This window comes from Sinohyriopsis cumingii, chromosome 4 (genome assembly GCF_028554795.1).
Source record: "Sinohyriopsis cumingii isolate HCF-2022 chromosome 4, ASM2855479v2, whole genome shotgun sequence".
Lineage (NCBI taxonomy): Eukaryota > Metazoa > Mollusca > Bivalvia > Unionida > Unionidae > Sinohyriopsis > Sinohyriopsis cumingii.
Genome location: NC_142964.1, coordinates 34,493,501 through 34,549,206, shown reverse-complemented (window position 1 = coordinate 34,549,206; position 55,706 = coordinate 34,493,501). Strand labels below are relative to the sequence as shown.

General features: G+C 37.8%; 1 protein-coding gene across 3 annotated transcripts; it reads left to right on the top strand.

Moving 5' to 3' along the window:
- Positions 1-24,002: 24,002 nt before the first annotated feature.
- LOC149800914 (6-pyruvoyl tetrahydrobiopterin synthase-like) lies at positions 24,003-51,613 on the top strand. Of its 3 annotated transcripts, none has more exons than XM_089954974.1 (7): positions 24,003-24,155; positions 30,030-30,125; positions 32,345-32,424; positions 34,219-34,241; positions 39,293-39,349; positions 45,276-45,346; positions 47,191-51,613. In XM_089954974.1, exons 2-7 carry the CDS (start codon positions 30,046-30,048, stop codon positions 47,318-47,320), a joined length of 441 nt encoding a protein of 146 aa, XP_089811100.1. In that variant the 5' UTR covers positions 24,003-24,155; positions 30,030-30,045; the 3' UTR covers positions 47,321-51,613. The 3 variants fall into 3 exon arrangements, with proteins under 3 accessions (XP_089811100.1, XP_089811101.1, XP_089811102.1); XM_089954975.1 differs by lacking the exon at positions 24,003-24,155 and adding an exon at positions 24,232-24,434; XM_089954976.1 differs by lacking the exon at positions 24,003-24,155 and adding an exon at positions 25,137-25,273.
- Positions 51,614-55,706: the final 4,093 nt, after the last annotated feature.

The window sequence follows — 55,706 nt, the reverse complement described above, 5'->3', positions numbered from 1 at the left end:
GAGCTGTTTCATATATATATATATATATATATATATATATATATATATATATATATATATATATATATATATATATATATATATAGGTCTAAAGAGAGTGTTACTATCCCCAGCAGAGTTATATCTCACAATCGTGAAGATTTTTCAAAATTGTTGCAGAAAAAGAATGTTTGGAAGATATTAAATGTCTCAAGGTGTTGTTATTGTTGCCCTACAGAGTTAAATTTCCTACTTATTGGGGTTATTCTTTGTTGTTGCATGCTGTTTCTTGGGTTTGTAGTTTTAACGTTTATTCTTAGAAAGACTGATTTAAATCGGAATAGTCTTCAAGATGTTTGTCACATAAAAGGTATTGCATATCTATAGGCATGTAGGAATTTATTTCACCACTATTATTACAAGTTTCTGCATTGTGCTTGCATGCCATTTGTTGTAATTTAGTCCTAAAAAGACTAATTTAAATGTAGGAAAGGTCTTTAGGAGAGATGTTGCTGTTTGTTACATGATACTTGCATACCAGTTTTGAAAATTTCGTCTTAGAAAGACCAATAGTAGGAAAAGTCTTGAAGATCAACATAGTTAATATAATAAGTATGTAGATATACCTGAAATAGAAATCTGTTTGTTACAGATATTTTCATGATATGATATTGCAGCAAATGAGTAAAATATCTTCATGACAGTAAACTGTATGGCACCTATTGTTACAAAAGGATACATTTAAAATATGTATAAACTGCAGAATGGACATTTCTCATAACAACTTTTATGAGCATGTTTTAGTTATAACTGTTTTACTCTAAGTTCATTTACAGGTTGAAGTTGTCACGTGTTATATTGAATTTAATATTTCTTACACTGTAAAGTTCTTGAAAATGATTCAGTCTTTTGTAACTGAACTTGAAGGTTTGGTAATTTCTTCACGAACAGACTGTATTAAAGTGTTCTTTAAACAGCGGCATAACTCCTTCGGTGTGTTCATTACAAAGAAAGCATAATGCATTTATTAGATTTATTCATGGGTGGTATCTAAACATTTTTATTATATATCTCTGTAAATCAAAATAAATTTTGACGAAAATTGTTTCAAATTTATCAAACATAAAAAGTTTCAAAGTTTGAATCTTAGCTATTGTAATTAGGAAATAAAAGAAAATTCATATTAATAATCATTAATACAATTTTTCACTATATATGCATTATGTACTTAGAAGACATTTAAAAAGAGTTAACTTCAGAACCCATGATAGAATACACTTTAAACTGTAATGAAACTGATAAAAATACTTACCTCGTGCTTTAATTTTACTAACTGAGCTGACGAATTGTTGCAGAAACCTGAAACACATTTAAGTCTTCCATCCGAATATTTTGAACTTCAAGTAGATAAAATTTCAAATGAAGAGAAATAATTTTACATTCTAGGCGATATAAATAGAGACCTTCTCAATGCGCAAATAAAAGTGAAATGGATTGATTTTATTGGTTCGTTAGGTATGGAGCAATTAGTAAACGAAAGTAGTGAATGGGGCCACCCTAGGGACAATGGGACTTAGCATTAAAAACACCCCTGGGCCACTCTAGGGACAATGGAAATTTAACATGGAGAAAAACGCTGGGCCACTCTAGGGACAATGGGAATTTAACATAGAGTTTGGGCTTGTCTGGGGACAAGGGGAATTGAACATGGGAATAGAGTTTGGGTTTGTCTAGGGACATGGGGAATTGAATATGGGATTTTTTTAAAAAAAAAAAAGTTTTTTAAATTTAAATTTAAATTTAAAAAAGGGTAGGCAATGGAAAGGCTATCTCTTTTCGAGAAATATGGCTGGCCCTGAAAAGGGCCTTTGGGTTTATGTTAATGTATCCATTAACATAAAGGGCACCGCATTGGTCTTCTTCTTGTCCTTAGGCTGCGTTTCACTGTAGGACCGTAAATCAGGACTCTTTTGAGGCATCCTTGTCTTTCTACGTAGATCCTACGTATCCACAGACTGGTGTTTGTCCTGTGGACAACGGTCCACTTGGATCGGACATACATGGGTATGTCCGTCCGGAACATCATGGAAGACACAAGCGTAGAAGATTGCACATCGGTCCACATCTTGAAGCGACGAGAACAAGTGAATCAATGCACTGAACTGCGCTTATTTATAGGTAGAGGTAGGATTGAAACGGATTGAGTTCATTCACCAATCCAAACACGCGTTACAAAATTCAGTCAGCCCGCATCCAATCCGAAGAGATTAGTCTGTGACGTCAGTTGGTCTATATAGATTCGCTAGCGCTTGTGTGCAGTCAATCTATGCGACAGTGATTCAACATGACGGAAATTCAGAAAACGATCCATTGGGGTGCACCAGCAGGGGAGACCGCCCAAGGGAACCCGGACTTACTTTCAGAAGAGGTACATTGGGATTTTGTGGATTTTCTTACCTCGCAAGAATTTGTTCCGGAACCTTCGTCATTACCGCAAGTGGAGAATTTTAGACAGAGTCAGAAAGAAGAATTGGAGAAATTTATGCAACGAAAAAAGGAAGCGGAACAAGCTTTTCTCCTACAGCAACAGCAACAGCAACAAGAAGAGGTAAGAAAAAAACAACAGCAACAACAGCAAGAAGAAGTAGCAGCAAAGAAACAAGAGGGTGAAAATCAAACGGCTACGGTACTGTTGGACATTTTAGCGGAGTTAAGAAGTCTGAAACAAATGTATCAGACTTCTTTATCACGACCGAAGAGAATACGACCTTCCCGAGCTAAACACGCCAACCCTGTGACTAAGCCTGTCGTACCACCCTTAGTGATTTCAACCCAATCATCAGAAGTAGGCCTTGGCCGTGGCAAAGGCTTAAGGCAGTTAAAGTTGATTGGTTAAACTCACTCCTACACCATAAAGAAAAAAGGCCCTTTTCAGGGCCACCCACATTTCTCGAAAAGAAATACAATTTCAATTTGCCAATAACTCAAAAATAAACCCCACCCATTTTACCCTTATAGTACGTGTCTGTGTATGAGTGCGTGAGTGTAGCTTCTTATTTTAAAATCAAAACTCAAAGACACTTACCTTATATCATTCATGTATTCTTTTATCCATTTTTTACAATCCAATTCACAATTCACCACAGAACACTTTAAAAAGTTCGTACACTTCTTCTTTCTCATTATTTAGTCTCTCTGTTTTTTGAATTTCTTCACCGTTTTTTCCTCATTTTCTTCCCTTCTTCTTTTCTTCTCCTGTTTCTTTGCCTCTTTTAAATAGAATTGTCTTCTTTCTTCCTCTTCTTCCTCTGAAGAATCCCTCTCTTCTTTCGAAGAATCCCTCTCTTCTTCCGAAGAATCCCTCTCTTCTTCTGAAGAATCCTTCTTTTCTTCTGACTCCTCTTGTTTCTTTTTTGGGCAATCTGGAGACCAATGTCCTTTTTCTTTAACAGGTATCTTGACTTTTGTCTTTTTTAGCCCCTGTTTTTTTTCTTTTTTGACGGTCTGGACACTCTGAAGACCAATGCCCTTTCTTCTGACAGATATAGCAAGTATCCTGATTTTTATCTCGAAAGGAAGGAGAGTAGTCCGTAGGCTGGTCTGAAGAGAATTTTCTAATGACCCCTCGCAAAGCTCTGACGAAACGTTCGATTTGGTTAGTCTCTTCCATCGTTGTGCTCGGCTTGAGAGTGAAATGAATAGTGAAAGGACAAGACACACACCCTTTTTATATACGTTGGTTTGCCATGACTATAAATTAGTCTATGGTGTTTAAACTTGAGTCATTTGACGTTTTGCACTCAAGATGAAACGATCCTATTCATTCGAGAAGAAAGAAGAAGAAGAAGAAAGTAAGAGGCAGAAACGTGATCTATCGCCTCGTACCAGGGCTGAAATCTTGGCACAAATTCATGCCAGTGATTTTGAAGAGGACATGAGTGAACCAGAATCCGAACCCTCTAAACCAAGTTCATCACCCTTAGTCAACCCTGAAAAGTACTATTCCATTCGAGAGACGGAAAAGCGCTCCTCTAGAAAATTTAGAACCACGGCTTACACCTACACAGTGAAGTTTAAAGATTTCAAGGCCGACGTACCCTTGGAGAAAGCAGAAGGGTTTATCACCAAGATGTGGGATTCTTTGCGCACCTCACTCAAGCGACAATGTCAACCCAAAGAAGACGATCGCTTGACACTATCCATAGATCACGACGGTTTGAAATCCCCTGTTTGGATCGAGTTTAGCAGACCCGCAGAACTAACCCCTTCCAAAATCATGGACAAGATTCAACACGTACAACAATCTAATGACCAGTTTGACATCACCGATGGTAAAGCCACACTGAAAATGGCTCACGTCTCTCTTCCTCAAGGGACTGGACGCAAAAAGATGTTATTGGTGGACGACCTTCGCAACACCAAAACAAGTCTCGTCCGAATTAACAACCCTCAAGACCAGATGTGCTTAGCCCGTGCCATCGTGGTGGGACGAACCTATGCCAACAAGAACGACACGGTAGAATGGAAAAGAACCTGGGAGAACATTCGAAAATCGAACCGAACCAAACAACGAAACGAAGCAGAACTCCTGTTGCAACAAGCCGGCCTGTCCAAAGACACACCCTGTCGCATTCCTGAGATGCAAAAATTGCAAGATGCCCTAGCTCCACGCTACACCTTGAAAGTGCACCCTCAAGAAATGCGCGGACCTCTGTTGTTTCGAGGCCAAGACTTTAAGGACGGAAAATACATTCATGTTTATCATCACGATGACCATTTCGATACCATTACCACTATCACCGGATTCCTGGGATACAGATATTACTGTGAGAAATGTGACTATGGTTATAATAATCGAGAGCAACACAAGCATTGTGGATGGAAATGCCCAGGATGTTTGGCCTCTCCACCCTGTCTGAGCGAAGAACCAGTGCCTTGTTCGACTTGTCTGCGCACGTTTGTCAGCCCTACCTGTTACCAACAACATTTGAAAACACAAGGTTCACAGAAGAAATGTGCTTGTCAACTCCTGAGATTGTGCCCTACGTGTAGACAAGGCATACGTACCAACAGTACCAAGGCACACGTATGTCGAGGAAAGAAAAAATGTCACATTTGTCACCACATCGTGGACTTGGAACACCAATGCTACGTGCAAAAATACCAACCCCCACCAGAGAAAGAGGACGGTCACAAGAAGAAAAGCAATTTCATCTTTTTCGATTTCGAATGCATGCAAGAAACCGGCATTCACATTCCTAATTTCTGCGTGGCTCATCGAGCGTGCGAGAAGTGCATTCAAGAACCTATCTTCAGTCATTGCCCTCACTGCAGCAAGATTCCTGGAGGGCGTGAAAAAATCTTTCGAGGACCGAACACGTTAGCCGATTTTGCCCAATGGGTCTTAGATCCCATCGACAAGACGTGGAGCCAAGAGGACATCGAACGTTACGGAGATTGTCATCGTCATGCCACAGTGATGGCTCACAATTTCTCCGGATACGATGGACAGTTTCTTCTCAGATACTATACGGAACAAGGCACCGAGCGTCCTAAAGTGACTTTGAACGGAGCCAAAATCATTTTCATGCAAGTGGGACAAGTGCAGTTTAAAGATTCGATGAGTTACTTGGCCATGCCTTTGAGTCGAATGCCTAAAACGTTTGGAATGACAGAAATGGCTAAAGGGTACTTTCCTCACTTTTTCAATACGGAAGCCAATCAACATGCCGTTCTACCCCATTTACCTGAGGCTCACTATTACGACCCCGACAACATGCGTACCGAACAACGAGAAGCTTTCTACGCTTGGTACCAAGCTCACGCTTCGGACCCTTTCGACTTTCAGGAAGAAATGCTAAAGTATTGTCGTTCCGACGTGGACATTTTACGACGTTGCTGTGGAAAATTTCGAGAACTGTTCATGGAACACGGAGGGGTCGATCCTTTGAAAGAAGCTTGCACCATTGCCAAAGCGTGTTCCTTAGTGTATCGACAACGATTCATGCCTGAAAACACTGTGGCTGTCATCAGTCCTCAAACGACCCACTTTGTCAAACGTCAATACTCGGTCAAAGCCCTACGTTGGTTACATTACTTGTGCGACAAGGAAGACAAGTGGATTCAGCATGCCCGCAACGGAGGGGGCGAAAAGACCATCGGAACGTATTCGGTCGATGGCTGGGACTTAGAAAACCCCAAGATCGTGTACGAGTTTAACGGTTGCTTATTTCACGGATGTCCCGTCTGTTACCCTGACCGTGGCACTAAAAATCAGTTTTTGCAACGAACCATGGAAGACTTGTACCAGGACACTTGTCAGCGGCGCCTAAAGTTAGAACAGGAAGGATACCAAGTGGTGGAAATGTGGGAACATGAGTACGATCACCGTATGAAAACCGATCCCGAGTTTAAACGCCTCGTGGAAAGTTACCAGATCATGGACCCGCTGAACCCGAGAGATAGTATGTACGGAGGAAGGACCAATGCCACCTGTTTGATGTACCAAGCCGACGAAGAGAAAGGAGAAGAAATCAAATACTTGGACGTGTGTTCGCTGTATCCCTACGTGTGCAAATATTGTCGCTTTCCTGTAGGGCACCCGCAATTGTTAACGGAACACATCGACCTGGTCAACATTCGACAATACGAAGGCTTGATCAAGTGTAAAGTTTTGCCTCCCACGAACCTATACCATCCCGTCTTACCTCACCATTGTCAAGGCAAACTGATGTTTCCATTGTGCCGTACTTGTGCCGAAACGTGCAACCAAGACCAACCTTGTCAGCACACCCAGGAAGAACGTGCCTTGACGGGAACCTGGGTCAGCGTAGAATTGTTCAAAGCTCTGGACATGGGATACCAACTGTTAGAAGTGTACGAAATTTGCCACTTTCCCAAGACACAACAATACCACAAGGGTGACCCTACTCAGAAAGGCATTTTCGCCGACTACGTGGATGCCTTTGTGAAACTGAAACAAGAAGCCAGCGGCTATCCTTCCTGGTGTCACACTCCCGAAGACCAAATAAAATTCAAAGAGAAATACTACGAACAAGAAGGCATCTCTTTAGACCACATCGAAAAAAACGAAGGCAGGCGATCGTTTGCCAAAGTGATGTTAAATTGCTTGTGGGGTAAAATGGCACAACGACCGTGTTTACCCAAAACGGAATATTTGACAGAACCTTCCCGCTACTTCCAGATGATTCACGACAAAACCAAATACATGAAACACGTGGACGTCGTTCGAGAGGATTTGATCTTGGTCAATTACGAAGAAGATCTGGACTTTGTACAAGACGACCCTTTTGGAAATGTCATCATTGCGGCTTACGTGACAGCTCATGCTCGCTTAAAATTGTACGAAGCTTTAGAACTGTTAGAAGAACGCGTCCTGTACTTTGACACGGACAGTTGCATTTACATCCATCACCCGAGTCAACAGCACCCTGACATCGAAGGAGACCGTTTAGGAGCCTGGACAGACGAGCATCCCGACGACAAGATTCTAAGTTTCGTCAGTGGCGGTCCCAAAAATTACGGCTACGAATACCGGGACAAACAAGGAGAAGTGCACACGACGTGCAAAGTGAAAGGACTGACTCTGAATTATCGTACCAGTCGAGTGGTCAACTTTGGGGTATTGAAAGAATCCTTGCAATCGGGAGAGGATTGAAACTTTAAAGTGACCACCTATCAACCGAACAAGATTGTACGTTTACCCACTCACCACATCGTCAGTCGACCCTTGGGAAAAGTCTATCAAATTGTATACCAGAAGCGAGTGCGACATCCCAATCACTTTACGATGCCGTACGGTCACGTCGGTATTGGTCTGTATATAAAAAGGAACCCTAGGCAAGATCGATAGTTCATTGTTCATTGAAGTAACTTACCATGTCGTTGACGAAGAAGAAACCAGATTGGTTAGGAGTCAAATGTTGGACATCACGAGACCAGGGTTTTGAGGCTTGGACACAAGAGGTAGCCCAGTATGCACGAGAGTTATTCAAGGAAAAAGTTACTTTTCAACCCGTGTTAGTGACGGTGCCAGAAGAACCCGTCACCCAGGACAGGACTGTCGTGGACAGGCCTGAAAGACCCTTTCGGGAGGACACTTGTGTGACCTTACCCCCTACTATAGAACTGGTTAGAACTTTACCCAAAACATGTGGTTGTTGTACAGACACTTGTTTTTATTCTACGTTCATGGTTATCATGTGCCTTTTATTCTTGTACTTAAGCCTTTGGCTTTTATGTATTTTTGTCTTTCGTATTCATGTTTGAAAAAAAACATTCAATAAACGTGTTCTGAAAAAGTATATAAACTCTTGTCTTGTTTGTTTTTCGTATCACAAGTGACATTTCTCACACCATGGCTACCTCTGCTGTCTCTGCTCCCTCTTCCTCTACTGTCAAAGTCATCGACGAACACTTAGATCGTGCCAGTTGGGAGGCTTTGTATCTTCGCCATCCCTTTAACATGCTCATTGCTGGACCTAGCGGTTCAGGCAAAACCGAATTCGTCAAACGTTTGATCGAACATAAACATCATTTGATCGATCGGCCACCTCAACGGATCGGGTGGTGTTACAAAGAGTGGCAATCGGCGTACAACCTCTTGCGAGAAAGTCAAGGCGATTCCATCGTGTTTGTGGAAGGCATTCCTAAAGAAGACGACGGCATCGTCTCTGACTCCCGTCAAACCCATTTGGTCATTTTCGACGACATGTTAGGAGAAGACGAAGAAGAAATTAAACTGTGGTTCACGCGCAAAGGGCATCACCGTAATGCCAGTGTCGTTTACATCACCCAAAATTTGTTTCAACAAAGTAAAGCCCATCGCACCATCAGTCTCAATGCGCATTACGTAGTCTTGTTTAAAAGCCCTCGAGATAAATCGCAAGTGCAAGTCTTAGCCAAACAGTTAGGAACGCCTTGGCTGACTCAGGCGTACGACGATGCCACTCAAACGCCACACGCCTATTTACTCGTCGATTTGAAACCTACGACTCCCGAGGATTTGCGATTTCGTACCCATTTGTTTCACCACTGGTGCCAAGACGGAGGGCCTGTCCTGTACACGTCTCCGTCCTCGACTTCATTTCACTCCCCATAAAAAAATCTATAAAAACCTCAGACCCTTTTTCGTCTGTCTCACACAGTGTGAACATGACGTCCCTTCAGTCGCATCTTCCCGTCAAATTGATTCGTGCCTTGTATGGCATCAGTCGAGAAAAAGATCCACAAACACGAGCTCGTGTCTTAGAAGCTAGTCTCAAAGAAGTCTTACGATGGTTCACGGTGACGGCACGTCAATTACTCCAAGGAATCATTCAGATTCCTCATCAAACCAAACGCTTTTTCGATCGAAACAAAGTCGCTTTGGTCCAACTGGCCGATCCCCGCATCGACACTCAAACCAAAAAACAAATCATTTTGAAACCTGGAGGGAGCGGTACTCTAGGAGGGGTCATCATTCGCTCACTCTTAAGATGGGATCCTAATGCCCCCAAAGTTATACCCAAGACAAAAGTCCAACGAAGCCCCAAGAAGAAAAAGACCAGGTCCCCAAGGAGAACTTCTCCAGTGGCAGGACCCTCCTCTGACCAGACACCACCACCCCGGAAAAAGAAAAGAAGCCCCTAGAAAAAGAAACAGAAAAAAAGTCCCCAGAAAAAGAAAAGTCCACAGAAAACTAGTCGCAAGAGAGGCACTTCGGCCAGGACGCAACCTTACACTCGCAAACCACGATCTGCCACGGCAGTGACTGCGTCTCCGGCATCCTCACGTTTATCCACTTCTCCGTTGATGACACCAGGAACTGAAGAGTACTTGGAGACGTTGATCACATCAAGAACTTCTCCGTTAATGACCCCCAAAAGAACTTCCCCAGTGGCAGGACCCTCCAATTTAGTGGCAGTGGCTGCTGCTCACAAAGTACCTTCTCCCAAAATCAAAGTCCATGAAAGATCGGGCATGTTACAAAGTTTACTGGATTTGCCCAAGCAAGAACTGGCTCGATTTAGTCCGTTGCGTACCCCTGCACGACGTGTCATGCCTGTCCGCAAACTGATACGACGTAAAGACAATCAGTGGCGACGCGTTCCAGTATAAAAAGGCCTGTGACCAAGTAGGGTATGAGTGTTTTTTTGGTGCTCCTGAAGACTCAAAGATGTCACCCTCCAGAAAACCCCAAGGAAAGAAAAGGAAAGGACTGCCACCACGTTCAGCCAAACATGGGGACATGTTATCTGTCCTGTCCAAAGCTTCTCCACCCCTACGAAAAAAACTCATTCAAACAGCCTCCAAAGAGGTCATCGATACCGTGTGCGAATGTTGTTTGAACGTTTTGAAAGGCACGATCCCTTTATCCAAACACCAGAAACAATGCTTAAGCAAGCATCGTCACGTTCTTCGCCAAATGGTTCGAAAGAAAATTCCCATTCGTCAAAAAAAAGAAGATGTTGGTCCAACGTGGAGGCATTTTGCCTCTCTTGTTAGGTCCCATACTGAAAGGAGTCTTGGGAACCATGTTGGGAGGACTGGTGGGAGCAAGATAAAAAGGCCCTCGGAAGTCCCAAGATCTCAGAATCGACCCCTGACAACCCCATGGAAGGACGAAAACTAGCTTTTGTGCCTTACAAACGATGGATGGAATACCATCGGTGGCAAGAACAACGCACCCCGCATTTACCTCCCAATCCCAATTTGAGCGAGATGTCCCAGTTACAACACGAATTGCAGTCCTTGATGGATCGCCAAGATTTGTCCGAAACAGAAAAATCGCAAAAGTACGGTCAACTCTTGCAACGACTGCAACTCTTTCACCAGAAAGCTTTAGACGAAACAGCTCTACCCACTTTGAAAGATTTTAAGACCTTGATGAAAAGTCCAGCACCATCACCAGTACCAGTACCAGTACCAGTACCAGTACCACCACTACCCGTGACCAAGACAGAAAAAGGAGAAGAAGAAGAGGAAGGGTTTCAAACTCCACCAGAAAAAGTATGCAAGTTAACAACACCACCTACCTCCAGAATTGGATGGATTAAAAAGATGATGGCCACCCCTTCTTCATCACAAGAGAAAAAGAAAGTGAAGACAGAAGTGAAGACAGAAGTGAAACAAGAACCGATATCCCCCGCTCAGAGATCCTCCACCTCTTCAACACCTATTGCCGGCCGCACACGCAAAGCATTGCAATCCAAGAAAGTACCCCAAGAGAAAAAGAGTAGCATCCTCCAAGAGTGGGTGTCTTATTAACACAAAAAATAAAAATGGAAAAAGTCTTAGCCAGCATTTACTACGATCCCTCCCATCCTGCAGGTTACGCAGGAGTTCAAAAATTGTATCGTGCTGCCAAAACGTGACTGAAAAGTCTCCGTTTACCTCAAGTGCAACGATGGTTACAAGAACAAGCTACCTACACTTTACACAAACCCATTCGACGCAAGTTTGCCAGAAGTCGCACCCGAGTGGAAGGCATCGATCATCAATGGCAAGCCGATTTAGCCGATGTCTCTCATTTGGCCAGCTACAATCGTGGTTACAAATATTTGTTTTGTGTCATCGACGTCTTTTCCAAATTTGCCTGGGTCGTACCCTTGACTTCCAAATCCAGCAGCGAGTTAGTGCGAGCCCTGCAACGGGTGTTGAAACAAAGCGGTCGTCGCCCTCTTCGATGGCAAACGGACAAAGGCACCGAATTTCTGAACCAAGCTTTCCAAAAAGATTTAAAGAAACGTGACATTCATTTTTTTACCACCGAGAATCCCGAAACCAAAGCCAGCATCGTGGAACGTTTTCAACGCACTTTGAAAGAACGCATGTGGAAATATTTTACGCATCACCACACTCTGAAGTACATCGACATCTTACCACACCTGGTGCAAGCGTACAACCAATCTTACCATCGAAGCATCGGACGTGCCCCGCAAGACGTGACTCCCGACAACGAAGTGTTGGTGTTTGAGCGTCTGTTTGGTACGTCCCCGACGAGGGCTGTCCCCGAGAAAAGTGGAGACTTGGCCGTAGGAGATTGGGTGCGCATTGGCAAAACCAAACGCACTTTCGACAAAGGTTACTTACCTAACTGGACGACCGAATTGTTTCGCGTCACTGGACGAGTGCATGGCCGTCATCCTGCCGTCTATAAATTGGAAGACATGAACGGAGAAGTGCTCAAAGGAACGTTTTATTTGCCCGAGTTACAACGTGTGACCAAAAAAGAAGACGACGTGTATGACATTGAAAGCATTCTCGAACGCAGAACCCGTAAAGTGGGCAAACGACGCGTCAAAGAAGTCAAAGTACGTTGGAAAGGATATCCACCCAGTTTTGATTCTTGGATCGACGCTTCGCAAGTCATCGACTATAAAAAGAAGTGACCATCATGCCCTTTCACACAGCAGACGCAGCTACGTCGACCACTCCTCCTTCACCTAGTTCTTCTGTGCAAGATTTACAAAAACAACCCTTGTGGGTGTGGTGTGGAGAACGTGTGCCTAAAACGCAAATCGTCTTTTTCTGCCAAATCTTCGTGGTGTATTGTGTCATCGGGGCAGCCATCGCCAATCTGAGTTTGCAACAAGGAGACAAACAATTGTGGACCATTTTATTGAGCAGTTGCATCGGTTACCTGCTTCCTAATCCCTCTCTGAAATTCACCTCGAACGGGAACCCCGGGAACCTTGTGTCCAGTGCCAGTGCCAGTCACCACTTCAATCACAACCAGAACCCCATTTTAGACGGAGACACGCCTCTGACGTCCAGTAACCCCTCGGACAGCCACAGAACTCTGGAATTATGAGTCACCAAAACCAATTTTACTTAACTTTACCCAGTGACAGTTCCATGGAGGTGTTTCCCAAGAACACGTTGTACTGTTACACGGCCAAATTACCTCAGGCCATCCAGTTAGATCACGAAGCCCATTGGGAAGTGGCGTTAGTAGAAATGATTCACCCGACCCAAGTCCTCAATGTCCTTCCCAATCAAAATTTTTTTGATGTGGAAGTTCATGACGAGCAAATGCAACAGTGGATGGATAGCAATGTCAAATATGACAAGAAAACCCGTACACAAAAGTACACCACCTATCACTTGTTCATTCCCCCAGGCTATTATTTTAGTGGTCAACATTTGGTCAGCACCATAACCTCCAGGTTTAATGTCGTGTTTCTGAAAGCTTTGGAGCATGTCAACAAAAATGTCACCATGGAGTACCACAAAGCAGCTCGTCGCTTCTTGATGAAATTTGAACGAAGTAAAATCCTGTCCATTTTATTTTGTCCTGAATTGTTTGACATGTTGGGCGGAGACATGAACATGAGAAAGACCATGATGAAGAAAAACGAATTACCCATCGTTTACGACAACGAGTCTTTTAGCAAGTTATTTCGTGCCCCGGTAGAACTGAACCAAGGACTGAATTTGATGTTCGTGTATTCCGATGTGGTGCAGTACAACGTGGTGGGACACACCTCCGTACCGTTACTGTGTGTCATTCCTTTCAAAGTAGATTCTGCCACGAACGCTGACGAGGAAGGTGGAAACACTTACCACGTCCACCGCGAATTTGTCCATCCTCACTATTTGCCGGTCAGCAAGTCGTATTTGGGCACGGTCAACATTGTTATAAAAGGAGATTTGGGACAAAATATTTCATTCACCAAAGGAAAAGTCACGGTGAAACTCCATTTTCGAAAACGGTTCTCTCACGACTCTTAAGTCATGTATCCAGTGTACCGAGGGGTTGCTCGACAGCGCGGACACGGCTTAGGAGATATGTTAAAATCGGCCTTTCGTTCGGTGGCCCCGGTGTTGAAACCGATGGTGACACGCGGATTGCACGCCTTGAAAGATGCGGCACTGACGCAAGGCAAAGAATTTCTCCAAAATGTCATCATCGACAAACAAAACCCTAAAGAAGCCTTCATGAGGGCAGGCAAAAATGTCTTGCTGCAAACGGGCAAAGACATTTTAGGCCAACGAGAAACGCCTATAAATGCCCTGCACGCTACCGAGTCAGGCATTCAGCAAGGACAAGGCAGAAAGAGACGACGAAGAAAACACCCTTTCACCAGACTTCAAGCGAGAAAGGCCAAGAAAAGAAGAACCGTTCGAGACTTAGACGTTTTCGATTATTGAGAAAAGAGACAAAAAAATGATGCACCGAGAATCTTGCGCTTGTTCCAAGACGGAACTGGATCTGTTTGCCATGCCCCCCACCATGATGACGATGCAAGAATCCCAGTGGGTGGAATTTCACCCCGTCTCCTCACTGACCGATTCCGCTCCCATCGAGTTTGAAATCAAAGGACAGCCCGAAGATTACATCGATCTGAATAGCAGTTACTTGTACCTGAAAGTCAAAATTCTAGATAAGACTGGAGGTGCTATAGACGATGAAGCAGTAGCTCCCGTCAACAATTTCATGCATTCCTTGTTCAGTGGAGTGGACTTGTACTTGAATAACAAACTGGTCAGTAGCAGCATGGATACTTACCCTTATCGTGCCTACCTGGAAAATCTCTTGACGTACGGAATAGATGCCAAGAACACTCATCTCAATGCCTGTGTGGTATGGGAAGCTGACGAACCTACCAAGTTTGAAATATTGGAAACTGATGAAAAGAAAGACAACAATGATGGATTTCTAGAACGAAGAAAGAGAATCACGGGAGCCGACACAAGTTTAGAACTGATGGATCGTTTGCATTTGGACATGTGGTTGCAAGAAAAGTATTTGCTGAACGGGGTGGATGTCCGCCTGAGACTGAATCGTAGCAGTGCCGCTTTCCATTTGATGGCTGATAGTGACGGTTACAAAACCAAAATCCTAGAAGCCAGACTCTACGTACGCCGTGTGGAAGTGTTACCTAAAGTGGGAAACGACATCAGTCAGACGTTGAGCAGAACGACTGCCAAGTATCCCATACGACGCGTGGAAGTGAAAACCTTCACCATTCCCAAGGGACAGCGATCCATGATCGAAGATCATCTGTTCCAAGGACAGTTACCCAAACGTTTGATCGTTGGTATCGTCGAAAATACAGCCTTCAACGGAGCTGCCGAAAAAAATTCTTTCTACTTTCAACACTTTGGCGTGTCTAAAATCGAAGTCAGTCGCGATGGCAAGACCTTGTGTACCCGACCTTTCGAACCTGACTTTACCAAGAAGAATTACTTCAGATCGTACTTGTCCCTGTACGAAGCCACCGGACAGTTAGGAACCAATACCAGTCACGGTATTACGTACGAGGATTATGCAGGAGGCTACGCTTTGTGGGCTTTCGATTTCACTCTAGACCAAGGCAGCGACGAGGGACATTTCCACCCTATAAAATCCGGCCAGATTCGTGTGGAAATTCAGTTTAAAGACCGAGACCCTGATGAAACGGTGAATGTCATCCTGTATGCAGAATTCGATAATACCATAGAAATCAACAGTTTGAGAGAAGTCATCCTAGATTACCAGAAACCATGGAAGACTGTTATCCCTCTTTACCTAGTGGAGAAACTTTTAGTGTTGGATTATTGTTAAAAAATGTTAGAGTTGTTGTTGTTTAGTGTTAAGTGATTTTTGAATAAAAAATGTTGTGTTTTGAAAAAATTGTTTGATGTTATAGTGTTGGATTATTGTTAAAAATGCTAGAGTTGTTGTTTAGTGTTAAGTGATTTTTGAATAAAAAATGTTGTGTTTTGAAAAAGATGCCTTTGTCTTTTGTTTAGCTATAAGAATGTTGGATTGATGCTCTTTCATTTCTTACTATCCCTCTCATGACACTCACTAAACGTTGCGACTCAAAAACCGTGTGGGGATGTTTTCCTTCACGTCCGCGCTTTGACTTTAAGAACCGGGGTTGTTTCCAGTCTAACCATCCATTGTCGACTCATCCTCCTACGACGATGTGCTCCAAACTAGCTAAGCTCAACGAAGCCTACGTGAATTTGCATAGGGTCAGACACAGTCTGATACCGAAGCCAGAAGAAATAGAGAATGTGAGAATGTTAAAAATCACTGAAGACCTGATAGAAGAGCTCTTCAGAGAAGAAATGAACAGGGAAAAAGAAGAATGGACAGAGAAGTACAGACTTCAGAGACAGCAGCAACAGCAGCAACAACAACAACAGCAGCAGCAACCTGAAGCTGACAGAGGCTTTGTCGATTGTCGTATCGACACCAAAGAGTTCTTCTTCTCTTTTCGAAGAAGGAAACCTATCGCCAGAAAGTCTATCCTCAGAGGACATCGCATTCTTAGAAACTAAAAAAGAATGCCACAGCAAACAAAAAAAAAACAGCCCTTTTCAGGGCTACCGAGTACTCTAGAAAAGAAATAACAATCCATTTGCCAATGTGTGTAGGTAGAGTAGTGTGAAAATAAACACTAACTCTTTTTTAAAAAAATGTGAGGGTATGTGTTTGTAAGTGGTTAAGTAAGTTGGTATGGATAGTAGATTAAAATGATGTCTTTATTTGGTGTTTGAGGTGTAAATTTGGGGTTAGATTGGATTGCTTTGCGTATGTGGATAGTCTATTGAAGTGATTTATAAAAATTTTTAAAATGGTGATGGGTAGCATAAAAAGCGAGTGAGTGTTTCTTTTAGGTCCGCGCGTTGTTGTTTTTTGGTCATGATCTAGGTAAGATCAATTTTATGTTTTTAGGGGATGTTTTCCTTCACGTCCGCGCTTTCACTATAAATTGAAACTCGCTGGGCAGTCTAGCTACCCATAGTCTGCAGCGAACACAGTAGAAGCAACTCTGAACTGAATAATGGAGCTAGCGACGGAAAACATAATCCCACAGCAGGCGTTGAGCGCAATCCATGGACTTGGTCTAAAGATAGCCTCCGGCTGGAGCTTACGAGCTCAACATAAGAGAACGACACTCTTATTGATTTGGGAAGACAAAGAACTACAAGAGAAAAGAATTAGGCCCAGGTACCGACCCAATAGAGGGAAGAAACAGCAGCAAATACAGAGGGAGCAAAATTTGCAGACCCAGTATGCTAGCCGTCCCACTACAACGACGAGTACTACTACTACAAGACAGCAGCCGACAGTCCTGAATGTTCAACCTCCGGTAAACATTAATAGGGCCCGGGACTCGGAACAAACTGCAAGGTCAATTATGACCACCACCACCACCATCTCTACTCAAACATGCGATTTTCTACCAACCCAAAGGGCGGCGAACAACTGGGAAGCCTCAACTACAATTACAACTTCAAAACCGCAAGAGTTGGAAACAGTCGTGAAATTACCATCACCACCACCACCACCACAAATTTCACCGATGCTGAAGAGCATCAGGGATACGACTGAAACACCAATTCTCCAAACTGCGAAGAAAAAGAAGAGGCTAAAAATAACTCCATCGCCGCCACCACCACCATCACCGGCCATATCACCGGACATTTCACCAAAACTAGCGGAAGAAGAGGAGTCTGTAAATCTAATCACATCTCCACCTAAACCAGCAAATCCAGCAGACCCTAGGGTGGGCCCTCGAAGTCTGTATGAGGCAAACAGACATATCGCCTGGAGATACTCTCAAGACTATGGAATTTCTAACATCTGGCACAACAACGAAGAAGCCTTGCACTTCATGGACGAACTCAATACCCTGATACTACACAAATGGGTAGAAGAAGATCCCTCCATCGCCATTGCCAACAAGCCGAGTAAGAAAAAAGCAAAAAAATCGCTGACGGCTTTCAAAAAGAGAGGTGAAATACTCCAGGAATGCCCACTCAACCTAGCAGTAATGATAGCCACCATAGTGGGCCATCACCACGGGTTGGAAGCAGCACCAGTAATAGCATACCAAGTTAGAATGCACGACTGGATTCTGAAAGACATAACGGAACCAGGCCCACCGGTAGACCGTCCCCGGAGACGATATACACCACCATCAAGATTCGTCGATATGAGTAGAGTAACATACCGGGACGCACCACCAAAACAGTCCTTTTAAGGGCTATCTAATTGCCTCTTTAACTAATAGGGAAACCTAAATTGGCTTGGTTTCCCTCTTTGAATTTACCAAAATACCTACAAATTGGAACCATTGGACCACCGCTCAAATTCATAACTATCGAAAACCTACCAGTGACAAAACTCTAAAATGTCGCATAGACACATTACTTTAAATAAGGCACAATAGGGAGTTCTTTTATGTACACTACTGTACTAGATTAGATAGAACGTTTAGGGATAGGAAATTCAACAGACTAATAGGATTTGAACTAATTGCACAGGTGGCTTACACATTATTGGTTTTATCATTGTCCATTAGTACAACTGGACTCTATTTGAAATAAGTACGGGCTGGCGTTTCGGGAGTACAACATCTAGGGCTAGCTGCCGAGCACTTTTTCCTCCTTTACCACGCTCGGACATCGTACCCCACGTGGCAAGATGTGGAACTATTTCCACTTGCCACAAGACCAGGTGTCCTAATGTGACGTCATAGCTGCCGACCAATGGCAGCTGGCATTACATACTGCTTGGTTGACACCTGGGGCGTTTCAATGCAGCTGAAATACATGAGTGTGGGTTTGCACTATTCCTACTCATGACTTGGCCTTACATTTAGTTTTGTCGGGCACATCACTACTGCCCACAAGACTAACGGCCCAATCAAAAAGTACTCCATGAGTACATAAATGCCTGAGGGGTGTGGCACTATTCCTCCCCTCAGGAGTAATCAAAAATTGCACTGTGTGCAAACAAACCAGTGGTACATGCTCATGGCGAGCGAACACCACTTTAATTCAACGCAACAACAACAACAAGTCTAGCTACCCTTGTTGATTGATCAACACAAGAATGAATAGCAGAATAAGCAAACTTCTTGAACTCCAGATACATCTGGAATATGTCAGGCGCCTGTTAAATGAACTGGCCGCGGAGGCTATAGCAGAAGAGGAAAGAATGAAGAACGAAGAGGAGGAGAGAAGACAGAGGGAAGAGGAGGAAAAGAAACTAGAAGAGAGGATGTCGTACAATATTCCCGAGACAGAGGATTGGGGTGTTGAAGCGAATCATCCTCCCTCTGCGCTCCCCAGAAGAAAGGTGAAAGGAGACTGGGGCAGAAGATGCGTGTGTGGCGCCAGGCCAGGAAGGTGCAACCATTAGATAGGTGCATCTGGAGTTCAAAAAAAAAAACAGCCCTTTTAAGGGCTACCCAATACTCTAGAAAAGAAATAACTATCGATTTGCCAATGTGTGTGTGTGTGTGTGTGTGTGTGTGTGTGTGTGTGTAGGTAGAGTAGTGTGATTATAAACACTAACTCTTTTTTCATAGTGCGAGGGTATGTGTTTGTGTGTTTGTGTTTGTAACTGCTCACGTACGATTGTGTGGATAGTAGATTATGGATTTTGTTTATTGTTTCTTAGCGTATGTGGAGAGTATAGTTTGGGTTTTGTAACCGCTCACGTACGATTGTGTGGATAGTAGATTATGGATTTTGTTTATTGTTTCTTAGCGTATGTGGAGAGTATAGTTTGGGTTTTATTATATGAAATGAGAAAAGTAAGGGGATGTTTTCCTTCTCGTCCGCGCGTTGCTGTTTCTTTGGTCATGATCTAGGTAAGATCAATTTTATGTTTTAAGGGGATGTTTTCCATCACGTCCGCGCTTTCACTATAAGAACCCACAGTATTCGTCGTTCAAACCATTCTACAAAGAAGATGGCTTCGAACCAAATGGACAAGATGCAAACATTGCAAGACGTTTTAGACAATTTAGGAATGATGGAGCAGATGTTAATAAGACTCGTTGAAGACCACTATTCCTATAGTCCCCATCGTGTAAAGATGGAAATTAATAACTTGAGAAAGGTAAAGGACAAGATAAGTGGTGTAATGAAAGAGATAAAGGAGGAGAAGGAGGATGAAGAGGAAAGGATAAGGATGAGAGCATGGAATGAAAAAATTGAAAAAGAAGAAGAAAATGAAAAGAGGAAGAAAGAAGAGGAGGAAGAGAAGAAGAAAGAAGAGGAGGAGAAAAAAAGAAAGAAAAGAAGAGAAAGAGTGTTGGAGATAAAATAAGAAGTTGGTGGAGAAAAAGAAGAAATTAGAAGCAGAAGAAGAAGAAAACCCAAAGGCCCTTTTCAGGGCCAGCCATATTTCTCGAAAAGAGATAGCCTTTCCATTGCCTACCCTTTTTTAAATTTAAATTTAAATTTAAAAAAACTTTTTTTTAAAAAAAAAAAATCCCATATTCAATTCCCCTTGTCCCTAGACAAACCCAAACTCTATTCCCATGTTCAATTCCCCTTGTCCCTAGACAAGCCCAAACTCTATGTTAAATTCCCATTGTCCCTAGAGTGGCCGAGCGTTTTTCTCCATGTTAAATTTCCATTGTCCCTAGAGTGGTCCAGGGGTGTTTTTAATGCTAAGTCCCATTGTCCCTAGGGTGGCCCCATTCACTACTAACGAACCCATCAGAGTAACATCTACCTCTAAAATACTTAGATCATATTTATACTAATACAAAAGAAAATGTTTTGGAAGTAATGGTTCCAAAAGATTCGTGTAAGTGATCCCTTTGCATTTTCTAACATGTAAAGTCAATGGCCACTTAGAGAATTCAGCTGCCAGACAACAAAAGTACTACCTCTATCCAGAGCCCCCTATACCCCAAAAGAAACAGAAAGAAAACTGAGGTATCTCACCAGCCTGCTCCCAAGGAAGAGTACCGGTCACAAGCATCTTCATTGACCATACAAAGCTGAATGTAGTCCACAAGATCACCTACCTGGGCTGTCTGATATCCTCTGATGCCAAAATCGACAAGGAAATAGACAACAGACTGGCCAAGGCAAACAGCACCTTCGGCAGACTCTATAAACGGGTTTGGTACAATGCCAGTCTCAAGACAGATACAACGATCAGCGTCTACAGAGCTGTCATACTGACCACCCTCCTGTATGGAGCCAAATCTTGGGTTACCTACAGCCACCACCTTCGCCTCCTTGAACGCTTCCATCAGCGCTAACTCCGCACCATCCTCAACATCCACTGGAGTGACTTCATCACCAACAATAAAGTCATCAAACAAGCAGGGATCACCAGCGTTGAGGCCACGCTCATAAAAATACAGATACGCTGGGCAGGGCTTACGTGTCCAGGATGGAGAATCATCGCCTGCCAAAGACTGCACTGTATGGTGAGCTGTCCACTGGCTTCCGTGATAGAGGGGTACCTCGAAAGAGATATAAAGACTCCTTGAAAAAGACCCTCACCACCTGTGGCATTGATCACCTCCAATAGGCATCACAATTAAGCTGCTGACCGTGAAAGCTGGCGATGTACAGTTCACTGGGCCACTGCCACTTCTGAACAATACAGATGGACAAGCTTAGAGGAAAAACGATGGCGAAGACAAAAACTGGGAACCACTGACAGCACCCACCACAAGCCAGACATTTCCCTGCATCATCTGTGGACGGACGTGTCTGTCATGTATTGGGCTCTTCAGCCACCAGCCTGTATGGAATAGACGTGGACATCCCCTTTCCTAAATCTTCGCAAGCGAAGTCAAACCAATAGAGTCAATGGCAAATAATTTGAAAAAAAATAATATCCATAAATTGTTCACAGATGCCTGTACATCAGTTCCAGGCTTGATACTTTGATTTTTTAAAAATAAAATCACTTAATTATTTAGTGTCAAGCCAGATTCTTCACATCATGTTGTATATACTGTATATATTATTCGTAACAGATAGAAGGCCTCAAGGTAGATTAGTTCGGTATGCGGAGAACTCGTCTTGGGAGAACTCGCCCCAACGTATCTGGAGAAGTCGCCCCAGCGTGGTTGAAGAAGTCGCGCCAATTTGTTGGAGAAGTCACACCAAAACTTGTCACCCAAATAACCTTTTCATAACAGAATTAAATCATCTTTAACGTGATTCATATTTAGATTTTTATATATACGCGATCACAAAAATGATATTAACTGGTAATCATAAAAAGCAATATCATATTAATATTTCTAAGGCCGAAATTAAGTCTTTATATCGTCTTATGAATGACGTTAGTATAGTGATTAAAAAGGATGATAAGTCAAACACTGTTATTATTATGAATCAAGAAGATTGTGCTAAACAAGTTGAACGTCAATTAGAAATTAAATAAAAAATTTCATCATGCAGTAATGAGATCGCTAAAAAATAATAATTCCATATATGAGGAATTTGATACTTTCCCTCTTAACATACGTACACCTCAATTCTACAAATTACCCAAAACTCATAAAATCTTGACCATAATTTACCTTTAAATTATCCAGGATGACCAATTATATCAGGTTGTAATTCATATACTGAAAACCTATCAAAATTTATTGATAGTGTTTTACAACTTTTAATGAAATCACTTCCTTCATACATTAAAGATACAACTACTTTCATTAAAAAGTTGAAGTCTATTCCAGAGCTATCTGATAATTTCAATCCTGGTATCATTAAATGTTACATCACTGTATACCAACATTACGCATGCAGATGGTATTGAAGCGTATAAGTATTTTCTTGATAACAATCCTAACAATCGCACACTATCTAGTGAAGATATTTGTAAAATAATAAAACTTATCGTGGAAAATAATTATTTTCAATTTAATAATACGAATTACATACAAATAATGGGTACGTTAATGGATATTAATATGGCTCCTTCATACTCTTCCCTTGCATGGGTAAATTAGACAAGAATTTTCTTCAAAACGAAAAGTTTAATCCATTTCTTTTGGTTCAGATTTTTAGATGACATATTTATGATCTGGAAGCATTCAAATGAAGAACTGAAAAAATGTATTGATCGCCTAAATCATTTTCACCCGACTATTAAATTTACTTACACAGCATGATGCATCTAGTACGCACGTTTCATTTTTAGATGTAAATGTAATTACAAAATTATTGATAACACTATCTCTACAAATATTCATATCAAGGAAACTAATATCCACCAATATGTACGCGTGATCATGGTGTTTTTATATATAATAAAATAAAATAATCTTGTTTATTTTGCATCGGTCATTTAGTAGTGAAATATTTTTTAAACATCTCGTTCAACTTGAAATAGTTTGTTATTATTGAGAAATAAAATTACGAACACTGACAAAAACTAAGAAATAAACTAAATGATGGGCGTAGTACAAGTGACCTTTCAGAAACCGTCCGAATTCTGCGCATTAGCCATGATGATGAACTCTGTAGCGACCGCATTTCCTGGGTAGGCGTCAATGATGTCAGTTATCGAGTTCGAGTATCATTCGTCAGTGGTTAGCAAATCTCAATGAACAATTCGATTAAATTGTTCAGTTAGAGAGATGATAATATAACCCTTTGGTTTATTGACGGTCATCACCAATTCAGTCGATTTCGGGTTATAGAGGTCCATGCCATAAAGTCATATCAGGATGACTTAGGTTATTAGGTTCAAACCCTTTAAAACTGCAGACATCACATCATGCTTACACCCTTTCTATTTTTCCAAATAAAATGCATCTAATGATCTGAAGAGCAGAGCAAAAGGGACAGATAACACTTATTTTTCGTTAAGTACAGAGGCGGAGTTGATCAAATGAAAAAGTTGAAAAATTGCCAATTTTATAGATTTAAGAAGTTATTAAGTTGAAGAAAAACAACAATAAATAAAGCCTTAACCATGTGGCGACATCTCAGAATTACTATATATAATCCTTGGGGCGACTTCTCCGACCACCATGGGGCAACTTATCCTGAAACCTGGGATGAGTTCTTCCAGGTCGAGTTCTCCTCTAATCGATTAGTTCTGTAACTAATTGAGTTACCTTCTCTAAATAAAGTCTCTATTATTATTATTATTATTATTATTATTATCCATCATATACAATACATTATTGAAAATGGCCCATATCATGAATTTATTTGTCACCTTGTTATTGATATATTTATCACTGAAAACATTCTTCATTGTAAATAAACAATGGAACTGATGCAAAACCAGTCATACGGTCTAACTGTGTTGCTTCGAAAGGTCACGCAATTTCTCGAGAAAAAGCGCAACAAGTCGTTATTTCAAATTGTTGCTTTATTTCAAGTTGGAGCCTGATATATATATAACAATTGGCTTGTCAAAAATTGTTTTGATGCATGTTGTCGATTTTAGGGTGAGTAGGTGTCATAGATCGGTGTTAGTCCTACACGCAAGACCTCTACGCTGATATTTATGATGGTGGCACTAAAACAAAAACGTGTTATGTCTTACATTGTAGGGCAATGATCGGTGTCTTTGGAAATAAAATTCACTCGTTTTTAATGATTAACCACCAGGAGGATTTCGTCCATATTAATGTACTGAAAATGTACGACCCTCAGGCGTTTATTATTACCCACCATGTGGGCGGGTAATTCTTCGCAACGCTACGCCATTTCTGCAGTCCTACAATGCAAGACATAGCATTAGTCCTACAATGTAAGACATAGCATTAGTCCTACAATGTAAGACGTAGCACATGCTGGTTTTGTTTAAGTGTCATCACCCCCAGAACAAAAATATCGGGTGATATTTACAATGTCGTCGGTCATTTCTGCGCACTTAAGGTTTCCGTCTCCAATATTGAAGCAAAACGCATACTGAATTCGACCGATTGACCAAAATAAAACACAGCAATGCTTACCATTTGAAAAGAGGCTATTGTCACTAGAATATTCATTAATTTTGGACACGGGTGATACCACTCCCGTGTTTTCCTGATTCGCGATATGTCGGCCTATTCTGCGCACAGCTAAATTGAAAACATGTAATGTTTATCACCAACCGAAATATCAGTATATATACAACGCTGTCGGGCATTTTTGCGCATGTAAGGTTTCTGTCTCCAATGCTATAGCAAAACGCATACCAAATTCGGGCTATAGGAATGAAATACATTACTTTGGACTGTTTCTGTCAGTGGCTCAGTCGAGTAATTAGGTCAGATTTTCTATAGCATGATGGCTAAACATTACATCTTTTCAAAGCTGTGTGCAGAATAGGCTGACATATTGTGAGTCATGAAAATAGGGGTGGTATCCCGTGTGTCCAAAAATTAATATTATTTTGAAAATAATATTCTGGTGACAATTACCTCTTTTCAAATGGTAACCATTGCAGTATTTTATTTTTTCAGTCGAATTTGGTATGCGTTTTGCTTCAGTATTGGAGATGGAAACCTTACATGCGCAGAAATGTCTGGCAGGATTGTATATTTACAGGAGACAGATACTGCTTCAGTAGTTCTTCATTGTAAGACACATCAACTGATATTTTTGGTTTTGGGGGTGGTTGGGTGGTGATACTAAAACATTAATAATATGTGATACGTCTTACATTATAGGACTACTGCATAAGGAACCAGAACACAATTTTAGTATACAATACTGTCAGGCATTTCTGTGCACTGTATATTTTATATCTGTATCTGTATATTTTCTACATTTTTGTTTCTCAGTAGCCCAGAATGTTTGTAGAAGTAAAATACAACTTACCTCTGAGAAGAAATGTCCATGCTTGTACTGGCATAATATTTCCACAATAATCAAAAAGGATTCAATGATAAAATCGAACACACAAATGTAATTCAAGTGTAAATCCATGAATAACAACATTACAAATTAAAAGCAATTATTATTTAACTTATATTAATTTTAAATGCAGTGTGGGCAAAGAAATATAAAAATAAAACAACTATTATTAATATTATTACTGAAATATTACTAATATCAAGAAAGTTTAACTGTTATTATGTTTTTATTTATGTACTAGAAATATAATCATAAGCAACATTTTGTAAATTTGTGTCCATATTAGCTACCATGATATGAAATTGCAACCTTAACCTTGTAAGGACATGTATGTCACCCTCATTGTATGACCTATAATCATCAAACATCAGACGATACAATGACTATATTTTGTAAGCCAAAGCCAATGCAGGTATAGCAAGTTCGACTGGAGTTTTATATATGATGATCAAAATAAATGCATGCACTTTACAAAAAAGTGATGTTCATTCTTTTTCATTGTAAGGTTGTAAAAAACATTGACACTTTACAGGAAGTTGTGCTGTAAGATATTTGCATCCTTACTGGGTACAGCTTTACATCTGTAACAACCGCTAGATGGCGTGTGTCCAGAATTAATCGGAAAATCCCATTTGCCGTGATAATATAGAGCATTGGATTACACTGAACATTCCACTCTGTGCCAATAAGTACAAATGTTAATCTAAAATACCTTCAGAGATGACTTCACAGTGAAGTTCTTGTCATATGTTCACAGGCATTTCTTTGAGAGGTTGGACTGTAAACAAAGCAACATGCAATGGAACACAGATTTCACTTCTGGATCATCACCATGACCTTATTACTCACTGTGCACTGTTGTTGAAACACACCCAGACTAGAACCATAAGCTCATATTCTAAAGAATAAACAATTCCTTGAAATCCATACCAAGAATTCCTAAACCAAACTCTTGTATCACCACCAAAGGAGACAGGAAAATATGCTCTAAAAATAGACAGGGACTACATTCATTGAACCAGAACTAATAATTGTGAACTGATTCCTTCATTGCTTTATAAATAATTAAATGGATTATAAAAAAGTGTTCTCAGTCTGAAAAGTTGACTTGTAAAATATGTTGATGTACGTCGTTGATCTTAAGGTAAATGGATGATGATTGTTAAGTGAATGGATAAATTAAGTGTTCACAAAGTTGTGAGAATATTAGTCAAGCTTTTGTTATTGTTGAAGTAGTTTGATTAGGTGAGTCAGCTAACTGACCTAGGCAAATAAAGGGAACTTTATAAAGTTTATAGCTTTAATGCATGGATTTACATATTTTATAAAAGTCAGCCTGCCCCGGGTAAAGAGACTAAAAATTGAGTCGTAAGGTCATCTATGCGTTATATCCTATTTCAGTACATACCATTAAATGGCATTCACTTTATTTAGATCCTCATCCACCATAGGAAGGTTATTATTTACATGCCCTGAGAAGTACTAATGACAAAATCAATGTTAAAGTACTGTACATGGACATTTTTGGATGAGATCAATATACAGGTGTGACCCAGTACAATCCTGATTGATTTTCATGCATGGTGCTGTCAATGTTGATAACTTTAATTATTGTCATATGGTTTTAAGGTGCCAAAAAGATAAAACATAAGTGAAAATAAAGATAAATATATGTCATATTTGTTTAATCTTATGTCTTTTTTGTTGGAATATTATATTAAGAGCATGCTCAGATTTTCCAAGGGAAAGTTCAGTTTTTGAAGTTAGCTCACCCTGTTTTAAACACAAAGCCCATTATTTTATTTGCCTAGCATGTACTTTTTATTTATGTGAATGATACAATTTTTATTCAAACTCCTAGATTTTTCTTGCTTTCACTGGTTATCTCTATGGATTTGAAACAGTAGCTTTGCCTTTTATATGACAGGTATTCTTCATACACTGCAATTGACTTCAGTAGAATACTTTGTAAGTTTAACATCGAAAGTCTGATTATATAGCAGAAAGAAGCCACTACAGGCATATTTGAGGTAAAGATGTTTTTATGCAGACCCAGGTCGGCAGTGGAAAATCATGAGTTCATTCCAGTTGTGTGCACCCCTTGTCTCAGTGGTGGAGGAACAATTGTCAAATTTAAACAGCTTGACTTTGATATGCATACAGTGGCTTGCCAATGAATCCAATGAAATTTACAGACCCAAAGCACTGAAATATATCATCGATCTGCCCAGGTGTAGATATGTTAGCATTTTGTTTAGCTAGAACCTTGGCTAGCGAAGATGGGCATCACAATGCTAATTACATTTAAGTTTTTTAAATGTATATTTTCTTAAAGTTTTACATTTTTGATGAAATCTAGTGAATTAGTTATAAATTTAAATGCACAAATACTGTCTTAATTATGTTACACACAAAACTGGACACAGTTTATACAAATTGAATGTGTAAAGCACTTTCAGGAAATAGTTGTATTTGAATGAAATGACTGGAATTTTTTGTGAAAACAATCTTTTTGAAGCCAGCCATAATATAAGTGTGTTTGGTCATCCTACAGAGAAGCCAAGAGGCTGAACTTGATAAACATTTTATTTCTGTTTCTTGAGTGCTGGTTTCTAATGAATACAGGTAACATCCTTCACTGGTTATCAAATCTCCAAGAAAAGTGATAAATGATTTTCTTAGGGATTACAAAAGGAAGCCTTAATTAGTTTGGTGATACTTAATAGATGCCTTAATTAGTGTGGTGATACCTAATAGATACCTCAGTGTGGTGATTCCTAAGAGATGCCTTTATGAGTTGGTTGATTCTTTATATATGCCTTAGTTAGTGTGGTGATATCTTATAGATGCCTTAATTAGTGTGGTGATACCTTATAGATGCCTTGGTTAGTATGGTGATTACTTTTAGATGCCTTAATTAGTGTGGTGATACCTTATAGATGCCTTGGTTAGTATGGTGATTACTTTTAGATGCCTTAATTAGTGTGGTGATACCTTATAGATGCCTTAATTAGTGTGGTGATCCCTTATATATGTAGCAGTTAGTGTGGTGATACCTTATTGATGCCTCAGTTATTGTGGTGATACCTTATTGATGCCTCAGTTATTGTGGTGATACCTTTTTGATGCCTCAGTTATTGTGGTGATCTAGATACCTTACAGATGCATTAGTGTGATGATACCTTACAGATGCATTAGTGTGATGACACCTTACAGATGCCTCAATTGTTGTGGTGATCTAGATATCTCAGTGGGTTGATACCTTACAGATGCATTAATGTGGTGATACCTTTATAGATGACCTTCCACATAGAGTCTTAATCATAATTAGAAGTTTTGCAGGTACATTAAAAAAAGTGTTATCTTGTCTGCAAAGTTTTATTTTCAGGCAGGTCATTTTATGCAGATTAAAAAGAGTATTAGACATTTACTGGTGGCAATGCACTTTTGGCATTCTTGATCAGGTGCAAATTTTCCTGTTTGCTTCATCTGACATTGATTCACATGCTATACTGTACAGGCTTCCCTTTATGTCGTACACCTCCTGCAGGCTTCCCTCTATGTTGTACACCTCCTGCAGGCTTCCCTCTATGTCGTACACCTCCTGCATGCTTCCCTCTATGTCGTACACCTCCTGCAGGCTTCCCTCTATGTTGTACACCTCCTGCAGGCTTCCCTCTATGTCGTACACCTCCTACATGCTTCCCTTTATGTCGTACACCTCCTGCAGGCTTCCCTCTATGTTGTACACCTCCTACAGGCTTCCCTCTATGTCATACACCTCCTACATGCTTCCCTCTATGTCATACACCTCCTACATGATTCCCTCTATGTCGTACACCTCCTGCAGGCTTCCCTCTATGTCGTACACCTCCTACAGGCTTCAGAATGTAGAATGTGCACCCTTCTGCATACCTTATTTGATGACTTATAGAGGCAAAAGTTTTACCATGTAATGTGTCCCGTGATGATGTTTAAGCCCAGAAGCTCTTGGACTTGTGGTTATTTGAGAAACTGGTCTGTGTTTTGGGATTTTTTGTCTTTAACTTTGTTTTGTGTGCCTTTATCAGCACTCTGTTACCAGGATTGTACTGAAGTGCCATTAAACCCTATTATTATAGTCTATACATCAATCCATACATGTGTATCCATCCATCCAACCATCCATTTACATCCATATCTATCTATCAGAATGTCATTGCAACACTTTCAAGTCAATACTGAGGAAATATGTTTGTTTCATAGTGATTGGAAATTGTTAAGTCCATGTTTGGTTTCCGTTTTTGCCATATTCTTTTGTAGAAATGATATAATACTTTATACAGCTGAGTACATTTTAAATGTTATGTAGCGTGTTGTACGTTTATAATTTTATGCAGAAATCTAATCTAATCTAATTCAGATTTGCTTAAATAAATTTTTAAAATGACAGTCATGTGGATGAATCATAATTATATGATATATGTCATTTTTTACAGGAGAGCGTATTGAATCATGGATGTAAAAAGCAAGACCCGCCCAATAGTTTATATCAGCAGAACAGAGAGCTTTAGTGCTGCTCATCGTCTACATAGGTTTGTATTTTGTACCCTATATGGTGACATTGTATATATGTAAACTTACCCAACCTGGTGTATATACTTGCAGCTGCAAACAACATAGACTCTGACTACTGTCACATAATACACCATCAGATCAGGGTTTATTATTTTGTTTGTTCTACTGATCATTCCTAACAAATCAAACAGATTCATTTCTAAGGGCAGATCTGGTTCTTTGGAGTTTGATTTCACTTAGCAGCAAACATATATGATAGTCAATCAAATTTTTAACAAATAATTATAACAACCTGCAAAAGAAAAGGAAGATTGAAAATTAATGTTACAAAAACATATAAGATATGAGACTGGGTTTATGGTTAAGTGGTTGTTGCAGTGGTTTCTCAATCTCATGTTCACAGGTGTAATAAAGTCCCTGATATAGCAAGGTTTTTTTCTTGAATCACATTAAACTGGTTAAATTGTTTACTTCTATGTAAAGTACCTCAGTATAAAATACCTTGATAAAATAAGTCCCTGATATAGCATAGGTGTGCTTATGGATCACATTAAACTGGTTGAATTATTGAGCTAAAAAATTTGATAGCTTCATGCCTGGGGCCCCTCCAAATCTAGATCATGTACCTCTTACATTCTGAGTTTCCCATTTGGCCTGCCCCAGAAAGTGTTTAGATAGAAACATTGAGCCCACTGACAAAATGCTGCATTTTTATTTTTGAAGTTCTTGAAAGACACTAGTAAATTATTAATACTCAGCTCCCAGCAGGCCTCTCCCTCCCCCCCCCCCCCCCCCCCCGTAAATCTCACCATATTATGAAAATCATATGCTTAAATGTATCAGAACCTGTAATTGTTTTGTGTCCAAGCTAGGCACATGATCTATGAATGTTGAACAGTACTATTTCTGTTCTCTGTATTTCATTGATTATCGATTATTAGTGCTTATTTGTATAGCATGCATCATCCTAAACTGTCCATTGCTCATGACAACTTGTTAATGCATTGCTGGTTAAATATATATAACAGTACCTATGTATTGTTTGGTAATAAGTTCATTGTAGCAATTACCAATGTCTTAGAGTCTCCAGTATAGTGGGGTATTTTTCGCCACAAAGGAATTAAAATCATTACACGATATTTAAATCCATTTAGTTCAGGCAGTTGGTGGCTGCTGATTTTATTAACATGGAGTAAGTGCTTTTACTGTAATTGTTACATATTCACAGTACAATCACACGAACTAATTTGGGGCCTTTGGACAGTGGTTGATATCAGGACCTTCAGGAAAACATTGCTTTATGTGAACTATTTGGAGGGGCAAATAAAACCTGGCAATTAAATATGATTTTTGTTTATCTCCTTTTGTGTTTGAAGTACAGAAATTTCATCTTTGTACGAATAGTTAAAATATTTCCTTTGCTGCACACAAAATTTAAGTTGGGGCTTGAGCTTTTTTAGAATTGCTTAACTTGGGCTAATGTATTACCTTACTAATTCCATGTGCCACGTTTACGCATCATGGTTGTACCTTACTTCTGAGCTCTGTTCTGTCAACATTAGTTACAATACACCAAAGTGAGTGGTATCACAGAAAATTAGATGTGGCTTTACAATGATACCAAAGAATGTAGACTTTCTACTCGCATTACAAAATACAGTGGGGAAAAATGTAAGTTTTTAGATCTGAATGTTTTAGGTCAAAAGTTACTGGTTGCTGGAACTGGATTTTGTGTGAGGATTTTAGACTTGTTGGCCTCAGGTCTGCATACTGCTCATGAACAGGAGAACCTCTGCAAAAAGTAGGATAAGTTTGAGATTTGGAGTAAGAAGTGCCAGGACAATAAATGATGTGTCCAATTGGTATTAAGAAGCAATCCCCAAAATGTGTTTCCTTCCCCCATTTAAGGTGGAAATGACAAGAATCTGCAGTGGTGAAGGAGTTAAAATTTCTTTGTTGAGCACTAAATTCTTTTCCTTGTAATGTACCTTAGTATAAAGTACTTCTGTATAATACAGTTCCTGGTATAACATGGGTGTACTCATGGATCCCAATAAACTGGTTGAATTCTTTTCCATGTAATGTACACCAGTACAGACCAAAGTATAATACAATCCCTGATAAAGCATGGGTGTACTCAGGGATCCCATTAAACATTTTGAAGTATCTGTCTTTCTAGTTGTACATATTGTGTTTTCTTTGTGTTTTCTTTGAATATGTATGTTTTTCATTTCAGCCATAAGCTTAGCGATGCAGAGAATCAAACTTTATATGGGAAATGCAACAGTCCTAATGGACATGGGCACAATTACAAAGGTACTATTACATTATAATACACATCTATTTTGGATTAAAATGTACAATATCAAAAGATTCAAAACTCGTTTATTTTTCATGATCCCAACTGGACATTTTGCATACAACAAGAAGTGTAGTGAAAACACTGGTATCAGACGCCTGTTCATAAAGGACAAAATTTATTATTTTTTTCTCATTGATGATTATTTAAACCTCGAAATAAAGGACATGTTCATAAAGAAAACATAATGACAGCCCTTCTGATATGGTTATGATCACTCTGACCTCTAAATACAGCCATTTTCTGTCAGTTACAGTTAGTTTTATCTCTAAATAAAGGAGACATGTCCATGAATGACAACATAAAAATATCCCTTTTTTTTATAGTTATGCTGATTTTAACCTCTTAATGGGAATTGCAACAGTCCTAATGGACATGGGCATAATTCCAAAGGTATTATTACATTATAATAATCATATTAATAGTCAATAGTCCCATCTGTCCATAAGGTACAATTTTTGTAGTCTGTTGAGCGTCCTTTATAGACCAGTTTCACTGTGTTGTTTGAATTATTCAAGGCAAGCCATTCTTACTGTCTGTACTTATCTCAATCCCTTGTACTTTTTAAGGTCACAAAGTCATTTTCAGTAATAAAAACAAAATCAACTAGACTACTCAAATGTTATATGACTAAATCTAGATACATGTACAACACTTGTTTGTTCCTAAGAACTTAAAGCCAGTGGTAAGTGCTGTCGTTATGCACTGTTAAGAATTGGTTTTATCCTTAGTGCTGATGTCTGTAAGGCATTATGGTATTCATCTACTAGTATATTTAGTGTGTTTTCTCTTAGTAGTTCCATTATCTGACCATAAGAGTAATTTTCTTCCCCCAGCTGTTCCTCTAAGAATGCTTCAGATAATTTTAAACCTTGCTAAATGAAGAAAGCACTTGGTAAATTCAGTTTAAAATTTCATATTTTAATTCATAGAATGTGCTATGATGTGAGAAGATGACCTTATTTGATAAAAAATGGATTGAAAGGTACCCAAGTCTGTTTTTAACAAGTCAAGTAGGTACATCTTTTCACTTTTCTTGAAAAAAAACCTACTTCACCAAAATTAAAACAACCATTGTCAACAAAAGCTTAGTTATTTTGAGCAGGTAAATGCATTTCAATTTCAGTATATGATTTTTAGCAGGTGACAGCATACACAACAAAAATTCCAGAACAAATCAATGCTATCCCTACAAGTCCTTGTGGGCACTTTTCTGCAAAGTATTATGTTATATATTATTATGACTGGTATTAGGTTATCACTTGCAGATATATTTTCAGTGATAAAAGGGGTGAACTAGTGAAATAAGAGTTATCCAATTTTACCCACAGCACCTTGTATGACTTGAAAAGAAAAGGACAATTTGTATAGGAATTTTCATGTTTGATGTCATCTGCTACAAATCATTCTGCCCAAAATAACTGAGCTTATGTGTTGTCATGGTTTTGTAGTTCTCTTTTTTGTTATTTTGGTAAATATTTTTATCAGAAAACTGGAAGGCTATATTTATCTGACCACGTAGAAATATACTCAAGTTTGCTTGACCTTAATTAAGATTACTATTTGTCAACTGGTCAGGAAATGGTAGTGTCAGTTCAGAGGAGCCACATGAATAAGGACTGACCAGTACATCACATTTGAAAAAGATAAACTCATTAAAATTCGTCAATAAAATATTTGAATGAAACCTGAAGATTTTCCAAATGATTTATAGCTCTAGACCATTCAAATGTTTTTACTTGTTTTTTCAGTTGAGGTTGTACTCAGAGGGCCAGTAAGTAGTCAGAGACACTTTCTTGTTAAATTCTTTCTTTTTGTTTCGCTATTTAAGTAAAACCTGTAAAACTTCAAAAACTGGAAATAATTATTTGTCATCATTCAAATTTTAGAAACTAACTCCTTTAGGGGATGCTACCAATCAATTTGCTTACTCCCAATACAAGGCAGAGGATGCATTGTCCATCTTTTACCATTTTCTTTTCTGCACATTAAGTTCAGTTTTACACCATCTACCTCTACCAGATAGTATGGTTGGTTTGCATTTGGGGTAAGGAAGAAGACTACTGATTTGGAGTTTAAAGATCAAAGGTCAAGGTCACAGTAACTTCAAATAAGAAATTGGTGTATGCACAAAAAGTAATGTTAGTTCTACATCACTGACCTGGACCATACTTTGTGGATGATTTGCACTTCGATACAGAAGAGTCCTAATAATTTGGGGATCAAAAGGTCATGGTCATTTACTGAAGAAGAAAAATGGTTTCCCACACAATAACTTTAGTTCTACATCACAAACCAGGACTGAACTTTGTGGATGGTTTGAAGTTAGAGAAAATCTATTGAGAAGGGGACAAAAGACTATTGTTCAAGTCCGTTTTTTCCGTAATGACTTGAGTTCTTGACCATATACCTTTACCAAAGTTTGTGGATGACTTTTACTTTTGGTAAGAAAGCAGCCTACTGGCTTTTGGTCTAAAGATCAGGGTCACTGACTGAATAAAGATAAATGGTTTTAAATAATAACTTAAGATCTAGACCATGTGCTTTGACCAAAATGTGTTGAGAGCCATGACTTAAGGTATGGAAAAGGCATATTGATATGGGAATTAAAGGTCAATGGTCAGGGTTTTTGTAACTCAAAGAAAAATGGATTCTGTGCAGAATTATTTCATTATAGAGTAAGTTCTTGATCAGACTTTCTGAGTGACTTGGAATTGGGATAAGAAAGAAACCTTAAAGTTTTGGGGTTTTAAGGGCAAAGGTCAAGGTCAGGATAAATTAAAAAAAATAAAAATAATGGTTTCTGAAAAGTTTACTTCAAGACTGCATACATTGACTCAAGGTAAAGGTTATTGAGACCCATTTGTCAGTAATCTCCAGTCATCCATTCCCTTCTTATACCTACTCAGAGTGTTATTAAACATGCAGTACGTATATATTATATACTATTCATTTTCTCTTCATTTTTGTTTTTTCTGCAAGAGTTTTTCTCCCTTGTCAAAAGAGGAATACTGTATAATTTTCAATGGAAGCATGTAACATTGATGAGAAAATGATTTCAAAAAAACTCTTTAGTTTGCCCAAAACACAGAAAAATAATGAAGCTTTACAACCGTTTACAATCAGCAGCAAATCATGATCTTTCAAAACCTGGCACTGTAGGGGTTCTGCTACTAGTGTTTTAGGTTGTACCTTCTTACCAGGTGTCCACTTTATTTGGCTATTGTTATCTAGAGGGTGATTGCCCTCTGTATTATTGTTGCCCGGACTGAGTAAATATTAAAATAAAGTGTGAAACTTACAGATGGAATAAATAGAGATCTGAGCAGATACATAGAACAGAATGACATGAGCATCCATATATGGAAAACAAGAATTTAATCAGTTACATAAACAGCTGTGATAATACATTACATTAGGAATATACACTTCTTTTTGGAATAAATCTTTCCCCTAATGTCAAACACAGATATATTTGTATAAATAGCCAATCTGCTTTAAATGATAGAATTAGTTCATCATATAATTGAGTGAACAATCAAAGTCATTGCCTTGTACAACTTCATAACCTACTTGTTCCAGTCCACTCTAACTTTACTGTAGTGGTTCCTCTAGGTCCTTTTGCTTTTTCCCTTTTCCATCCTCCCTACTGTCTTGCCTCTTTTCAGCCCTCGGTTTTGTGTGGATAGGTGGATAAGTAAGTGCATACATACTTGGACAAGTAGGTACGTGAATATGTCAGTGGATACTTCCATGGAGCTTTTTTCCCTTCAAAGTAAACAGAGAAGCAACCTAAATATTCTGTCAGTTGTCCTACTGGGAACAGATCATTACTCACCTCTCGTTATGTCAGATATCGTTCTATCTGAATTCTAACAGACCAAAGGCTATCTGGTCAAGCTAAACATGGCAGACCATAAACAAACCTAGTTTCACAAGATTAATGTACTTCCTAATGGCTATTTCATTACTGATTCATATTAACATTACACGAGACATAACGGTTCCATTCTCGTCTCAGTTACACAAATGAATGAATGAAATTCATTATATGCCTTAACTACGTTATTTTCAGCAAATACACACATTCAGGTCTTTATCATACGTGAAATAATCTAAGATCGGTGAATTCACACGGATTCTTGTAACTTATATTAACTAAAGTAATGCATGAAATTCTTAGATTCCTATAACAATCAAGATGACAAATTAAAACAATTTGTCAAAATTATATAAAGATCATTGTACAAATTCAGATATATGAACACAACACAGTTACATTCATATCAAGAGAATTGATCTGCAAATTTAAACAAATTCATGCAAATATAAACAATTCAATTAAAGCAAATCATTATATTGGTATTGGCGAATTTCATGAAATTGATGCAGATACCTTGTGCTTTCAAACTTTGTTTGCTTCTACCGCTAAAATTGTGTTTGTTGACTTTCCAGACTTCCGGTCCCTTATATTTTCACTCTTGCAGAAAAATTGCAGACTGACTAGATTTCTTTCGATGAAGTCAATTTAACCCTAAGAAATTTTCGTGTGGGAACCATGCCCCATATTTAGCGTAACCAATCAGGATTAAATATATTTACCACCTTTTATAACTAGGTGCCAAAATTGCAATCAGCTTGACTTATAGAATTCCAAACAAAAGATCTGGAAAATTTCAAATCTAACAGTTCCGATATAAAATTGAAGGTACCCTTCCCTTTTCAAGTCTTCTAACGGTTAAGTAAATGAAGGCTTAATTAAGAATCACTTCATCTCCTGACACAGACATTAGAGATCATTGAAGCATAGCGATTTAACAAGCACCTTCCCCATAAATCTGATTAATTGTTCTCTGGCCCAGATTATTGTGTTCATTATAGATCGACATAAATTTGCATCCTCACAGGCACTTATTATAACATTGTAACATTTCTTTTTAACAATTAATTTGCTGATCTTATGTACCTTGATCATCTGTGAGTTTCTTCACTGACAGTGGAACAACTTATAATTGACTGATATTCATCTGTCTTGGTACAAAATATATTTGAACAAGAAAAATTAGAAAGAGGGTGGAGTCAGTTGAGTTCATTTTTTAAATGGGTTCAGACTTATGATGTTCCCATTGAACATGTGATTTTAAATATACATTAATAATTTTATGTTGCTGAGTTTCAATTGGTACTGAAACAGTAGTTTAAATAACCTCAGAATTGAAACTAGAATTCAAAAGATTATAGGAATTCCATTTTTGGATAGGAGATGCTGTGACATAGTACATATAGTGTAAGTTTGAATCCTGCTGTCAGATCAGCCTGGGTTGTCTTTGGGCAGTACACTTTATACCAATTGCCTCAGCACTAAATAACCTGCTTGTGTTGCAGTGCCATAAACACAAAATGAAACCAAACCAAATCCACTTTCAGCAACATTAGCTTATAACCTAATGAAGGAAAATGATCTTATACTTCCTGTATAAATGTATATTTAGATTTTTTAGAATTTTTATTCTGGTTTTTACAATTTTAATTTTTATTAAGTCCCAGTCTTCATCAGATGTGGAAGTATAACTCATGAACTGTCTCTGACATTTGATAATAATGCAGCACAGGTATGGTATTTTTTAAATTAGAACAATTGAATGACCTTGTAGACCTTGCACACCTTTGATATTTTCCATGCAGCAGCTCGAGAGGTATAGCAGAAAATATACTTTGAAATTTTTCTGTTATTTGTTTTAATGGCAATTTTAACACATTATTGGATAAATCAGGCCAAGGAATTGGAAACCAGGTTCTTTTTTTACAAGGACAAACTGAGGTAGCTGACCTGGGCTGGCCTGGATAGGTATCAAACCCATGACCCATGGATTTTGAGTTTAATACTTTAACAACTGAATTACCATAGCTTCCAATATAAATGTTAACATAGTTATTTGGGCATACATTTTCCAGACAATAAATATATCTTCATTTTTTCCCTAAACAATCCACAGTTCCTTTATCTGCAGATTATTGATACTTGCTTCAAGCTGCATTAGGGCCAGGGGCCCCAGGTGGCCGAGTGGTCCAAAGCGCTCTCCGTTACAGATCACTGCCATTTCACCTCTGTCTGCGTGGGTTCGAGTCTTGGATTCGGCCAATGTAGGTATGTGAGAAAGCTTGCCAGTAGCTTCTCGAGGGTCGGTGGTTCTTTCCGGGGATTTCCCGGGTTCTTCCTCCACCATTAATACTGGCCGCCATGTATAGCCTATCGTGTGCTGAAAAATGGTGTTAAACCCTACAACAACAACAACAACAGCATTAGGGCCAGAAAAGAATGTCTTTCCAGTTGGCCAACAGCTCCTTTTACCTTACAGCTGACCTTAGCACTTCTTCCCCCATGATAAGGAAAAATGACCAAAAAATTATCTGCTTACCTTAATTTTAAAACCAGTGCAGTAGGATATACACATATTTTTGTGTGCCTTATACTGTGTTATGAAAATGTGCAAGGTATGGTTATTAAATCTCAACTTGAGGGTCAATTTATGTCTCACATGTCATTATTAATAATATTAATATAAATATAAAAAATAAGTTAGAAAACTTTTAGCATTAGAATTAGTTTTATGTGAGAAATCAATCTCAAAGAGCGAGTCTGAGACTGACCAATATTTTGTGATATTTTTCTTGCTGTGTGATATTACAGTATGTCCTTTTTCCACTTTTGGTAAACATATGCCTTTATTAATTAAAGGTTATTTTGATGCTATGTTACTGTACAGATGACCTGTGTATGTGGAGTAAACATTTTAATCTTTCACGTCAAAATGTCTTTTGTAGGTTGATCCATTGACAGGAATGGTGATAAATTTGGTGGATCTCAAGAACTACATGGATGTGAGGCAACTTATTTTCTTTTTGACAACTATTTGACTAGAAATTCACTTGTTTGAGTTCCTGCATGATAGTCTAGTTACAGCTAGTTTGATGCATTAGATTTGGTGACATCAGCCATACTTTGATATAGGAATTGTTTAAATACACATTTTCTTCTAATGTGTTAAAAAAAATCCTCATTTTTCTGATATAAAAATACAGTGATGTAAGCAATAGTTATTGGTTCAAGTTTTTACACGACCCTTTATCAATGGATGTTGCACCTTTGTCCATCGCATCTTGTCACATACTTTACTTCCCAAAGTTGGTTTCTGCATAATAACTTTCGAAGGACAAAATATGTTTTGAAGAAGACAGCATGTTTTGAAAGACATAGTATGTTTTGAAGGACATAGTATGTTTTGAAGGACATAATAGAATCAAACCATATTTGGTATGAAGATTCATGTTATGAAGATCTTGGCCAATTCAGGTTTCTTTACGATTTTCCAGCAAAATTTAATGAAATTATGATTCGATTTCAACTGTGGTCCATAAATGACATCCTTTTTCACTTTTTCCCTGCAATGTTTTAAGTACTGAATGGGTTAAAATCAAATTTGATACAAGGATTATCATTAACAAGATGAAAGTCAATTTGATTTTCATCCTTTTACAACAAAATTTATTGGAGTTATATCCCCTTTTTAACTTAAAACTGTACCCTTAAGTTGAATCATACATTCAAAGTGTAGACGAGACACAGGTGTCATTTTCTAGTCAGTATTATTACATTTAACTTTGCTTTGCTGAAAATGCAAGATGCACCTTCTTGAAACCTAAAGACCATTCATCTGTATGGGTACTGTACAGACACGCTTATATGTCAAATCCAGCTGCAAGCTGTACATACAGATCTGCTGTTGCAAAGTATGCCAGCAGATCTGGGTCTAGTCAGTTTGCTAGAAGTAATCAGTAGAACAAACAGCATAAGACCCTAAGTATTATTAGAGTCTGATTAGACATGACTTTGTTCACCAGGGTCCATTTAAAAAAAATCAAATAAATTTTGGATTGAAAGTTTATATGTAGAAGTTAAAACAAGTAATGTAAATTTCTCTGTCAAATAAATTACCTGATCACATTTACATAGGTGATTACTGTATATTACTGCCACAGGTAACTTCACATATTATGGTGTAGTAGTCCAGTAATGTCAACTTCTTCAATTCATGAAGCAGGGCATGTGAATGGCTACATCTTTATATTATAGTCTTCTCTACTTGTTGAAGGTTTTGACCATGGGCAGGACTAAGTACACACAGTGGATAAGTGCAAACAGTGGATGACAGTCATAGTATATGTTTAGTATGCATGGGTTTCCACTCAGGGAACATGCGTAGTATAATCAATGGGCCTTTGTAGTTGAAGTACAATGAAAACTTAAAGGGAAAAATGATGAAGCACATGCTGAGAGACAAGAACAGCATTAGTATTCATGCTGAGGTCACTTTGATCAATGATTTCCTGTTGGATGAGATTTGCAGTTCATAGGGCCAGCTAGCCAAGAAGTGACTTAGGATATCCCTTTCAGCATGAGCTACAGCCCAGGGGCTACCTTCACTGCCTCAGTTTGACATACCATTTTTGGTGGAATCTAAAGGACTGATACTGCATGGGTTTGATGGCCAGACATGATCAAGATCAAATCAAGCCAACTCATATATTTTCACGCACCATTCAAGTAATGACTGGTTCTGTGGATCAAACATCCCCTAAGGTCAAAAATAAAATGTGTGTTTCTGATCAGCTGAATATTCCTGTTTTTTGTTGCTGACCCTTGCACTTTTTTCCCTCAGGGTAAATATAAATTTTAAAAAAATATTCCCAAAATTGATTTGTGCATCTGATTGAGCCAGTTTAGCTAATTATTGGATGTGCTTAGTACATTATATATACTAATCATTATAACCTACCTACCTTCCCAAATTTTAAAACCAATGCAATAGAAACACAGATTTTATTTATTCTTTTTGCCTAACCTGTCATTGTTGAATGACTTGTTTGTTATTGAAAATAAAATGTCACTGTTCCACCATGACAGGACTCTGCCATTCAGTTGTTACTACAGTCTGGTGAAGTTTCAGAATTGTAGAGCATTTTGAAATGGTTATGGAAGATAAGATGACCCTCTTCCATCAGACTCTGCTATCTGAATCAGATCACATGCAATCAATACTGAAGTCGATCTTGCATCAATATGCCCACTTAGATTGATCGATATCTCATTCAACTGTTACAGCAGTCTGGTTGAGTGTATGATTTGTAGAGCATTTTATAATACAGGTCATGGACAGGGTCTGTGCAAGAATGGGAATGTCAAAGCCCTCATGAGATACCGTCTTGCATGGATCAAGTAGTAATCAGTTTTGTGTATCACATATCCCATAACCTGCTCCAGCATAAAGTACTTGCCATGGTTATAGAGAATAAGATGACCCTGTTCCTTCATGATCAGATTCTGCCATCTGACTTAGATTGCACAAAATCTTGCTGTCATATTCATCAGTTGGATCATTTATATTGATCCATATTGTATATGCCATCCTGTCATTGGAGGACTGGCATATAGGGATCAGTCTACTCACAGTAGGGTTGCATCTAGTCCTACAATGTAAGATGCATCACCCGATATTTTTGCTCTGGGGGTGATGGCACTAAAACAAAAACGTGCTATGCCTTACATTGTGGGACTCGGTTGCATCTAGGACACGCAGTCGTGAAAATTCCCCCCAAATTTAAGATTTCCCACAAAATTTCTAATTCTGTGTGGTCAAAATCACACAAAAAATAAGAATTGTGCACATTTTTGTGTGCATAATGCGCTATTTTGATATATGTTTTCTTTTAATGTAAAAATCCCAGTTGTCACTTTCAGCGTATATGTTGTCCTTATGTAGTTGTGAAATATGTCACATATTTCCTGTGTGCCACATGCTCAGTTCTGATTGGTTACTAAGAAAGACCATAAGAGCACATGTTTGATGCAATAGGAACATCCTCTGCCTTTTATGTCAATTCAACAAAGACCTATTTCATGACCTGACAGATGATTGATGTTTGATACTGAGGTTAGCTTGGGGGACAATGCGTTAAACCAGTAAAAACTGAGACTTTTTCATTATTTTATCAGTAATACTTATAATAATAGTCAGAGTGCAGCTTTTTCTGTCAATAAACACAGCAACCATGAACAAACAAATCCTCGTATCAGACAATGCTAAAGATGACAGTGCTGAAACTGAGGTGTCTTTCCAACGTAAATTTTTCTATATTTATTCAGACTGGAAAAAAATTTGACCTGACTGAAAACAAATGGAATAAGTCAGATTTTTTGCAGTTGGTGTGTAAAAACTGTCAAAGAAAATTCCTTCATACTTGGAATTGCTAATTTCAGGACTCCAGCCCCTGACAGACACATTGAATTCAGCTCACAAAGGGCGATTCAGGATTTGAAACAAAGTGAAAATCTTAGAACTACATCAGTGATATTATCAAGTGACACACAGTAAATTTGTGACACCAGGGATCGTCCTGGGCTTCGCCAATGTCGCAAATTGCGATTTTTTTTCCTTATTGGCGACAAAAATATCCCATCTGGCGATTTTTTTGGCGACAGACTTTTTGGTTATTTAATTTGTACATACAATCATAGATTTGGACTGGATAAATTAAAAGGGAGAACGAAAGGAAGCCACAAACCTGACTAAGCAATGCATTGGAATCAATCTGTTACACAAACAATCCTTTGTTCGTATTGACAACCCCATCTTTACAGTGCATTGTTACATCATAATCTGCTTATGCTGACATCTGGGCTGAGTATGCTGTGATACATTCAATCATGCTACCGAACTATACCTACAACTGACCGACTTCTGAAGATGCGAATAGAACAGATACAATTAATTGAATGGCTAAATCTTCTGTTGTTTTTTTTTTTTTTACATATACCAGTACAATAGTTTTGCTGAACCTTCATAGAAAACTGATAACCTTTGAAGTACCGACTACTGTGTATAAATACAAAGCAACATATCCTATGCTAAGCTCAGTTTCCTGGATGACTTGTTCTGATATATCCGGGCAACACTTGCTCACCTTATTCCCAAAATGGAGCCACATATAGATCCTGCTATGGCTCAACTTATCAAACATCAAGCCCTTGTTTTGCACTTCACTGAAGCAATTATCATACAAGATTTACTTCATAATTGCACTAGCTTCAGCTTGCAGGGTGAGTGAGTTGCATGCACTGTCCATGAATCTGAACTACATCTAGTTCCATTCTGATGGATCATTGATACTTAAGGTGCAACCTGGCTTTCTTTCTAAAAACAGATTACTATTGATAGGTAACTACCAATAACTGTCTGCTACCTCTCCTGACTGATCCATCAAGAGAGATGTTGCAGGACCAAGTACCTGTATGTTCCTTCAGATGATGTCTGAGGCACACAGATTATCTGCACCTGCTGTCAAAGGATCATCCCGCTGGTTTAGGCAGGATAGAACAAAGACATAACCCCACATGCACTGGCTGCTTGCCTATAGGTAGTTGTCACATCAGCATTCTTGGAACTCTAACAGGGTCAGGTACAACTCATGAAGACATTGGCTCATGAAATACAAGCAATTTCCACAAACCTAGTCTTTGAACATAATGTCTCAATTGAAGACATAGTGGATTTGGTTGGTGGCATGCCCAGTCCAGTTTTCTCTTGTTTGTGTTTGCTGATATTGTCTTGCAAAGGAAGAGCTGAATCTGGTCAGGCCACAGGAGATGCCCAGACAGTTACCATGTCCCTTTCATGACAGCACAACCTCAGTCCCAGTCATGACATTCTAACTTTTTCTAAATTTGCCACAGGGATTTCCTTCACACACATACAACTTCAGATTCTGCTAACCTCACATTAGGAGAAGTTAAAGGGAAGTTTATCTGTTAGAGTTGCTTTCCTTCATGTACACGATAAATAGATGGAAGATGTTTTTTCATCTTTCAGGGAGGGCTGGATTCAGAGCTAGTAGAATGTAATCCTCTATGTAATGTGGTTGGACAAGTATTTTTTGAGAAATATAATTTACTAAAACAAAGTTCCTATCATTGTTTTTACTACTGTATGAATGAACAATTCTTTCATTTTTCATGTTAAAATGGTTGATATAGCTTATAATTGATCTAACATGCTGTGATGTCTTGGTTCATTGGATGTGAATTTTCATGAATGTTGTGGTTGAACATGTCGATAAATCTGTGTCACTTGTTGTTAAAGTTTACATGTTTCTGCTCATGAATAGATTTCCCATCCATAATCTTGTTATCCTCCCTCCATAGGCAATCTTTGGGTGGGTGTAGTGGAGTTAACTTTCTCATCCATCCAGCACACCTTTGTTTCCTTAGAATCTCTTGAACCATTTGAAATATTTTTATTAAGCTTGGTAAGCTTTAGTATAATGTCTAGACATTGACTTTGTATTACGTCTAGACTTGTGTCTTTTATGTGATCTAGACATCATCTTTGTATCATGTCTAGACATTGTTTTTGAATCATGTCTAGAGATTTTGTATCATGTCTAAACTGTTTTTGAATTATGTCTAGACATTGTGTCTTTGTATCATGTCTAGACATTGTTTTTGAATTATGTCGAGACATTGTCTTTGTATCCTGTCTTGACACTGAGTGCTTTATAAATGGAGTTTGTAAAATAGACATTGTAAGAATTATCCCCCTTTTTATTATGAATCATGTTCATCCATTCATCACACTTTTGTCTATTTAATATCTTTGGAGGGATTACAGGTATCTTAATAACACTTGGAATATATTTGTATCATGGTGAAAATGTATGTCCTGTTTAAGATTTCACCCTTTTTATTTTACAGACTGCCATCATGTCTGTACTTGACCATAAGAATATTGATAAGGATGTCCCCTATTTTGCTAGTGTTGCTAGGTACGTATATGCTGTGCATAATCAGGTATCATAAATCCAGTCATTGCACTGTATAGTTAGGTACCATAAATCCAGTCATTGCTATGTAAAATCAGGTACCATAAATCCAGTCATTGCTGTGCATAGTCAGGTACCATAAATCCAGTCATTGCTATGGATAATCAGGTACCATAAATCCAGTCATTACTATGGATAATCAGGTACCATAAATCCAGTCATTGCTATGTATAATCTGGTACCATAAGTCCAGTCATTGCTATGTATAATCAGGTATCATAAATCCAGTCATTGCTGTGTATAGTCAGGTACCATAAATCCAGTCATTGCTATGTATAGTCAGGTACCATAAATCCAGTCATTGCTATGTATAGTCAGGTACCATAAATCCAGTCATTGCCATGTATAGTCAGGTAATGTAAATCCATTGACATCATGTCAAGAGTTCGATTTTATGGGGTTGGGGTTGGGGGGTTAAAACAATTTCTAAGCACAAGATCGGCTATACATAGTGACCAGCATAACTGGTGGACGAAGAACCTGGGGAAAAAACTCTGGTAAGAACCATCAGCCCATGGGAAGCTGTTGGCAAGCTTTCTCATTTGCACACATTGGCCAAGCCTTAGACTTGAACTTGTGTAGACAGATGAGATGGCACCGATTGGTATAGGTGGGTGCTTTAGACCACCAGGCCACCTGGGGCCCATATGATCTCAAGTGACCATTAGTAAATGTGTTCCATTCATGAGATCATTACAAAATATTGGTTGGATAAATATGTCAGATCAGTTGTTTATGTATGCACAGATTTCTCTGTCTCTAGTTATAATAATAATTAAATTAGTGTTTTTTTATAAATCATTAAAACTCTATAATAGTATGTAGGTGCTCTATCTTCTGTTTCCCTACACATTGTTTTCAGATATGTCACATATTAGCAGATGAATGGAGTGGTTACAAGGTTTGAGATCAAGGTTAAGGGTGTTTTTTCAGTCATATATTTCGGCTGCAGCAACATTGTTTTGGGTGCAGCAATAACTTTACATGATTTTTAAAAATAATTTTGATTCATTTCTGATCGTGTTACCCTAGAAACAAAGTGGCATCTCCCAGTACAGTTATGCATATCACAAATCATCTCAGTCTATCCCTATTCAAATGGTTGGACTGGTCATTTGGAAACTGCAATCATAGTGACCCAGATTTAGAATTATTCGTACAAGAGACAATTTAATGCATAAAAAACGGAATACGTTTTTATCATTTATATTTAGCAAATATATCCAAAAGACACTACTTGTATGTTCAATAAATTGACCAAAACCAAAAAAAAAAGAATAGAAAATTTAGAAGACAGCATGGAAGGTGAAAATTAAAATGAAGCTTTCATCAGTTTGCTTTCATTTAACAAAATCCTTTTCATCTGGGGAAAAAAATCTATAAAAGAAAATAATTATTTTTTGTCTTTGTAAGAATTCATAATTTTTGAGTTTGAGGTCTGAAATATGCATGATAGTTAATTCATATACCCCTGCCAATTTTTATTTCACCACTTAAGCATCACTCTGGATTGATTGATTTATTTATTGCTAACACATGAAAGCTAACATGATGCCAAGGCAATTGGAGACACACCTTTGTGGTCAGCCTGGCTTTCTTAGCAAGATTTGTCACCCTTATTTACTAGATGATTTTACTCTTTGCATAGTTTTGTTATTTTGATATCTATTGCCTGTTATACATACTAGACATGTTTCAGTTCAAACCATTTTTTTTCTTTATTCTCAGTTCTATAAAACATTTTTGACAGAAAATGACATTAAGTATTTCTTTTTATTTCTTTTCAGCACTGCTGAAAATATTGCAGTATTTATCTGGGATAGAATGGTTGAGCAGCTTCCATCTGGTCTACTCTATGAAGTGAAGCTTTACGAGACAGACAAAAATATTGCCTTCTATCGAGGAGAGAAGGAGTAGACAGTGAAAAGGAAAACAGTTGTTCACATTCCAGTGTAGTATATACACAGTGCCATGTATTAGAATTAGAGGTCATGGTAACACAAAATTTGTGTGCTAGATGTAAAATAGTTCATGCAGATATGGAGCCATCATGCCTCGTGTTCATGTGATGCCAAAAATAAAGAGTGGGTTGCAACAAGATGGCAAATTAAGCTCATATTGGCCATTTTTTTGTTAATTGTAATTGTTTATAATTCTCCCAACTGAAAAATGGTTACAAATGACCAATTTCAAAATATTTCATATTTTATTTCCTTTTTTACTGAACAGCATATTTCATTAGTTTTATGCTTAATATTCTAATAATTAAGCATTTTTCTCTAAATATATATGTATCCAGTGTTGGTGTAGACTTTTTTCCCAGTGTATATAATCCGTCTCCCACTCCTTTTCTATCTTGTTTAGTTGAAGATCTATAGTCAAAAGATGGACCTCTCTAGCACATGCTCTTGTTTTTCCTTAACAAAATGGTACATGTATCCAGAATTATAAGAAAAGGGAAAAGTCTTTCTGTGGTATGAATGAAATGTTCTGTATTGAATTTAGGAGTCTAGTCTTTTGAAATTCAGCTAGATGCGAGAGCTTTATAAATTTCTGTTATTCCTGGGTGGTGCAAATTTTGATAAGCTGAAATTTAAACTTGCAAAATAATCTTACTCTTTAATAGTTATCAATATTCATTGTATGGTTAAAATATTTTTTGGGACTGGATGCAGAAATTTAGTATATACATTCAAGGATATGTGAAAAAGTTAGATTGATATTTGTAGATCATACATCTTATAAGTCATTATAGACTGAAAACTTTATACTGAATTATATGAATGAATAGATTTATGTACTAAAAATTTGGAAGTCAGGAAGTTTTTCATATTCGTAAGTATGTTTGAATTTGTATAATGCATATTGTTCAAGTATTTTCCAATTAACACCAAATTTGTTATATGTCTTCTTAAATTTAAGAAAATTTTATTCTGTTAAAATTTTATAGTATGTATCATTTCTCACATGGACTTTTGGACTTAATGGTAAACATGTGGAAAGACATGCAAGCTTTACAGGTTATTTTCTTTGCTTACTGTATAACATAATGATTGATGTCAAAATGTATTTGTAAAATTTTGAGTTTAGATTATATTTGTGTGTTGAAAGTGATATTAATTAGGAACTCGTAAATTAATGAGGTTACTATAAATGGCCTTCATTTAAGGATGGTTTATTTATCCAAGGATAAATGTAAATGAATATCAGGGTAAATGGAGCATTGTTAAGTGGCTTTTGTACTAACTGGATAGGAAAATGTAAGATGTTGGCAGACTAAGAAAAGTTAACAAAATTTCTGAACATTGCTAATTTTTTCATGCTTAAAAACTTATTTAATGCTTGGTGCATAAAGATCAGCATTTTGAAGTTACAGAAAAGTTCTGTTTCATACAGTTTGAGAATTGTTTGATTATGGAGCAGGATTGAAGTAGAGGAGGAATGTATGCGAATTTGCAAAATACTGCAGTATGAACCAGTAAATGATACATCAATATTTAAATAGAATTAGGAGGTGAAACATTTTTCCCGTACCATTATTCTGCAACAAATGTTATATTTAATGTAATACCAGTATAATGTTTGACATTAGGTTTACCCAGTTTCTTTCAAACTAGTAACCCCAATGGTTGATGCTGGTTTTACACATGTAATTTTGTGTTGCACACTGGACTTATATACATAAATTTTAGCTTAGAAGTGAGAGAAAAACAAGGAACAGTGATAGTGGTCACTTTTTCTCTGGAATCAGAGTGGATTGAGTAAAGAAGTCAACAGCATCATCAACAGCTTTGTTGTGGTTTTAATTATAAGTTTTTCAGTTGCTTAATTTTCATTTATTTATTCATGGATTAACTTGTCATGAAGCAAAGACAAATCATTTTTTGTCACATTGACCTATTTTTCAACTTCACAGGGTTGATAGTAATGATCCATTTCAGGGCAGAGCAAATCAGCTGTAGCCTTGTTTTGTTTTGTTGTTTATTGAACTTTAGATAAATCATGAATGATCTATTTATTTGGTATTTGATCATTAAAAATTACTTGGAGTAAAGATTATAGTAAATTAAATTGCATTAAACCTGACATTATTCAAACACATTTTTTTGGTTTAATAGAGGTAACCAGTTTACAGAAGTTTGATCAACAGCAGATTATTTTACATCTAAAGTGAACACCAGGCTACAGAGTTATGATTGATATTAAAGCATCCATACCAGATTATTTTATAGCAGGATTGTTCATTTCAGTTTTGGTGCGAGGTTGGTCTTTAGATTCTTGTTATAAATTTTGTTTTATTAAAACATCCATACCAGATTATTTTTACCAGTCGACAGCAAACACCATATTACAGTTTTGCTTCATATCAGAACAGCTGCATCATTACATTTCTTGATGAGTTTACAGTGAACACCAGGTTTAACTGTTTTGATTCATATTAGAACAGCCTTATCATTATGCTACCAGTCTACAGGGAACACAGGTTGTATAGTTTTGATTCATATTAGAGCAGCCTCATAAATACCAGATTATTGTACCAGTCTATGGCAACACCAGGATACAAACTGAACAGTTTAGAAATATTAGTTACATTGTAGGTAGTTATTATTACAACATCAAATGTTATCAATAATTGACTGTTAAGTGATTTAAGAAGAGGATGCCCGATGGGAGGGATCTAGTTGGGACTGCGAGTTCCTGTTGATATGTGACACTTATTTTGATCAAATATAGTAATTTGTGTACATCAGAAGTTTTGGCTTCATTTGTTTGATACAGATATGGGGTTTATTGAATTAGGAAAGTGTTAACTTTAGACCATTTCAGTTCATTCCTTTAGTTTGCAACTCTTGAAAAAATGGTAAAATTGAAATGGGTTTTTGCTGAATGACGTCTTTATGATATCTAGTTACTCTTGGACTTTTGGAGGGAATGCAGTTTATACAACAGATTTTTACCAGATTTTTTTAGGATCTTATTGTTGATTACCATTGTCTTTTTGTATGTAATCTTTACAGACTGAGATTTAAAATCTTTATCATTCATCTTGTTGTATCATTCATCTTGTGCTTCAAAGTTGTGTAAATTTGGAAGAGTTTATGTTGTTATATTTTTGTTTGCTATCTATTATCTTTACAATTGTAGAATTTGTCATTTAATCCATACTATTGTAACATCAAGCTGTCTGCTGTTTTGTAATAATAAATGTTGCTCCTACAAATATAATTATTGAATGTGTTATTCCCAGTTTTAACTGGAATGAAGCCACGTGTCAAGCATAGTTGTTTCCACTTCCATCACTGAATCAACACATATTTCCACTTTGATATTACTTTTTAGTCATTAATCAACACTTGTGATGTTTAAAATGCCCACTTAAAGTTATGTCCATGCATATTTTATAATAATTCTTTATTGTTCCATGCATTGTTTACGTTAGCGGTGTTCTCTTCATCTCGGGTCATTTCCAAGGGGCGGTGTTAACTGCCTTCTGATTGGGCATTTTACATGCATCTTCAGCAGTGACTGGCTCTAGGCGGTTGTTAGGATTGCAGAGCCTTATTACTATAAATACCATTACATTTGGGGGTTCAGGGAGAGCTTCCTGCAAAGTTTGTATTACGTTGTGTTAAATCCAACATCTCCACCTCAGTAAAGTTCGGAGCAAATGCAACACAGTTTGGTATGCAAACAATGTTGATCGAAGTTCAACATACAATGCTGCATTCTCTTCAGTGTTTGTACTTTGGTTACTAAATTCCTCTCCGGTAACCTTACTAAATTTTACTGAGTTTACAGCGAACTCGATCCAGTTTTTACCTAGCTCTCCCAAGTTTATTTACCCATGTTGGGATGCCTTTATTATAATTGCTCTGCATGTTTCTTGCATGATTATTACTTTTGGTAACTTTAACCCATTTGGAGTTCAGTGTATTGCAGTGGTAGGGAAATCCCGACCTGACCTAGTTTTACCAAGCTCCATCATACATGTATAAGGCGCTATACTGGTGTGTCCCAATGATGCTGGGGAAACTCCATTCTATTACTTTAACTGGCATGTACTTTTAAATAGTCTGAAGTGGATTCATAGGGTTTTTTCTCCATGTAGTAAACTCGTTGCTTGCTAAGTAACTGTAGACATATTGATAATTAAAGTGAAAGCAACATAAATTGAATGAAATACACAAATAAACAAGTCATTTAACCTTATTTCACTCTTTCTCTTTATTAGTCTCCATCGAGCCCAATATCTTAGTCAATGTTATTGACTATTTTTGTAGTGTCCTCTCCTGAAAGGGTTTTTGTGCTTTGTGTGTGGCGTTTTTGGCAAGAGCATCCTATTGTTTGAAGGCCATAATGCCGAAAGTGCTACACTATATAACCAATATTGTGCTGGCACTCCATTAAACCCTATGTGAACATAAAAATGGAACCCCTATGATTTCTAATATGGCTACTGTGTTGGTCATCTTGAACAAATCCTGTTACACTACTTCAAAGAGATTTAAAAGAAAATGGTGTTGATCTGACCATGCAGCCATGTTGGAAATCTTTTTGCTACTCTTGCTGAGCACAAAGTCACCTCTTAAATCTTGTTATTGCTACCCCTAATAAATAAGGTTGTTGTACCGACAATGGATTTTTCACTAAAACACTTCTTGCAAACATGTTGTTGGTACTGTGTAAATTATTGCCAATTTGACCTTCCAATACAGATGCCAGTGAGCCATCATGAAAACCATGTTATGGCTACTCTACCAGAATGAATGATTATATTGATATGAGGTTTTCAGTTAGAGGATTGTTACAAAATCTAGTTCATCCTATATTAAAATAATGCCTATTCATTTTCTGATATGGCTGACATGATAGCCAGTTTGAAAACTTGTTCACAACTACTTCTGAAAGGACTGTCATAGCGACATGGGGTTTTCACTTAACACTATAACAGTATATACTGAAAATTGTGCTAATCTGACGTCCAATGTGGTGTCCATCCTAAAAAAATTCTTATCACATCTTTCTGTAAGTGAATGGCAGCACTGGCATGGGGTTTTCATTAACAATATGTAAAATATCCATTTATTACTGTTCCCGGGTGAATGTGATGCAGATCTGATTGCAAACCTGTCCATGCTAATGTGAACAAGCTTGAAAGCCGGATCTACTTAACATTTGCTTCATGCTTCAGATGATTATTGTCAGAGGTCACTGCTTGCATTTTTGTACTTAAAATAAATTTCATACACCAATCAATTTTAAGCAGACATTGTATTGTATTTTCTTTCAATAAACAAGTTGATAGTCAACAATGACATATTTCATGGTCAAATGTTATTGACTCATTTGTAAAAAATTAGTAATAGCTTCTCATAACTATAACACAAACAAGTATGAACAGATTTTATCAAACCCTGTGGAATTATCTAAAGAATACCTTAAATGATGTTATTCAATCATTTGTTTCCTCCCCAATGTCTATTATAAATTTTAAGCAGACATTGTATTGTATTTTCTTTCAATAAACAAGTTGATAGTCAACAATGACATATTTCATGGTCAAATGTTATTGACTCATTTTTAAAAAATTAGTAATAGCTTCTCATAACTATAACAAACAAGTAGGAACAGATTTTATCAAACTCTGTGGACATATCTTAAGAATACCTTAAATGATGTTATTCAATCATTTGTTTTCCCCCCAATATCAATTATAAACGTAAACAAATTTAAATATATTGGTATACATCAACCACATACAAGATGAGTTCTTTGACCTTCTTTCTATGATAAAAGCTTGAAGTCAAAAGCCATGATAAATATTTTTGTACTTGTGAACATGTTGACTCAAACATATCTGAAAACGTTTTTTTTTACCAAATTGTCGGAGTTTCTCAAGAATATTGGCGGTAGTTTCAATATTCAGCAGTTTGAAATAATAAAGGAGCAACAGGCTTTTTATTGTAACTTCCTGCAAACTCTTTCTGGCCAGTAGAGTACCAGTGTCTTTGAGGGAACTAAAAGACAGGCATGTGCTCACTGACACATGTGAAAGCATTACACTGAGTATGATACAGCCAAATAAATCTTTACACATTTATTCAAATTCACCCCCATGATGCTGCAGACTAAATAGACATTTTAAGGTACCATATGTACTCAAGTATAGTCGGGTTCAGCTGCAGAGTATTGATCAAGATCTGGGATGCAGTTGTGAGTAACCATGTGAACAAAGAACACTGTGCCTGACCTGCTGGCACATTATGTGATGGCAGATTAGAGTCTATGTTATTTTGCAATGGATCTGACTTATATGCAAGTATATATTGTAATTATACTGAAATTATCAAGAAACCACAACAGCATGTGGATATATAGAACAAAATACCTTCAATGGATACCATTTCAATAACTTAGATTTTATGTACAGTTGAAACAAATACCAAATTTTTCTTTCTGATTAGTCTAATTTGATTAGAATATTCATTGACATTAATCAAGTTATCAAATCCATCCTGTTTTCTTTGCTTTCAGATTTGTTTGATACCCAGTACTTCCAGCCAAGCTGCATTGAAAACACTTTTATTTTAGCTGTATCTAGTTACATGGCACGGTATGGGGTCTAGAGTAAAAATGTTTAGGATCCCCCAAAAATCAAATGAATGTAGGTGTTGTTCTCCTTGTTCATCTTCAAACTCAGAACAAACAAATCATCCTTCAGTGCTGTTGACTGATTGTAAAGGGCATAAACTCGATTACCTATTCCATGAAATGCAGGGACATATCTAAGATAATTTTCTCAGAAGTGATTTTTTCAAAAACTAAAATCACAAGCACATTACCAAATGAATTTTTTTAAAACTTTGATATACTGATCGTAAGTCTCCAAAATCTGTCATACTAGTACATGCCTGACACTGCTGCAGGTACTTACTTTTTTACAAATTCTAAAATGCACAAATCAGACTTTGGGATTTTTCTGCTAAGCCATAAGGAACTCATATTCAGATATGACAAACAAGCAAATGAAACCCATACACAGGTATTGACCTCATTTTATGCATAAGATGTACATTCTAATCGGTGTGAAAAGGCATTTTGCCCTCTGTACATGGTAAAAGTTGCCTCTACCAGTGCCAGGTACACGTACAAGGGAACTAGTTCCCTCCTCAACCAAGTCTGGGAGTAGATTTGTTGTTTTCCTGGGTAAGGAGGGATTCCCAACAAATTTTGAACTTATTTTCAACAAAATAAATACAATAAAGTGAATTTATCCCCCCAAAAATTGCATTATATGCTGATTACTATGGCTTTGTTTTAATGCACATCAAAAACGGAATCAAGTTTTTTTTAACAGCTAATCCTCGACTCCAAAAACTTTAATGATATTGTTCCAAAGTCATGTCAACAGGTCCATGTGCATTTTATTGATATGAAGCTGGCATCTGAATTACTAATTTTTAAGAAAATAAATGGACAGTGTCAGATATTTTAAGACTACAGGCAATTCTTTTGGTGTGTAGTTTAATACTATAAGACACCAAATGTGGAACTATACTGAGTTAACTTTCTGAGGGACAATAATCAGTGGTGGGCCTTTTACAAATTTTTCATAGCTCTGGTCAATTGATACATAAAGACATTGTTTGACTATGATATAAACTCAGTTTTATACCATGTTCTTCATCAACTTGCTGTACTGTCTATTATCTTTTCATAGCAGAAATGGGACTATTCAGAGTTTTGGATGTGATGATTATGAGTCCAAGATAGAATTTCAGGTGATTTAGTAGGTTTGAAGCTGCTCCCTTGTAAACTAATAAATTAATATTGCATAGTTTACATTTTACCTGTTTCACTTCTTTTACAAAATATTACCAAATTTTCTTGGTAAATAAATGAACATTTGATTACCAATTTTATATCTCTATTATTAAAAAAGTGTTCTAATACAAATGTTTTGATTTTTTCAATTTCACATCTATTTTTAAATAAATATTAGGAATTTTATATATATATATATATATATATGTGTGTGTGTGTGTGTGTGTATGTGTGTGTGTGTGTGTGTAGGTGCATCTGTGTGTAAAAATAATAAGAGAATGACAAAAGATACCCATAATCTTTTGTTCTTTATGAACAGGTGTCCTTTATTTGGAGGGTCTACTACCATCAGATATCACTGCATATATATAATACTTCTGAGTTAATTAAGGATTATCGCTTGGTAACTGTTCAAGGTCTAAAATGTTTTCTTGAAATTTTTTACCAAGCAAAGTGTCTAAGAAAACCGAAGTTAATG

What these genes read in the sequence shown, in the direction of transcription:
- LOC149800914 (XM_089954974.1), top strand. Translation starts at nt 30,046, where the DNA reads ATGGATGTAAAAAGCAAGACCCGCCCAATAGTTTATATCAGCAGAACA. An exon ending in ACATGGGCACAATTACAAAG is followed by an intron (nt 32,425 to 34,218) that starts GTACTATTACAT and finishes TTGTTTTTTCAG; the next exon opens with TTGAGGTTGTACTCAGAGGG. An exon ending in TATTTTGCTAGTGTTGCTAG is followed by an intron (nt 45,347 to 47,190) that starts GTACGTATATGC and finishes ATTTCTTTTCAG; the next exon opens with CACTGCTGAAAATATTGCAG.